This window comes from Pinus tabuliformis, chromosome 9, assembly GCF_031772625.1.
Source record: "Pinus tabuliformis cultivar Carrire ecotype Pingquan chromosome 9, CPIR1, whole genome shotgun sequence".
Lineage (NCBI taxonomy): Eukaryota > Viridiplantae > Streptophyta > Pinopsida > Pinales > Pinaceae > Pinus > Pinus tabuliformis.
This window is the reverse complement of record NC_142307.1, coordinates 1531220884-1531285008: the sequence shown is the minus strand read 5'-3', so window position 1 is coordinate 1531285008 and position 64125 is coordinate 1531220884. Positions and strand designations below refer to the sequence as shown.

Genomic DNA, 64125 nt, shown 5'->3' with positions numbered 1-64125 from the left:
TTGAAGTTGTTGGGAAGAGGAAAGGGGTCCGAGGTAACCACAAACCAACTTTTAGGTACAGAATCTAGCCAATTTGTACCCAGAGAAGGCTCTCTCTTTATGATTTATCTTGGTTTTGAAAGATATTAGGCTAGTTGTGAAGTTTAGGAGTTTTGTTTGAGTTTGGGTGGTGAGATTCAATAGCAGAGGGGTAAAACTGAGTAGTTAGGCCATTGGGCTAATGGAGTCAAAGAAGATGGCTTAACTGGACTTGGTTTCTTAACAAAAGATGGTTTCACAGGGAAAAATGGTCAAACAGGGAACAAATAAAGACTTGGGATAAATGTAATGGGTTAAAATGGGTGAAGGGCAGTTAAGAATCCTTCAGCATATTTAAAGAGGGAACTTGAATGATTACTACTAAAGAGCAGTTAAGTATTCTTTAATAAATAATCAAAATGAACGAACTAGAAAACAGGAGCAATTAAGATTTCACTGTTTATCCTAATTCAGAAGAAAACATGGAGAATAATAACGATTGAAAACAGAGTGCAATCAAGCATATTCTGAATTAATCTTTTTCGTTTATCATTCAGATGTGAAACATGGATGATATAATAAACAAGGAAAACTTTAAAACATAAGGTATAGAGGACTTATTGATCCGGTGTTTGATTCAAGAAATCTGTGAAAAGTCCTTTGCTTCAATTCTTTATCCAGAAAGCCATACTAAAGGTGGTCCAACAGCACTTTATTCCAAAATAGTCAATATTACAGCAATGTATCAGAATCCACCCCCAATACTCCAATTGAGGGGGTATTTATACAAAACTTTTTACAATGAAATATCTCATAACAAAGTGAGATATAAACTCAGGTGACTAATCATATCCTTCAATAAAATAGGGCTAGAAGACCTCGTAGATGACAGATAAGGAAACTGAATGGTTTGTTGTCCCTATTTTCGAGAATGTGTTGGAGTTAGGCCCTATGATTTGGCCTCTTGCTATCCTTGCTGTAATTATGTGTTGGCTACTCTGTTTTGACTTTTCTATTGATACACTTTACCTGCATCTGATACTCTTTATCTGTTGATCTCTTTTCATCCTCTTTATCTTCATTGACTGTAGTAAAAATCAAAATTTACCCTTTACCTAGAATAAATTACAAAATTTCAAGCATTTCTTCCCACCATTTTGGCTGGGGTATTTTGGTTTTCTGAAGCTTTCTGAGGGTTTCATCTGTTTCTGTATACCTGAAAAATGTAGGCTAAATTGGGAACAAGTGTTTTAGTTCATGCTCGACATAGAATAAGTTCTCTGGGTTGTCGTAGAGCACCCTGCCTATAGGCAATGCTTTTATCCCTAATGCACTTGTTGATGAACCTGCTTGGTCACCTGCATAATTATTCAATTTCTCAACATAGTCTTTATGCCTCATTAACCTGTCATTAATCCCTAAAGGACTAGGTAGCCCTTTATTCTGCAAAATATCAAACTTTTCCATAAAAGCATTAATCTCTGCCTGCATGTCATGACATCTTCTTTCTAAATTCTGCATTAAAGTTTTCTTAGTTAATACCCTTTTGATTTCCAAAATGGTTTATGTCTTGTCATTAATGCCTAACTCTTCGAGCTTTTCTTTATTTCTAGTATTCAAAAAATGTATAAGCCTGTTGGCTTCCTCAGGCATTTTTCCTAGTTCTACCTTTGTTCTTTGGATTTCTTCTTAGGCTGCCTTCACAAGATCAATCTACTCAAAAATCACTTGGATAGTAAGCCAAACATCATTTATGGATTGAGTGATGTTGGCCCAAAGAATTCTCTTTATTTCTGTTAAAGGCTTGTCAAATGTAATATCTTTCTCTAATGATTTTACTTTGTTTTCTAACATTTTAATCTCTTGTTTTTTCTGCGACATTTACCTTTGAGAGATCATAGCTTCGTTCCATTTTGGCATATTGCTCCTTTAGCTTAGTTAGTTCTGAAACTTGTAGTTTTAAGTCTTCCATTGATTTTATTAGCTCTTCTGTGCTCAAATTAGCAATACTGCCCTATGCTACACCAGTTGTTCATGTTGTTGTTGTACCTGTAACTGCCTCTACTGTGACTGCTGGAATATTTGGTGCCAATGCTGCTCCAAGAGTTGATGGGACCGTTGTTGAAACTACTGGTATTACATTGGCAGGCTGGGAGGTCGACTCTCCCTGCTTGTCCTTCAATTCCTTTTCAAGTGCTTGTTCAGTATCATTCAGTCGTTCATTGAGCTTTAAGAGTAAATCCATCAGCTCTTCTTCAGATTTTTGCTTTATAACCTCATCAGTTTGTGGATGTCTTGAAGGTGGCACTTTTAGTTGCTCCCTTAGGGTAGCAATATCTTCATATTTCTTTTTAATCAAGGCTTCTGTAGCCTTTGCATCTTTGGGATCATGGCCCAATCCAATAATGATTTCTTCTAAGGTTTTTATTCTATTATCTTTGGCTTGAGAGGAGGCCTTTTCCAAATGTAGTTGAGTAGTAGTGTTGTCCAAAGAATTTTGCAACCTGTGGGCCATCATTGCCTTGCCAATCAAGGTTGAGTAAATCATTTCTCCTGTTTGCTTATGCAACTCAGTTTGATCCAAAGGATGAATATCCTTCGCCATGACTTCAAAATTTGTTCTAAGATAATCTGTTGTTGATCTAGGCTGCTGCACCTTGGGCGTGAAATAGCTCATTATCATCTTGCCTTCTTTGATGTCATAGGCTGACATCAATCTTTGTTGATTTGTAGAGCCAGTATCAAATATTGGTTATACACTTGCAGTCTCAATGGATCATTCCTGGCTTTTACTTTTGTGAATGTTTTCTTGATGTCTGAGGCATCAGTCCCTGGTGGCTTGGAAGAAGATATCTCTACGCTTTTTTGCTTTTCTAGCTCCTGCCTTCAAGAGCTAGTGGATGTAGTTTGTTGGCTTTCCACTCTTTCTTCCCTCTGACTATCTGTATTTTCTTCTGCAAATTCCTCCTCTGAAAGGGGATTTAGCCTCTATCTCTTTGTTCCAGGCTGCCCTGATGGTTCACTGGCAGGGGTAGTTTTTTCCTTGTCTCTCTTTTTGTTTCTTTCCTCATTTAGAGTAGTTTGCAGAACCAGAGGCTCCCCATATTGATCTGAGTGGGAGGAGTCTATATTTGAGCCCGTTCTCTGGAAATTTCAGGCTGCTTAGACATTGTAGGTTGTTCAGTGTGTTGAAAGCTGGTCGCTAATTCCTTGCCCTTTGATGACCCTGTAGCTGGTATACTTGTTTCCTGTGAAGGTTGTTGAGAGGTTCCAGCACTGGAGGCACCAAATCCTAACCTTTGAGATAACTTAAATGACACCTGCCCAAAAGAATCCAAGTCAAGTGTTTTCTCAAGATCTCTCATAACTTTCTCAAATTTGACCTGTTCATTATCATGCTCTACTAGGGTACCTTCCCTCCATTCATCCATATTTGCATATTTTTCAATTTCTGGAATTCTATGGTGAATATATGGGGACAACCTGTTCTTTATTCTCCTATCACATTTAAAACTGTTAGGATCATATGGTTTCCACTCAAACTCTTTTGTAACTTAAGTTGCTCTTCTAAAATTTTGTCTGCTTCTTTCCATGCTTCCTTAGTGTTGCAGACAAACGGGCCTAGCTGGTTCTTTATTCTAAGCTGAGCTTTCTTCTTGGCATTACAAAAATGGACTAGGTTTGCATTTATCATTTGCCTGAAATATTCCAATGCAAAGAGTCTCATTGGAACATACTTTGGCAGCTTAAAAGGGCAGAGTTCACATCCATAAATCCTGATTTCTGTGTGATTCTTATATAGGTACCAGTCACCTATCCTGTACTGCTTGGAGAGCTGGAGGATTTTCTTCATATCACCATTTATCCTAGGAGGGGAAACTCCTGTCAATAAAGTGGTTTCTGGATGGACAAATAGGTCAATGAACTCATTGTAGGTGTAAGGGGTCTCAATGGAATTATGGAAAATGGGACTCCAAAAAATGACAGACCTTGGATTGCCTCTGGTGTCAAGTTTCTTGACATGGAAAGGGAAGCTGTCTGACTGATAATACAACAGAAGATGATAGATGAAAGTAGTGTATTTGAAGACTCCTTCATTGTCCAACCTTAGGAATTGGTCATGAATTTTGTTGGCAATATAAGAGGCATAATCATATTTAACAGCAGGGGGTTGTCTAGGAGTAAAAATTGACAATAATACCAAGGTTATCTCATCAACATACTCTCCAGATTTGAAACCCATGATTGAGGCTATCATATCAATAATAATTCTTCCTGTATCTGTAAAGAGAACCTGTAGATAAGGAGGTGGGCCTTTAGGCTGATGTTTAGGGTCCATGAACATCTGAAAGATGCGAGTCAGTTTTGATTGAGACAATTGGGGAGCTCTTTCAAGTAAGAATCCCATAGAAAGGGGAGTGAGAGCATGACTGGAGTGGAATTGCAGCATTTCATTGATAGACTGAGCAGTTATGGGAAAAAGGATTGTTTGACTTGGGGACATGACTGCTCTTTGGTTAGGGTCATAATTGGCACAACAGTGATGAATGATATCTAGGAAAACATGGACTGAAGGGAGGAAGTACATTGGAAGGTTGGATTCCCACAGTACTAAGATGTCAAAGCCATTAAGATAGTTTTCTCTGGCTTGGAAAAATATCTTAAGGTGGTTTTCATCACCAGATAAGTCTTTTATCTGAAAATCTTTATCTGCCAGGGGCAGATAATCTAAATCTTTGTGAGGGGCGTTCATAGGTACAACATTCAGAGCTATAGGAGTTTCCATCACTGGTTCTTGTGGATTCAGGAATGGAACTTGGGTTTTCTGTGAAAAATAGTGAAAACAGTAGTTTTGGGAACCTATATAGTGAACAACAAATGAATGTATAGCGAAATTGGCCCTTTCTGTGGAATATTCAGTATAAAACCAAAACTTGCAGGGTTTCGGTGGAAATGGGTAAATACCTATCTTGGGGAAGTGAACAGTGCAATGGCAGGACGGATAACAGGTTCGACGGTGTCACTACAAATTTTCTGACCAAGTGGCAGTTTGAAAAGCTTCAGCGGTTGATCGGGACGTCACTTTGCATGGGAATACATTTTGCCATATAAAACTTCGAAAATGACATTTCATTGGTTTAATTCGCAAAATCTAGGTTGGTAGGGTTTTTTTGGATTATCGGGCGGGTGACGTATGCAGGGAAATGACGTTTTATCATTTTATGAAGGGCGGTAAGCAAGATAGGATCGCACTGCTTTTGGAGGCAGGCAATTTTCGGCCAGAGCGATTCCATTGACTACACGACACGTGGCAGAGGTATGGGAGGAAAACCGTCTGGTGATCGCACATTAACGCGTGGTCACCAGGGGAGCATGATATCATTATCGATCGTTTGATGATAAGGACGAGATCTAATGGTGGACGGGAGCGGGGTACAGCAGGGCTTTATGTATGTGGGCCCAATTTATTTAACAATTAATAAATCATATCGGGTCAACTGAGAATGGCTAAGGAGGTTATTAATTTAAGCCAGAAGGTTAATTAATCTCGTGCAATAAATCAGAAAGTCAAGGTTCTTAATGGGTTACTGATTAACTCATTAATCCTTATTTTAATACGGATTATGGTTAAATTTAACCGGGGGCGAGATATTTAACATTTCGGGGTTTTTGTATAGTTAAATAATACGGGAGTGGGTTAATTTTGCAAAGGATTTATATAATATAAGTCAGAAATTAATATGAAGCAATGTGATAAAGAGCACTAAGTAAAAACATTAGAGTATACATTTAAACTTAGGCTTAAAGTGGAAAAGGAGTTTTTATGTGATATTGTGCATTTTTCCTAAGTAAAATAGGATTTTACTTAAGAAAAGACTTATGAGAGTGAATGAATGATTTATGGATGGTTTAAGTATTTAGGCCATTTAAATTATTGGGCCGAGGGTCCGGTCCCTCCAGAAGTCAGAGAAATGCTCTGAGCCCCTTTAACTTTCAAAGACCTTAATACTTTAGGGGGAATTAGTGAAGTCTTTAGGGAAAAATATGAAGGGAAGTTAATTATTTAACCTTGTTCTGCTTGAACTGCATCAAGTGAAATGTTTGCCTTGCACTTGTGATAAAAGTGAAACTTAACACATTTAGAGACATTATCCATCACAAGTAATTCTGCAACACCATCTACCTACCCTACCTACTTTAGCCTGTCATTTTTTCTTCTTTATTAGGGTGCATTTGGACTGGCAAACCCTTATCACACTTTTTCTTTTACATATAGAATCTATCTAAGTCTAACCTTATTACATCCAAGGGCTCAGATGAAACTGTTGAGCTCCTTTTATTCACTCTACCTATCTACTTATCTGCCAAGATTAAACAGTTTGGTCAGATTTTATTCTCTACTCCTAAAACATGAAATTCAAATATGAACTAGCCAAGCTTAAGCTGTTTGACTATTCATCAATTGTGGCATAAGTTACAAGTTGCACAAAATTTGATTATTACAAAAGAGTGAAAAGTAGTGGCATTTAGAATTGCACACTTTCCTTAGTCTTTCTTTTGGTGGGGTTCCTTTTTCTTCACTTTTTTGACCATTTTATTTATTTTCACCCTTTGATTTTTCTTTTAGGGTATACCCTCTTTACATTTAAAAAAAAAAATTGATTTTTTAACAATATGGAAAACCTTTGCAATGAGTAAAGGCATGAACATATTACATAGCCCATTAATTCAATCATGAAATATGACACCTATTGGTATAGGAGCATAACACATGTGATGAGGGTAATGTCCATTTCGAACTGAGAGGCTAATGCCTCACCTTCCGATCCTTCCGATGATCCCTTCTTGGACTTCTTCAATGTGCAATTAGTCACAATCTCATGACAATTAAAGCATCTCACTTTAGACTTGTCACCCTTCTTCCCTCCATGAGAAGAATTCGATTTGGAATGGGAAACCTTCCCCTTCCCTTTCCTTTCCTTACTTGCTAAGGCCAAATTTTCTTCATCATCATCCTTGGATGAAGAACCATCTCATATGCTCCTCCTGATCTCCTCCTGCATCAGATCCAACCACAGTCGTTCCCAATCCGATAGTTTCTCTCTTCCATTCACAGAGTCCTGGTAGCTATTCCAACTCTTTGGAAGGCCAAGGAGAGTGAGGCTCACCATATCATCATCAGCAGTAGTTATTCCCACACTGCTAAGCTCATCTCTGCAGGTGGTGAGCTTGTTCAGATGTGTGGAAATAGTATTGCCCTTCTCCATCTTAATTCTTCGAAGCTTATCCTTGAGTGCCAATTTCCTCTGGTCACTATTGTTTTGGTAGAGGTCCTTCAATGTCTTCCACATTGAAAATGGAGTATCCTTCCCATGGAGACTTGATACAATATGGTCTCGAACTCCCTCAAGGATGATCTGTCTCGCCTTTGCCACACACTTCTTCCACTCAGCCAACTCTTGTGCATTAGTTGAAGCTCGCTTCTGGATTTCTTGATCAATGAATTCCTTCAAGCCAATGTCTTCTAATATAGCATCCATTCTATGTTTCCATGCTATGTAATTTGAGCTACCTTCCAAGGCATACTCTAGTCTCAAGCCATAGAACGCCATTGGCCAACCTTGAAGTATGATAAGAAATCGATTTGCACCTGCAACCCTGAACTTCAAACTTTGAATTCTCTTCTCAGTTTACTGTTCACAGCTCCGATAAACTTAGCTCCGATACCATGTAGAAATTCTGCAAATTCTCTACAAATCTCACTCCGAGACCATGTAGAAAATCTGACTGTAAATTAACCCGATAATGCAATATAAATCAAAGCAAAATACTATAACCTACTTCTACTATCAATTTGCGGAAGCTTAAAGATAGATTTGAATAGAGATGAACAATATAACCAGAAGAAGAAGAATCAATGCACAATACACATGAAAATACTTTGGGGAAAGCCTCAGCTAAAAACCCCACTATCTGTATTATCATACAAGGTGGAAATACATCAGAATTATATAAAGCCTTAGCTCTCACAGCTAGCCAACTCTTAGTACAATCTTCACAGATGCTCACAGGCATGGCTTCTCACAAGCCTTCCTCTATGCCCTCCAAGCTCCTATTTCCTTGCGTTGTTCCTAGTGGATGATTCTCACCTCACCAAGTGGAACACTGCTCTAACACACTGTCAGGACTGCACAATCCTCAAGGAATTTATTCCTTCTGCATGCATGAGTTTTCTTTATAGGAAAACACATGCAACTGATAGTACATTGTCCTTGTCTTTAATGTCAACTGTGTCTTTCTTAGAATAGACATGCATGAGTTTCTGATGAGGGAATCTTCAGTTAACTGGAGTACACTAGTTGAATGCATGCATGCATCAACTGACTGTTAACTCTCTATTAGTTCCTCAAACAGTTTGGAACTAATTTAACTGGACTTAACTCAGTAAAATGAGTTAACTAATTACAACTCAAATATAACTCAATCTTATCTCCTTAATTTAAGGGATAACTCTTGCATGACTTTAGAAAGACTTCTAACTTGAATTTCTCCAACTAATTAATCCATAATGAATTAATTAATTATTTCCAAGTAGCTGGTGAGACTAAATTCGATTTTAATTCACAATTTTAATTCAAGGAAAATTTAAAATTGGAATTTCTGGATTCTATTTTTATCATTTCTTGTTGCTATTTTCAACAAAGGATCCACAACAATTATGTTGTCTTGCATGAAAGAGATATGTCAAGAAGTCAACTAGACTATAGGCAACAAAGCTTAAATATAGGCTGAGATCCTTCAAAATTTTATTTTTATTGCTCCTTCAAGATTCAAAATATAGATCGAAAAGTTCCAGGCCTAAAATCTAAACAATGGCGTGTTATAGATTGTGATATAGTGAATTATGTATCATTATATCAAGGTCACGGGAAAGCACTATTGAAATTTTAATGATAAATTCAAAGAATTAATTAAGTGCCTTTCGAAATTTCAATGCCAAAATGTCTTCAAATGAATGACCGTAGAGATTGGTTAAGAAGATTGCACTAGAGTTTCTCATGGAGCAACTTCTTTAGCTTCTTGTTTTGTTGAGGATCCACTGAGGTAAATGATCAAATATTTTATGCATGGAATGTTGCCCTAAAGAGGACCAAATTGTATAGTAATCTGCTTCAAGACATTTAGAAGAATGTGTTCCACAAAAATCATAGAAACATTTTCATTGCTTCAAGTGAGATCTAGGTTTGAGTGCAATTGTATAACCTTTCTTCATGATGGAGAAACACAATTTTCATGCCATATTACAAACTTAGGTATTCTAGATGGAGGGGAAAAAGGCCTTGATAATAATCTTGTACCAGCAAGCCGCAAAGAAATGTGAAGATCCTTCGATGGTAAAAGTCCTTAAGTTACAAAACTATTGACCTAACAAGAATTGAGCCTCAGAAATAGATTTTTGCCTATATGAAACTAGCGAATCCCTGAGCCAAAAAAAATACAAAAACCTACCCTCTCATATGATATATCAATGTCTCCACAGGGGACGAAGAATCTCAGAGCTATGTCATAAGAGATTTGTGTTAAAGTGCATACGTTGGGGGTGAGATCAAGTGCCTTTTTATAGTTTTGGAGGAGTTCATAAGGGCCAATCTAAGTTGCTATTTTGGAGGGAGATTGATATTTAAATTTTTAAATTTTTTAAATTTTGGTACCCAAGTAATGAGGTCATCTACCTTCAGAGATAAGGAAATGGTTTTTTCTTTGAAGTAAAAAATATCTTTATGACTTGTGAAATAAAAAATCATCTTTGGGACCCTTCATAAAATATTTTAATCATGGGATTTTGATGTAAAACCTATTTTTATGATTGGTATAATATGTTGGCCATTGATGGGGTGCAACATCACCATCCTTTGGGATTTTTACCGACAAATTGGGTCCTTCATCATCAAACATGTATAACTCACAAACCGTGAGGGATCTCGACGCATGCCACATACCACTGGAATCAGCTTGATGAGGAGAATCCAATAAAGATGATCTAGACTTGAGACACCATGATTTTCCATGTCATTTTGGTCAACAAATATGGAGCATCTTCTGGTACTACTTGGGTTGACATCAATGACAACCACATTTCAACAAGTCATAAGCAATGATATTTTAAATGGAGGTCAAGTGGTAGCTCAAAGTTGTGATGACGAAGAAAGAGTCATTCTAAAAGATTCCATAGTGGGTGTAAGTGCTAATGAAGACCAACCAGACAAAGATCAACATTATTATTATAATTTGTGAGTTTAGTATTTTGACATGTAAGAATCAAGGGAAGGACTTGGAGATAATGCTTCTATGTTGAGTTTAGAGTTGGTTTGAGATTTTATTAAGAGCATGTCTCAACCTCCATATCTATGTTTGGAATCAGTTGGATATAAGACAAACTATATAAATGTGTGGCTATTGATTGCAAAGGTGTTATAAAGAATATTATTTTATGTGTATTTTTTTACTATGTCTTAAATTCAATTTATGTGTGTAACTAAAGCTAACAAAAAAATAATGATGATTATGAGAATCTGAAAAGAACTAATGTAGGCTCTACTTTCATTTCTTCCTACTCCTTTGTTCAATCTAAAACCGCGTAGAGAAATGGAGAAGTTTGGTTATGAACTCTAAGCTTGGTGGGTTATATTATGTAAAATGTATTTTGTGCCATTTCAAAATTACACTAACATGTGATATGAATCAAGGCTCAAAGTCATTACATTAAAACTCATCATATCACTTACAAGAATTGAATTTGGGTGGAGAAAATCCCAATCATTCCTCCAACCTACCTCCATTAACATATATAATAAATGGTATTTACAATAAACACCTTCACATATATACAAAAAAAAATAGTGAACTCTTTAATTGGCTTTTATATTTAAATGTTTTTTTGTTAAATTACAAATTTATTTTATTAAAAATTTTGAAAAAAAATATAATCAAATAATTTATATTACTAAAATTTTATAGAAATATTTTTTATCTTTTAAAGTTGAAAAAATATTTTTAATTTTTTAAAGTTGAAAAAATATTTTTTATTTTTTAAAGTTGAAAAAATATTCAATATGAAAAGTATGAATACATGACTAAAACCATGGCACATTTTATAAATTTTAAAAAGAAATCGTAATTTCAATAAGCTATGTTGGTAGCGATGTCATGTTCACATGTATTTAGAATTGTCTTTAAATTTCATGTTTTATTTTTTATTAATAAGACAATTAATCATTTCTCATTTATTGTTTTTATGGTGAAGATAATTGTAACTATGTACCACTTTAGATCTATCTTAATTCAGGATCTACCAAGCCTCAAAAGGGATCAAATTTTTGATATGCAAACTTCTTTTAGAGTGAAAAGAGATTTTAGAATTGTCTTTAAATTTCATGTTTTATTTTTTATTAACAAGACAATTAATCATTTATTGTTTTTATGGTGAAGATAATTTTAACTCTATACCAGTTTAGATCCATCTTAATTCAGGATCTACCAAGCTTCAAAAGTATCAAATCTTTGATATGCAAACTTCTTTTAGAGTGAAAAGAGATGTATAGACCTTTCAGCACTTGATAGACCAAAAATTAAGATGGATATATATATATATATATATATGAAAAAAACCATAAGTTATCAAAACTTAAATCCCAAAATAAATCATTGTATTTTAATTATTGTTTTATTTTTTTTAAATTTTTATATAATTTGATCTAGTTAAAATGTTTATATTTATTTTTTATAAAAATACCATTGACAAAATCATATATTTTTAAAACTCGGTAAATGGACTAAACATAACAAGATACAAAATTACAACATCTTTTTCATACTTAATTACAAAACAAATCAAATATATATTTTATATATAAATATATTTAATCTATCAAATAATAAGTTTTGGAACATGCAAGTATTATTTGTTTTATTTATAATCTGAACATGCAAGTATTATTTGTTTTATTTATAATCTTATTTATTTTTTTATTAGTATTGGTCCTTTTATGTAACATTTGTTCCAAGTTTGTTTTATGATTTAAAAGATTAGTAAATAAATTTAATATAAGAATTTGTTTTCAATAATTGACTTATATTTTAATTTAATGTAATCTACATAAACACTAACAACATTAATGTATTTATATATATAATTATATTAGTTGAAAAAATCATTCAGCATGTTTTTTTTGTGTGAAAATAATGCGTACATTCTCATTTCTCTACCTGGTATCAAAATAAAATTAAGTACTCCCTAATGCAGAGAAAGGATAGCGTATCAATAACACGCCTATGTGAGAGTAAATTCTGTTAAAATACTCTCTATATGTGAGAGTAAATTGTTATAATTTTTATTTATATGTGAGAGTAAATTGTTATAATTTTTATATAACACTTTAGTATGATGTGGTGCGTTTCTAGTTTGTCCTTGGAAGCTTTTTCTTCATTTAATATATTTTTTTTGTTTTGATTAAGATGGTGGGGTTTTTGGCATAAAATTTTGAATGTTTATTTTCAATTTAAATTTAATGAAGAAAAGTAAGGTAAGTATAAATATAATAAGATTGTTTTTCGGATTAATTATATTTTTGAGATTTAGTCGATGTTTTGAATCAACTAATGTGGTTCATCTTTAAGACAAAGATGAAAAAATCAATATTAACAATTGTTTAAATAGCAGAGAAGCATCATTGCCTTGAATTAGCCGTTATGAAATAGCTGTTAGGAAAAGGTTGTTAAGAATTAGTTAGTGGGATATAAAATTAATTAATTAATTAAATATTTATTTACATATTCAATAAACTAAATTAAAATATATATATATATATATATATATATATATATATATAATATAATAATAAATTAATGGGATAATATTTATTTATTGAATATTTCTATTCATATTTAGGGTTATAAACTAAATAGTATTTATGTTTTATTAATTAAATAGTTAATTAATTTCAACCAGATCATGTAAGATAATGTAAGTATAAACATGTCAATTTACAACACTTAAAAAAGGTGGGGAGGATAATAACTATTCCGCCTAGCCACCTAAAGTAAACTCAATTGACTTTTTTATATTATATAAATGAAAATAAAAAGTATAGAAAAAACATATTAGGGTTAATACTTTTAGTTAATTTTTTTATGATATTAAACCAATTAACCATTTTAAATAGATTCATTGCTAAGCCAAAAAATTATTAAATAATAATATAGGGGAGAAAACATATGTAAATAGTTAAAAACTTAATCATGTCACATATTTAATTTATGGGAGAAAATAGATGTAAATAGTTAAAATTTTAATCACGTCATATATTTTTAGTGGGCATAATCTAACTAATAGACAAAATGACTCTTCTTTAAGTGGATTATGATTTTTTGTTACTTAAAATGCGAACATTCAAACTTTGCAAATTAAACAACTTAAATTATAATTCTTGTAAAACTCTGCCTAATTCTGATAAAATTGATTTGAAAAATAAAACAATAATCTATTATTAATCCTTATTATTGTAAAAAATAATACATTTATTTATATGTTGATCATCAATTATCTCCGATTGAACTTAAAAATCAAATTATTATAAATAATATTAACTTTATAAACAAATTTCATTTATTTATAATATCATTACTTTATAAGACTTATTCTTATTTTACAATATGTGGTCATTAATATAATACTGGGACCTCATAGCTGTAGTGACAATTGTACTCAACATTTACTGAACTTAGGAGTCTCAAGGTTTTTTAGAGTGGAAATTAGCATAATTTTGAACAAGGTTTTTTTAAGTGGAAATTAAGTTAATTACAATCTATTTTGTGTACTAAAGGATGTAGGCTGATATTTAGATATTTTTAGAAGTAATGTTATAAGAAAGTGAAACACTAGACCGAATGGATAGAAAATGTAATAGGAAGTATGTACTACCTTTATTAGCAAATGTAACAGGAAGTATGTACTACCTTTATTAGCTAATGACACCTACCCATTTAAAAAGTAAATAGCCAAACAGAAAATATTAAGCACTATGTCATAAGTAAATAATTTTTTTCTATATCTTGTTTGTTTGAATGAAAATAGAATAATATTCAATTCATGGTAGGAAAAGATTATTAACTTATTCTATAATATTTAATATATGTTATGATAATGATATTTATTTATTTAAAAATAAACAGACAAATAGTAAATATTAAATACTATGTCATAAGTAATGATTAGATAATTCATTTTTAACTTTTATTTGTCTGGATGAAAATATAATAATATTCAATTCATAGAATAGAAAAACACTAACTTAATTATTAACTTATTCCATAGTATTCAATATAGAACCAGAAATTAAAAAAATATAACATATCTCAATGCCATGATGAGAATTGAAAAGTAATATATTAATTGATAACCATTGAAAATCAATATAATTAATATATCTGAATATGGGTAAAGAAATGTCAAAGTAATTTATAATAACTATATTTATTTTAAGATATAGAGAGATTTATTCTTTATGAAAGTGAATATTTTAAAAGATGTTTTTTTTAGAGAAAGAGATTCATTCTTTATAAAGTAATATAATTCATAGTTTAAAATCTCAAAGTAAATCATAATAACTATATTCGTTTAAATATAGAGATTCATTATTTATGAAAGTGAATATTTCAAAAGAAGATTTTGTATTATAGGTAAATGTAAATGTAAATGTAAGTACAATAAGGTTGTTTAGCTAGTGTTTCTTGCTATTTAGTTTAATTACTAAACTTTGAAAGGTATGAAGTAACTATCACATTTGAACAAGGACTATATTCTAGATATTCTTGCTTAGTTTAAGTATAGTTAAATTAGAGTACATGAATGGACAAACAAAGTGTTTTACTGTTAATCACCTCAAATTTATAGTATTTGGACAATGGAATGAAAATCTTAGAACATTACTTCAAAACCAATAAATGTTTCTACCTTATTATAGTAACCCAACCATTAAATTTAATTTAGCCTAAAGTTATTCTGTCTTTTACATCAAATGCTGAGTTAAATTAATAAATTTAATATTTTTATTTGATTAAAAAATTAAAATATAATATTTTTTTACATAATTATTTTTTTCATTAATCATAAAAGTAAAAGATTGTGGATTTTATTTCATATAAGTGTTTTAAAGATTTTTTATATTGTCATAGTTTACTTTTGAACTCTTTATAATTGAATTTGTGTAGAATCCGTGAGTTGTGAATTTTTTTTTTTTTTTTTAATAGAATTGTGAATTTTGTTTTATTAGTTTTTTAATATATATATATTAAATACACATTTTAAATAATAATAAAATTTGGAAATGTAAAACAAATTAACTATATTTTAATTATTTGTTTTTTTAATTTTTTTTTATTGTTTTTAGTTATTGGTTAAGTTTTAATGTTGACACACAAAACATGTTAGTTTTTAAAAGAATGATATAATATATAAGGCAAGCACGGTTGATTGAAGCCTCATAAATCACAAAGTCACTAATTAGATTAATTACTTTTAATTTAATTACACTTTTTTGGAGACAAAGATTAACCATTACATTTTTTTCTAGTCATTTGATTTTTAAGTCATAAAGGAGATAAATGATTGCATAAAGTTAAACTAGCAATTGCACCAAATATTGCAAAGAAAACGCCGTAAGTCAATAGCATATGAAAAAAGAGCATAGATGAAGTGATTTCTAGCCATAGAAGTAGATTCTTCAAGGGAACACCCACCTCTATTTTAGATTGAATGTTTGCTTTTATCCTTCTGAAGAAACAATTCAGACTAGACATTCCCCATTGGTTCAACTTCCAAAAACATATCATTGTAGTATTTGATTACCCAAAACAATGCATTGTCATCTCTAAAGGCAACATCAAAGACATAAACAAGACCAGGGATATCTTAACTTATTAGCATTAAATGAAAACCTAATAAGGTGTCGTCAGAAATAGTGAAGTGTGAAAAGATAAGAGAAAATGATTGAGTTACTTACTCAGAGATGCATATGGATCAAGTGGCTTGTAGTTGTAGCTGAAAATTTGTGCCGAGTTGTTGAACTTTAGATGTTTAACAACAATATTCCAATCATTGTAATTCATCATGTAATTGAAGTTTGTGATAGGATTTTTGTAATTGAGCTTGACATGCCAATGTGTTCTAATTGGGAACATGTGAGAAGTGCATTGTACGAGAGTAGATGTATTTCTATTAGTGGGTGTTTGTACACCCCGAATCATGAGATGTGGGGAATCTCTTCTATAATGAATTGAAAGTGCATGAGCTTTGTATCCTGTCAATTGATTCAATTAAAAAAAATAAAAATTTAATAGGACTGCCAAAGTGAATAGGGTTTACATACTCAATACAAGCCCGGTTTACATACTCAATACAAGCCCCAGGAGAAGTGAGATTGTTGTGGCAACCACAAGAACGTGTAGGGCAAGAGACAATAGTGTCATCTTTGTGACACAACAATTGAGAGTCCTCTTATCTAGAAACTATGAATATATACAGATCACATTCCAAGTCAATGAAACAAAACACAATTCACCACATTACACTGATTTCATAGGAACTCTAAATTCAAACTAATTTGAATTTCATTAATGAATTAATCTTGCCAAATTTGTTAATTACTAAGCCATAAAACAGGGATCATCACTATTGAGTTATGCTCAAATTATCAAATACACATAAGGTAGGTTTTTCCTTTTTAAGGCATGTAGAGACAAACTATTGGGTTTTTACTGCTTACTATCATTTGGGACATTAGTTTGGAGTGCGTTCAACATCGCCGCTAAAATTCTATGAGAAAAATCATAAACTTCAACTGCAAATCACATCGGAATGAAACACCAAGTTCTTCAATTTACAGTATGCACATGGGAATGGGCCACCATGTTTGACATCTTTGGAAAAATAAGGTTACACTTTTGTGATCAATGAAGACATTGTAGATGGTTAGGGTTAAGAATTCTTATCCTAGGCCGAAAGGAGTCTACAAAATCCACTTTGTGTCGTAAAAAAACATGAAAAAAAGGATAAGCTAACACACTCTACACATGGCATCACAGTCCTAAAAAACATTGATTCCATAATTGTTGCATATTCTGAAGTGGGATTCTGCACGTTGAATTCATCTTCAACGGGATTTGGAATTTCCAATACCATGAGAGAGGAGGAATGCCTAAAAAATATTCCTTCTCTCTGTTTTGTTCAGGTACCCCTTATAGAGGATGGGCATTCAAATGAACGACATGATCTTATCTAGAGTGATAATCAATCCCATAATGAAAGCTTGGTTGTAGCCATGTGTCACTATCATATTGAACACATCTCCTCCTAAGCGTATATATGATCTAACCTGCTTTGGATTCACTTGCAAAATGACAAATATTTTCAGAACTTGCATGACTACAGTCCAATGAATTACTCTGAGCATACATATTGAATGTAACAAGACTTACGGGAACATACAAACCTCATTTGTCTTTGTAATAGTAATGTTCATTCATTTGGATTATATTGTAGGGCTCATCAATGAAGGATGCATAAGTTTCAAACAAAGGCTTAACATCTGAAAGTAAATGTGCTTCAAGCAATGGCTAGTACATAGTGATAACATGCAATCAAAAAGTGGGGATTCACTAGGCACTGAAGTTGACATAGAATGTTGTTCTTAGCCAAGCACTACATGTTGTTCTTAGCCAAGCACCGCATTAAAGTCACTAGATACAACAACAACCCAGTCTAGATAAATGTATATAGAAGTAACCTAGTTAGGGTAACTCCATATAATGGTGACCCATTTCGGATAATTGCATATAGTGGTTACCCAGTTGGCAATACCCTTACTATAGCAAAATCCAAGCTTGAATGATCAAGCAACCATGGATCCCCAAATGCCAAAGTTGAGATATTTATATGGGAGTAAGAGGATGAGAAGTGGTTGAACAATTTGCCAGTTTTGGAGGCAGACATGACATGGCATGTTCTTAGTGGATGTTTAGAATTTGACATTGAAGGAAATTAGACTCGAATGGGTCATCTCTGCTAAGATTGAATTTCAAATTGTTTGGCTGGATTGTTGCTACGAATTTTGAGTATTAATCGCATTCTTGATTTTTGCTCCAAATGTTGCAGTTGACATACATTACTGCCTCATGACGTTCCCTTTGCAACACTTAGTGCAATTGCTAGTTTTAATAATGTATATTTATTTTAGTTTTGGATCTACTAAGTGTTGAGAGGGATCAAATCTCTCAAAGTTCAAATCTTTTCTGAGCTTCACATTCAAAAGGAGGTTTAAATCTTGAAAGATTTCATCTCTCTTGGTAGATATAGAAAAAAAATTCAACATTTCCTTGATTTTGACCTATTCAGCATAATATTTTTTAACCATAATATTTTTTTTTATGATATACTTGACATTGAAATATTTTTCTCAACATGGACATTGAAATATTGTATTCGCATTATCCATATTAGAATGTTTTTTTCTTATTCATATATTTTTTATATACTCTCTCTCTCTCTCTCTCTCTCTCTCTCTCTATATATATATATATATATGCAATTTTGTATGTCAAACTCCATATTAAAACACCTCTGTCTTTATATGGTAAGGAAATTTTTACTTTCAATTTATTTCTCTCTATACTTAATATGAAAATTGAAATATTTAATTTATGTTTGACATTAAAACAATTTTTTTATTAATATTTGTTTTTAAAAGAAAATGTCTATATATATATATATATATATATATATATATATATATATATATGTCAAACTCCATATTAAATACCCCTCTCTCTATATGGTAAGGAAATTTTTACTTTCAATTTATTTCTCTCTATACTTAATATGAAAATTGAAATATTTAATTTATGGTTGACATTGAAACAATTTTTTTTATTAATATTTGTTTTTAAAAGAAAATGTCTTAACTTTGGCCCACTAGTTCCTTGGGGGTTTGATGATTTTTTCCATAGACAACACTTATATGATTTTTGCCACGATATATGATTTTTGCTATAGACAACACCAAATCTCTCAAAGTTCAAATTTTTGCCATGATATATGATTTTTGTTATAGACAACAACAAATCTCTCAAAGTTCAAATCTTTTCTCGAGCTTCACATTCAAAAGAAGGTTTAAATCTTCAAAGATTTCATCTCTCTTGGTAGATATAGCAAAAAAAATCAACATTTCCTTGATTTTGACCTATTCAACATAATATGTTTAACCATAAGATTTTTTTTATCATGTAATTGACATTGAAATATTTTTCCCAACATGGACATTGAAATATTGTATTCACATTATCCACATTAAAATGTTCTCTCTCTCTCTCTCTCTCTCTCTCTCTCTCTCTCTCTATATATATATATATATATATAATGCAATTTTGTATATCAAACTCCATATTAAATTCCCCTCTCTCTATATGGTAAGGAAATTTTTACTTTCAATTTATTTCTCCCTATACTTAATATGAAAATTGAAATATTTAATTTATGGTCGACATTGAAACAATTTTTTTTTAATTAATATTTGTTTTTAAAAAAAAATGTCTTAACTTGGCCCACCAACACCTATATAATTTTTGCCACGATATATGATTTTTGCCATAGACAACACCTATATGATTTTTGCCATAGACAACATCTACATAATTTTTGCCATGATATATGATTTTTGCTATAAACAACACCTACAAATTTTAAAGTAATTTTAAACTACCAATTAAAACAAAATACAAGATAAAAACTTAAACAACAAATAATTGGGTAAAAATGCTTTTTTATATTTTCAATTTATAAAAATACAAGATAAATACAAATAAATTATTAGATAAACAAATCTCATTTTTAAGTGAAAATTTTCATATAAATCTTTGGTTTAAATAAATTAAATATTTAACAACTCACTTCCTTTAAAAATATATTTCACATATTTTTCTAATAGATTAATAAGAATATTGATATAAAAAATTGCAAATTATTATTTTTATTTAAAAAATAAATTTCTTTATTTTCTCCATTTATTATCTCACTTTTAAGTGAACGACTTTCTAATTCATTTTGATCATATAAAATCCCTATGCAAAGAAACAACATAGAAGTGTCTCACCTAACCAGAACATGTGGTATTGAAACTGGTAGGACTAGATCAACTCGCCTATTTTCCCGTTCCCTCTGCACCTATAAATGGTTGACAAACAACAGGTTCGAAAGGGTTCCCAGTGACGAGGTTTGTTACTTGTTTTTAATTATTTCGAGTCTGCGAAGTAGGGGAGCGCGGTTTGAATCTCCATATTGTCTGCGTACCTACCCTCAATGGAGTTCAAATGCTAGGAGGAGATTAGTTTAAAGAAAAAATCCATAGCGAAGAAATTGGTGAAACAGACGGAGAACTGAAGAACATGATGGAAGAGATGTAAGTGTGGAGAGAAGTTGGGGAGGAGAAGGAGAAGGATAAGGCCAAGTCAAAGTGCAGTTGCTATGAGAAGGAGAGGTGTTGTCTCCATTACCTCAAGGTAGAGGGGCTGTACCAGCTTCTCTACAATGCCTGTGTCCTCCTGTGTCCTCGTGACTCGTTGCCACATGTACTGCCCCTATTGTCTGCCCCTATTGTCTAGATGACTGCGCGACATCCATGTCAATTGGAAGCATATGACGACCACAACTCTGCACACGGAGTTTATTTCATAGAGAAACACCTTACGGCGTAACAAGGTTGTTCTTGCCGCTTAATTTAATTATTGAACTTTGAAAGATATGAAATAACTGCCACATTTGAAACAAGAGCTACATTGTAGATATTTTGACTTAGTTTAAGTATGTTAAATTGGAGTAAAAAACAATGAAAGCATACATGACCAACAAAAGTGTTTTTCAATAGAGAGTACTGTGAATGACCTCAAAGTTATGTAGCAGGTAAACATTTGAATAAATCAACGCTAAATATAGTTTAAAGACAAATAGACAAAATTGATCTTAAGTAAAACACAACCATAAATCTTATTTACAAAGTGATAGTAAATATAAATTATTCATATCTAAATGATACATTTATAAATTTTTAAAAATATATATGGTAAAAAATTTATATTATAACTTTTTAAAACATTAAATAAATAACTAAAAAATATATTTACCAAAAAAATTAAAATTTTAAATAAAAAATAAATATATTATATTTTTTCAAAATACTTATGATATTGTGAAATAAACCATCCAAAAGTTTTTATTATTTATAATCTTATTATGGGAGTATGGTTTTGTGAACAAGAGTGCGAACATATATTTAGTAAGTTGCCGGATATGGATTGAGATGGTAATACTAATAATACTCCATGAACAAGAGTGCGAACATATATTCAGTAAGTTGCCGGATATGGATTGAGATGGTAATACTAATAATACTCCATTGCAGAGCATAACCGTAGGAGACGCAGACAAAATGACTAAGACAGTCATCATGGCAAAAAAATAAAGCAACGTATGTGCTCACATCTGTGTCATGGTCTACACACAGCCCTACTGATGGTTGTAGTTGTACATGTACATAAAATTTGTAAAATTTTTATTAAGAAGATTATTATGTATTTTTCAATTCACAATTTAACTTTCTGGCACAAAACAGGAGACGGCCATTTCAATATATACTTATTAGCTTATTTGAATTACACAAAATAAGAATTACATAATGGTTAGTAACTTTGTTTAGTTTAAATATAACTTAATTAAACTAAAACACAAAAGACGTAAAGATTTCATTACAAAAATAAAACAACTATATTGTTAAATGCTATCCCCAAAACTAAGAAATGTTATTAACTAATGTTGTTTATATTATATATATATATATATGTATATATATGTATGTTTGTTTATTTTTTATATATATTTATGTGTTTTATTTTTATTAATGTATATCATTTTTCTAATTAAATTTAATAAAATATGTTTTTAATATAATAATAAATCATCTTAAATTGAAAATATAAGAGAAAAAAATAAAAGTCATGAAAATAGAAATAATAGAAAATAAAAAATAAAAAAATCATAAAGTTAAATAAAAAAGAAGTAAATTAAAAATAAAAATTTAGTAACTAATAGAAATAGAAGTTACTAAAGACCCCATAATAAGATGTCACCCAATTACCTTATAAATAAATATATTTAAATAATAATAAAAAATATTAAAAATTAAATTCCCAATGTTAAACTATGGATAAGTGACAAAAATTTTTAGTAAAAAACAAATTAATACACAAACAAGACCAAACTGAATACATAATAACATATCTGCGACAAGTACAATAAACCCTCAACAATTTCAACCAATAAAAAAAAAAAATTAAAAAAAAATAATCTATTAACTTTGTAAAATACATTTTAATTTTTAATTTAACCACTAATATTTAATTCAAGGTCAAACAGTTTATTAAACACGATATACCTAACAACTAATAATTAATTCAAGGTCAAAGTGTTTATACCAAACCACTAATAATTAATTCAAGGTTAAACTGTTTATTAAACACGAGAGGAGTGAATTTAATATAATTCTTACCCACGTGCAGGAGGAGCTTGAATATTTTTTAGGTTTTTAAAGTCTTAATTATGTTAACAGTTAATAATAATATATTGTAGAGACTATATCTCCATGCACATGAATAGTATGATACTTCTAATGTACGGAAACCATTTCAATTCCCTCAATTAGTGTAGGAATTTCTGAATCACAGTCAACAAATTTAGGGTTTCAGCAACTTTATTTCCTAGCGTCAAAAATGTCAACAGGCTGAAAATCTTTTGGTAGTCTTTGATAGAGAATATACCGGTCAAATTCAATCCTTGGTCGGGATGCCAGATTGAATAATGACTCTTATTTCGTCGGGAGCTGTATATGGTGTACATTTTCCAGGGCGGCTATTGACATTAAAATCTGGAAAAAGATTGTGTTAAGCTCCCTGAACCTCACAAAATACGAATGAGGTGAGAGTCTTCCGAATGTCTCCTTCCCAGAAGTGCCATATCCACTGAATTTGATTCCTTAATGGAGGGAGGGAACTTGGATGTCAGTTGATAATTCCACAAATCAGTAAGGTCAGAGTAAGCTCTCTTGGGTGATGAATGGATTCATCTCTTGAATTGACTTTGAATGACTTCATTGCATATGATATCGTGCGCAGAACAGAATTTTGGGGAACAATCCTGTCCGTGTGAGCACTGTAGGTTATCCATTGTCCAGAGATTATGGCGATTCCAACAAATATCAGGTATTCTGGATGCTCTCCCATGATCCTTATCAGGCTGTTCTACATAACAACTATTCTTCGGCCCTTGGTCACTGATGTTAATGGACAGATGTGCCCGTGGTCACTGAACACTGAAGCCCTTCCAGCTATCACCGGCGGTACTCCGTACAAGAGTGGCAGTAAATTTGAGAGCAATCTGAAGGCGCTCCTCAATAATCTTGTTCAACACACGCCCCAAACGGGGTTCAACACTAGCGTGTATGGCCAAAGTCCCAACCGAATATCTGGCCTGCTCCAATGCAGGGGAGATACTACAGTGGACCAATGTTACAATTGTTCGAAATTGGTAACTTCTAATGTTAAAAAATTTTGTGGGAATGGCCCTGGGTGCAGAGTCTTTTTGGATTTGTGCTATTTGCGTTATGAAAACTATAGTTTCGTCGAACAAATGGGAGATAATGGATGCTACATTAACGTAACGGGCAATGCCACAAATCCTTCTGTGTCTATCTCCATTGTCGACATGCTCTGGTCCAAATTGGCAGATGAAGCGGCATCTGCAGTGAATCGATGTGCTTTCAATAGAACTGTAGATTCCTTGTCTCGGAATATTTATGCTCTGGCCCAGTGCACCAGAGATATATCTACTGACGATTGCACAACATGTTTGTCGCAGACAATCAATAATAGTTTGTCAAATTATCCAGGAAGTCAAAGCCTTCAGGGTTTAATGTCAAGTTGCATAGTTCGTTATGAAACATATCCTTTCTTTAATTCAACTGCGCTTCCACTAGCCCCTGCTGAAGCTCCGGTTATTACTCCACCGAAAAATACTGCGCTTCCACTAGCCCCTGCTGAAGCTCCGGTTCATACTCCACCGAAAAATACTGCGCTTCCACTAGCCCCTGCTGAAACTCCGGTTCATACTCCACCGAAAAATACTGCGGTTCCACTAGCCCGTGCTGAAGCACCGGCTCATACATCACAGATCAATCCGTCGAGTAAATATAAAATACCCATAATTTTAGGTGCTGCGGGCGGGTTCCTTCTCATTTTATTCGTATGCCTCTTTGCAGCCATATTTGGAAAGCGATACGAAGGTACTGAACAGTATCCTGAAACTAAACTTTTTTTGGGCAATGGTGTCAGGTGATAGTTTTGTGATTTGAGTGTTATTGGATTGGCGATAGGAAATTTGATTGCAGATTTTGGAGTATTTTCGAAATTTGATAGATAGTTATAGTTTTGTGATTTGAGTGTTATTGGATTGGTGATAGGAAATTTGATTGCAGATTTTGGAGTATGTTTGAAATTTGATAGACAATTTTTCAAGGAGAAAAAAATGAATTTTCATCCCAAAAAAAATTACACATAAACGACTATATGACAGTAAAAACTCAGTCTTACATTCCCTAACAAAACTATCCACCCATACCCCCAAACTACCGCCTAATTAGCATTGCTGCCAGCCATCAATGCACAAACAAAATAAAAAAACCATAGGCAGCACAGAAAAACAGACACATGAATCAAAACCCAGTAAGGCATACTAGTACCGAAACCTCCAGACAGTCCAGAAAATATCGACAAAATACGAGGGGACCCCTCAAATATCCAGATGGCTTCCCTGCAGTAGTGTGCCAAAAGAGAAACCTTGAAAAAGGATGCAATCCAATGACACACTGCATCTTTCTTTCGATAATCTGTCTGCAAACAGACAGTACTTCAGCACATTATCTTTGAAGAGTTTGGAGCTCAGCTTTTTCGGCTTGATACAGTGTTCAGTTTGGCCTCATTCTTGCATCGTGTTCGGGGATTTGCAGACTCAATAAAGAGTAGGGACTATTACCTTTACTTGGCATATTGTTCTTCTGAGACTATTGCACGTTCTACTCCCTCAGGGCGGGCTAGATGTTGGTTTATAGGAGTTTCAGATCTCTTAGAGTCAGTGGGCATTCAGTTGGATCGTCTCCTTCTTTTCCGATATTCCTTGGATGCCCCTGGTCACCTTCTACCTACCAGCATAGATCCATCTTAAGTACGGATCTAACATGAGCTGAGAGGGATCCAATTTATTCACGTGCAAATTTTTTTTATGAGCCTACATTATTTAAATGTTTTGTATAGTTTTTTTTTTAGATTTTTTAAATTTTTTTATTTTGGCCGACATGAGCAAAATTTCTATTTTGATGATGGACGGACATCATTACACATCATTTTGGGCTGTAGAATGAGCATCTTGGCTCAACTAGACAGGAGTTGAACAAGATCATCAGGGAGGGCATCTACACGCAGTTCGTCTAGGTCACCTGGGTCAATCCTCCAGAGGGTTGCGCCCAAAGATTGCCTTCTATGCTGAGCACTTCTTGGAATTGAGAGATGGGCTCATTATTTGACCCCAGTATACGTTTCACCACTGGATGCATGCTCTTCGCATTCCTCTAGGCCAGTTCAGAGTAGGTTCTCATAGACTTCGGGTAGAGACGGACCACCAGATTGATAGACCAGACAGAATTTACTAGATATGCCATTTACAAGAAGTAGAGATCGAGGTGCACTTCATTTTTGGATGCCCTATCTACTACAAGATCAGAGGAAGGTTTCATTGCTTGTTCAAAGACTCTCAGACCCTCGCAGACTTTTTTAGGTATCGCAATCAAAAATGTTTGGCCCTATATATGCAGGGAGCTCTCAGGTTCCGAGTGCATATTCTTCAGCCTCCCATCAGACCAAACCCCACAAAGAGGATCATGACAGACCAGACCCCACATAGAGGATCACAACATTTTTCAAGGTACTACCTTTAGACAGGGGCACAAGGAGAACGATTGATACTGTTTCATATCCAGACTCTAGACTAGTGAGGATCCGTGGGAACTCACCCTGCCACACGAGATGTCAGCAACAAAACTGTGTCAGACCCGTCCCTGGGAGATGGGCTAGGTCCTCCAGACCTCAGCAGTGCGCGAACTACCCCAGACAACGATTTAGTGCACAGTCCACACCTCCCACTGGCCCTTCATCGGGCCAACAAACTTTGTGGAGTTTTTTTTCAATGTTCTTCAGTCAGCCTCGGATGTTAGGAGAGATGGGTCTGATCCTCAAACCCATTAGCCCCTGGATCTTCTCCGTCAGGGCATTCCATACATTGTATCTTTTATGTTCCTGCATTGTACCTTTTATATTCATGCATTGTATTTTTTATAGGAGACCGTTTGGTTCTCCTGCATTGTATGGACATCATTGTACTCAACAGTCCCTTTGACCTACTTTGTGGTCATTAGTTGGACATAAATATATTTATCTTATCTTATCTTATCTGCCTTAACATTTTGTTCCTTGTATATGTGGGAGACAAAGATCCTCCAGAAAGTGGAAAGCAGGGACCCTATTCTAATCTTCTAGTGTGACAGGGCAGGAGCATGTAGAGTCAATCATTGATTTGCCCAATGAATTATGATCTTGGAATCACCAAATATATCAATCTCTTCAATTTCCAACCAATTGACACAAAAGAAGATGCCCCAAAGTGCAAACAGCGCTGCCCTAGTATTTGTGCTTTGACCACTGCACCATTTGAAACTATAGTATTCATGTAGGCTCAAATAAATCAGCATCCCACCTCCACGTATCCCGTCTAATACAGTCCTATAAAAAAAACCCTTTAATAAATAGTTATAAAGTTAATTGTTCACTCTTATTTAACAAATTTCAAAATATTCTAAAACCCAATTGACTTTACCCTGTTGTTTCTAAATTCTTTAAATTAATTTTTCATCGACACTAGCACATACCCATCTAAGCTTGGGCTCTGATCATGAGTTGTCTGGTTATTTTGAGAGAAAAAATTTTACAGAAAAAATTTCACAGGAATTCTGGAAGAGATCTATCCATATAAAGAGAACATTTAATTTTTGCTCAAATATTTTCTGATGTAGCTGTGCGTTTGCAAAATTTTCACAGGAATTTTCGAAGAGATCTAACCATATAAAGAGTGCTCAAATATTTTCTGATGTAGCTGTGCATTTGCAAATTTTTCATAGGCATTTTGGAAGAGATTTATCCATATAAAGAGAACATCATTTGAATTTTTTTCAAATATTTTCTGATTTTTTTTCAAATATTTTCTGATGTAGCTGTGCTTTTTCATTGTATAGGTCACCGGCAAGTCCAGGAAGACGCACTAATCATTCAGGATCAGCCAATAGTGAAGTTTAAGATGAAAACGTTACTAGCTGCTACGAAAAACTTTCATGATGATAACAAGCTTGGCGAGGGAGGATTTGGTCCTGTATATAAGGTAACATAAGTTAATTAGAAAGCTTTTGCTACTTAATATAAGAATCGGTGGGCTGCTTTCACCCCACCCTTGACTGTTAGGTGCAGATTGCTAGCTTGAGAACAAATATAAACTGAGGATTCTAGATTCCTGAATATTTTACAGACTTCTTTTTTATTCATCAGATTTTCAAAATAGTTTGAAATGTACAATTGAGATAATGATCACAAATACATGATAGAAAAACAATTAAGTTTAAGTACTTGACAAATTCTCTTACACTGATCTTTTGTCTGAATATCTCAGGGAATTACTCAAGATGGAAAAGAAATAGCTGTGAAAAAGTTATCTTTAACATCTAGGCAAGGGAGGAAAGAATTTTTGAATGAAGTTAAGCTTGTGGCCAAAATTCGTCATCGCAATGTTGTGAACATTCTCGGCTGTTGTGCAGAGGGATCAGAAAGGTTGCTCGTCTATGAGTACTTACCAAATAGGAGCCTTGATAAAATTCTACTTGGTGGGTAACTTCCATTTTGTTATGTTATACAGACAAAAAGAGCCTAATGCTTCAATCTACTTACTTTGGTCATGAAATTGATTAGTGATCTGAATGGATACAGACCCAAACAAACCCCTTGATTGGCCGAAACGTTACAACATCATACTGGGAGTAGCTCGCGGACTTCTTTATCTTCACCAGGATTCTCATCTGCGTATTATTCATAGAGATATTAAAGCCAGCAATATTTTGTTGGACGAGAAACTAAATCCTAAAATAGCAGATTTTGGCTTAGCGAGACTTTTTCCCGATGATGCGACTCACATCACCACAGGAGCAGTTGCAGGAACTTAGTAAGATCTCAACACACAGTTAAATCCATAAAATTACGAATGGAAATGCTTTTGTGTATTTATTTGATTTTAAGAGGATGGGCAATTTTGTGAAACTAAACTATTACACATTTTGCAAATCCATATAAACATGAAAACAATCCAACAGTTTATTTCGGGCATATCCCATCATATTCCAGTCCATATAAAAAGGCGTTTTCGAAGGAGGCCACACTTTAGTCTAAAAAGTTAATTTTCGCTCGAAATCTAATTTATTTATTTTCAAAAAAATCTGATCATAGAAAGTTTGAATTCTTTTTAAAGTGAAAATGATTTAGTACCATCAACAATCTTAAATTCAAAGTCCTTGAACTTCACGGCAATAACTTGGATTTTCCAAAAAAAATTGTTAAAATTTATCAAAATCTAGCCAAAATTTCCACTATTTTTACTCAAAAATGTAACCTCCTTGTACTCTACATAAAAATAACCCTGACCCTGTATAAATTTCCTTAAAATTACATTACAACTATCCTTATGTAAATTGCAGATTAAGCTCAGATTTATGTTCTACCTTCTAGGATCTTAACACTGCAGTTTCCTTTGCAGATATCTTTAGCTTCTTTATTATTCAATTCTTAAATTTTTTTCTACATAAAAATAACCCTGACCCTGTATAAATCTCCTTAAAATTACATTACAACTATCCTTGTGTAAACTGCAGATTAAGCTCAGGTTCAAGTTCTACCTTCTAGGATCTTAACACATGCAGTTTCCTTTGCAGATATCTTTAGCTTCTTTCCTCTGTATCTTTGACATTCTAGCGTGAATTTGCAGCGGGTATATGGCACCAGAATATGCTCTGCACGGACAATTATCTGTAAAAGTTGATGTCTATAGCTTTGGCGTCGTTCTCCTGGAATTTGTGACCGGAAGAAAGAACACGGATTATAATTCGTCATCTGAAATGCAGACGCTTTTAGGATGGGTGAGATATTCTGATAATTTTTTCATTGAACCATGTTAATTAGTTTGACATCCATAATATAGCTAGCAGAAGTATAAAATGAAGGGTTTCACTGATCTATGCAGATATGAATTCCTCATATACTGACTTCTGTACTAATTCACCACAAAACTAAGTTCAGGCCGATCTTCTGTATCTCTTCATCATGTTTGTAATTTATGAAAATGCAGGCATGGGCATCATATCAACAAGGAAATATTGTGCAAATGGTTGACCCAGCTATCATTGAAACCTGCGATAAGGAGCAAGCTTTCAGGTGCATTCATGTTGGTCTTTTGTGTACACAGGCCGACTCTTCACTTCGGCCATCAATGCCTGTAATCACCTTGATGCTTTCACCTCAATTTGTGGGCTTACCCGATCCCACAAAACCTGCTTTTGTGATTTCTGTTAACCAAAACATCAATTCTGGCGCTGAATGGCCACTTGTTCCTCTGGCTCAAGTTCTATCTAACGCTGATGCCTCCATTACCGACATCGTACCCAGGTAATGCCTCCATCTGCTTGCTCCTTCACCTTCGGCTTCAGCCATGTGAGCCTTGGCTGCAGTTTATTGAATATTCGTGTTCCTGCTGGTCCCGCTCTGTTGCCCCCTCTCAATGTTTTTCACTAAATTTTAATGCACTTGCTCATGTATTTTTCTAGGCTGGACTTATTAGTCCCTGTTTGCAACACTTTGTAATGGATTTGAGTTTTCACTTATAGTAATTTAATAGGATTAATGTAAATTATAGTGTTTAATTTTGAAAACTAAATATTTATTTTTCAATAGTGTTGAAAAAACATATATTCGAAATATTTAATTATGTTATAATTCTAAAATCTTATTGTATTTTTTGCACAATACAAAGTAGCATCAATTTTTTCTACTATAATTTTTGATATAGTTACAATATTTATGTTATGATTTTTGGATATTTGTGTAATTGTTAAACTATTTAAAATTACAATTCTAAAAGCTAACTCATAAATAACATATTTACCATAAATTACAATCCACCATATCAATTTACAATTTATTCTAAAAACATAATTTCTACTTAAATAACAAATACTACATTGTGTTACAACATTAGAGTTTCATTAAAATATTTGGATGACTTCAAAGCGAAAAGTTAAATAATAATAATAATAAAATATGGTGTGTTCCGTGACGACCTCCTAGTCAAAGCAATGATATCAAACTTATTGTCCAAATTTAATTATAAAAGTATTCCTTCTATACGTTCTGTTAAACTAATATAACTTAATCATATATTATAAACTAGCATTTGCACCACATGTTGCAAAGGAAACCCAGCTTGGCAATGGCATAAGAAACATTAGCAATTTTGTTTCTTTTTATCATATGTTTTGTTTTAGGGAGATTCCAACCATGATATGTTCGAAGTGGAGGTAATGCACAACGCTTCACTCCAAAGGATTTATGAAAATGCTCTTCATTAAGATTCTAGAATCATTATAAGTAAATGTTTTAAATCAAACATTTCATAACAAATTAATCTCATATCACCTTCATTCACAATGTAATGGATAATAGTTTTTGTTCATTAGAAATTGGTCTAATTTTACGAGGAAAGCTTAATAGAAAGACTTTAGTAGTAAGGGGAACATTAATAAACTCCCTCGTCATTTGTTATATAATGTTGTTAATTTAGCTACTTGTTGCTTCTTATCCTTATTTTAGTCGTGGAATATGTCCAAACTATAAAATTAATGGTATTATTTATTCTCTTTGGATCATTGTATTATTATTTATTATTGATTCATGAAATTTTGTATCCTCTCCCTTTGTTCTTTTAATTTGTGTCATCTCAAAAAAATGTTTCTCCAATAACTTATATTATTGCTATCTTAGCGGTGACATTGCAATTAGGTTTGTTTGCTTGACACTAAGCACAACTAAGCTTGTAGTTTCAATTGCAAATTTCATGCCTCCATTACATTTTTGCTATATATGAAGTTGATATTCATATAAATTGGTTAACATAGATCTTAAAATATTTTTGAGAAGTATAAGGTTTAAACATCTTACTCACATAATTTTTTTTACTTCTAATTACTTTACATAAAATTATATTAGGTCATATGGACCATTAATTAAATGTGCATAACATATTTTTATTATTATTATTATGGCTGACATTTCTTTTTTGTTTAGAGAATATTTTATTTTTATTTTAAGAAAGACACGTGTTAATTCCAAATTGAACACGAACATACTTACACATCGCTTTCATATTGAATTATAAAATGAACCTAGACTCAATTACATAATTAGATTATATTAATAATATTTGAAAATAAAATTTATATTAAAAATATAAATTTTATCCATTTAAAAAATAATTAAAATAAATTACTTAATTAAATTTTAACCACTAAAGATTTTAAAAAAACACTTAAAAGCTTAAATCAAAATAAACGTTGAGTCATCTAAACCAATGCACATTATACTAAAAAGTGGTTGGAAAAGGAGCATTGATTAATAGCGAAATCACTTAAAAACTTAAATAAAAATAAACTTTCAATCATCTAAACCAATGCACATTATACTACAAAGGGGTTGGAAAAGGAGCATTGATTAATAGTGACACATGCAACCATACTGTCGCTAACCAAAATAAAATAAAATAAAATGACATCTTAACATATGAATATATAGATTTATGACTATATTACGGTAAAAGTTAATGCAACGTCAGCATTGACTATAATTTAGTTTGGGAGGCGATGGAGATTAGACTCATATCATACGAAGGATTTGATTAATAAATTGGAATCTGGGAAAAGTGCTTTATTACTCTCGAATAAATTCAACCATTATAGGGTTAATGCACCTTGGTAATTAATGGGGGTCACCCATCCCCAGGTGCCAACTTGGATCAAGGGACCGGACAGCTCCACGCAGCCACCACATACCCAACGTTGTCTTGTGCATGTTCTAGTTGTCGTCCTCTTCCTGCACTTGTTCCTCATTTGGTCGTCCATTTGCTCAGGGTTCGATCCGACAATGTTAATCCTACCGAGTGTTTTGGAAACTACTTTTCCCATCCCAATCACGGTTTTGCGTGCCATTTCACTATGCGAAGTCTGAATTCTGGTTAACGAGCGACAAAGGAGGGTTTTGAGATTCATTCTACTCTACGACTGCTATTGGGTTCTGTCTCTGCCGCGGGGCTCCCTTAAGCAGTTCCCTACCATGACTCAAGCTCCAAAGGAATTACTAAAATGGGGGTTCCTTGAGTTCGAGTCGATCCCAGTTATCTTGTAGAGATGGAAAACCGGGAAACCCTTGTCAAATTTGAGGTAAGTTTCTTATATTAGTTAATCACTCTTTTTTTGTTTTGTTTTGTTGTCTTATTAGTTGCATTGTAGGTCTCAAGAATGTGTGGCGCAGAGATTTCATCTGACTCGTAAGATCTCCAGACAATTCCTATTAAGAAATCTCATTCCTTTTATCGTCAGCTAACTACTAGCCTTGGATTTTTGCAGGTAGAGCCTATTCAGGTGGTAGCCCGTGCAACGACCCGAGTAGTGTTTCCTAATTTGCGCACTTGCTCATATACAGGTGCTCTTCGCTTTTTCTTAACTCAAGTGCTTCCAAGGGCAGTAGGCTTGTGCTTGAGGCACATTGGTGTTGCTATCAAGATTGTTCCCAGCGCTGCCGTATTTTTGGTGTTGCGCTCCACCTCTCGGGTCAGGGTTACCCTTTTTATATTCAGTACTTAATTTTTGTTGTGCTAATGGGACTCACAGATGATCAACGCCACAAGTAGTTTGGGGACACATCGACGGTGGAGAGGAATTCATTGTGGCTGAAAGGTAACTGTTTCCGCCTCCCGCGCCCTTCTGTCGCTCATTCAACTCTTCCCCCGAGCGCTCTACCTCCCTCTGCAACCCAGTTAGGGTTTCACGAACCCTTCTTATTGCTCAGGTTTCTGGTGGTCTTTTTCTATCACGTGACTTTGTCCATGAACCAGCTACCCACCGAGGTCTATTTCTTCATGGTATGCTAAAATGTTGCCAGATTTCTAAGGTTGTGTTTGTAATTTCTCTATGGTTCTCATGAGTTTGTTTATTTCGATAGGGTCTCAATCTCCATCTTGTTGTGCAAGTACTTTCCGTTTATCCTAGTGCAAAACGAATATGCTTCCGAGTTCCTTCAAACCCTTCGCACTCATCTCACGTAAAGAATTAGTTATCTTTTATGTACATTAAGGGGTTTTCTTAATTGTTCGTCTCAAATTTGCACCGATTAACCCCCACCTTCCTGTGTTCGATGTTTTCAGAATGTTGCGCGAGAGTCGGGGGTTTTGCACACACTAGAGTGTCTTCTGGCTGGCTTCAGCACTCCATGTGTGCTACTTGCGCATTCTCCTATTCACTGTAAAGGGTTCTTGGTATCAATTTGTTGCTAACGACCTCAAAGGCTCTAGAGGTCGTGACTCTTTTTTAATGTTTTGTGTTATTTTAAGAGGAATATATAAAATGAGCTCAGACTCCTAATATATTTTTTTTGAGACAATCCTTCTATGAAGGAACTGGTTCTTTCACATTCGAACTATTTATAGTATCTAGTTCTTGTATTTGTTTTTCCATACAACAACATTTTTTTGGGTATGCAATTGAAATCATTATTACATTTTTGTGTTTAGTTGCGAGCTCTGTATTTCTCTTTTCTCTTTGTGCACATAATGTTCGTTTTACTGTCAGATGTATATTATACTTATGCTAAATTGTATAGTACATTCTTTGTATTTGATCGGCACTGTTAGTTTTCCTAAATTATTGTATGGACTTCTAGTTACTAGATGAGTTTGCACTACATCAGTTTACCTCAGGTTAAATGGTTTCATTGCATAGTCTAATACCCAGCACCTAGGTTTTCATGTTAGTGATAACAGAGTTTTCCTTGCTAACCCATTACTTGGCTCCCTCAAGTAACTCGGATTTTCAGGCCATTTCTCTGTAGGGTTTTCACCCTCACACAGAGAAATCTACCTGCACAACCGACCAATGTTACAGTTAATCTTTCTACCCTCGACTAGTCATATGGTACGAGTTCCTAGTACTCGACTGCAGCTTCCCTTCACAACTCGGGAACTGCAACTTCCTTTTAATCACTCTCAGAGTCTTAACACGACCAACTCTTCAGTTAACATTCTACCAAGAAATCTGGAGTTTTCTTTATATATATATTTTTAAAGACAAATTCAACAAATGTTATATCGAGCCTCCAAAATTCATGAACCTGTAATTTAGGAATTTCTTTTATGAATCAGTTCTGAGTTCCTTCGTTTTTTTGTTGTTGTAAATTTAATTTCTCAGGTAAAGCCTCAGGATTGAGCAATCCTTTACATGTTTTCTCTTACAACAGGTTTTGGGTCATTAGCTTCCGACAGGTATAAACCCTAGATTCATTCGTAGTTATCATGACAATTCCAGAATCCGTTATTTCCAATATTCTTTTAATTCATGCACTCTTTACTTACAACAATCTTGCTAAATCATGCAATCTTTACTTGCAACAATCTTTCTAAATCATGCAACATTACTTACAACAATATTTCTAAATCATGCAACTGTATAGTGACCAAACAACTTTGTTTTATAACAAAATTTCCATCATATAATTATTTTCAAGAATCTTCCCCATTTTTAGTAAATAACCAACGTAGTGCAGACTTTGGGGTGTTAGAAATAGCGAGATCTTTGAAACATGTGAGAGAGAGGATGTAAATTTTTTATTTAAATTGGAATGGATTTCACAAACTGAGAATGGAAACAGTTTAAGTTTTTATTAAAAAAAAAAAACCATACTATCATCTTCCACCTCTTTCTTCAAACCTGCCAAGACTGACAAGGACGGTCATCTTCCACCTCTTTCTTTTCATCCTCTTTCTTCAAACCCGCCAAGACCAACAGATAAACACCAAGCACTAAATATCAACAAATCCAAAAAATATATAATTAAAGGAACAAAAACCCTATAATATGCATGAAGAATACCTGGAGGATCAACCTTGAAGGTGTATATGTCAGAAGTCTCCTTACCTTCCTGCAAGACCAACAGATAAACACAAATGAAAACATAAATGCAAAGTTTAAGCTCACGATTATGCAGGGTTATATGCTATATCTTGTCATTCAGTTGAAACTAAAACGATATTGAAACTGTATTAGTTTGATGGCACACTATTCTTGAATTGTCTAACATTTGATTGGATGGTGCAGACTTGTGCCAATTGACAATTAGGGGAGTTGATTTCAGAGGGGAACGCCTTACGGTGTAGTTAGTTAATAAAATAAAACTTTATTAACTTTTAGAATGATAGAATTTAAATTAATGTATCAATATTTTATTATTTATTTTTCATCTATATTTTATATTTTAGGGATCAAATATTTCATTACTAAATCTTAATTTGAATTATTACTAAATTTTAATTTGAATCATATGTATACCATTTATAAATTTGAATTTAGTATTAGTTTATTATTTATTTTTTAGTATTTATATTGCATAATGATGAATTTTTATGTATTAAAATTGCAAAATGATGAATATGGACCAGATAAATTGTTATTACTAAGATCATTATTATTTTTTATCTTTTTAGAGATGAATACCCTTATGTTAGGTACCTGATGTCCCCTTGTCCACTCCCAGGTTTCCTAGTCCTAGAACCTTGGTGGAACATCGGAAAACAAAGTTTCTATAAGTGAATGGAGACATCACATGCTCTATTGAAAATCCAACTATGTTGAAGGATGTAAGGAATTGGTTGTAATCTTGGGAGGGGCATATAACAAGGTGCCAAGGAATTTACAAGTGTTGTTATTTTAAGATACTCCCACCTTAGAAAAAGTTTGAAGTGTTAGGAGCTAGTAAGCTTAGCACTAGGATTGATGTGAACTTGAGAATGATAAAAGTCATGTATCTTGACTATATAACACTAACCATTGATAAAGACATGATCTAGTAGGGTGAAAATATTGGACCTTGTTCTCTAATCCTCCATCTAATTAATAGATCTAACACGGTTATAACCAAAAAGGAATGCTAGATCTATAAGGTTTAAATGAGCTTTAGCAAAAGCAACATAGAGATTTGTAACCCTCCTAAATAACAACATAAAAATTAGAGAGGGAATCAATTAGAAATTGAGCAACATGAAGTGTTGATTTAGCTATGTTTTTTGTAGTAGATAAGGTTTCATTTTACAATATGACAAGACATGCTCTTGCATTGTAGACCTCTCCAATTGGTGAATTGAGGAAGATTTAGTGGATTTTTCAAATGACCCACTACAGGAGCATTAGATATACTCTACCCTAGAGGATATGCATGCCATTTTGGATCCCATTTCTTCAATGGCCATTGATTCGGGAGTTGTCCCCATTGGAAACAGTAATTTGGATTTCCCTAGTTAGTTGGCATAGCCTTAACAATCCAGCCTAACTTTTATGTCCCACATGAGGGGGCTCCAGTGAGTACATTCATGGGCTCTGTCAAGCAAGGGAAGTACCTTTCTACATATGGATCTAGTGGCATAGTTAATGTTTCTGTAGAGGATTAAACCTCATGCTTTTAATATGAAGGACATAACTCCCCAAAATATGATGGCAGACTCTACTAGGTATATTTTCAATGAAGGAAGTTCAAATTTCCTCTAAAGCGAAGGGTTCACTAGAATGGGTTTAACAATTAAGCTAATGAGTGGAATTCCTTCCATTTATTTGAGAGCCTTTGCATAGGAATGGTTGAACTTAGGAAGATGTTATGCAACTAGCTCACAAAACAAAACAAAAGATAGATCAACGACTTAAAAATTATCCTCTTTGAGGAGGAAAGCTCCTTTACATTACATAAATGAGCAATTTTTTGATGATACAAATGATAAGACCTCCTTGGTATATATAGGAGTCTAAGGGGCCACAATATAATCAGAGCTTCCATAACATAATAATGTAAGGGCACAACAATAACAATATGGGGTATACATGGACACAATAATAACAATAGGGGGTTACACTAACAATAAAAATAAGGGGGATACACTAGTACTATAGGGACCTAACATGCTCCTCTTCTTAAAAAAAGTGTTGTCCTCAATGCCTAAGTAGTTATGGATGCTTATGTATAAAATTATCATCTTCTCATGTGGAATCTTCAGCGAGTAGGTTCTTCCACTTAATGAGATACTCTGAAATTAATCGATTTCGTAGTTGTCAAGTTCTTGTTTTTGTAACTGCTTCAGGCTCAAATATGATTTTTCCTTCTTCGTCAAGTTCTGGAAACACTGTTTGAACTAGGAGCTTGTCACTGATAACCTTCTTTAAGCATGAAACATGGAAAACTAGGTGTACTCAGGAAGATGCAGCAGTTCCAATTTGTATGCCATAGTACCAATCTTTTGCAACACCTTGTAAGGACCATAGTTATTGAGAAATAATTTATTATCCGTCTTAGCTTGTTTAAGGGACATTTGTTTGTATGATTGTAGCCGTAAAAATATCCAGTTGCCGACATCAAAACTTATTTCACTATGATGTTGATTTTCTTGTTGTTTCATTTGATTCTACACTAGAGGGAGGTTATCCTTTAAGAGTTGGAGAACTTATTCTTGATGCTTGATGTGATCTTCCACAGCTTGAACCTTATAATTTTCTCTTAAATATGATGTGATGGATGGTGGATGATATCCATAAAGTGCCATAAATGGGGTCATTTTAGTTGCAGTATGGAAGGAAGAGTTATACCACCATTCAGCTAGAGGTAACCACTCGACCATTGTGTTTGTTTATCAGATACAAATCCACGAAGATATCCTTCCAAACATTTGTTCACTATCTCAGTTTTCTTGTCAGATTGAGGATGATAAGATGACCTATGAGCTAATTGAGTATGCAGGCAAAAAAATAATTCCATTCAAAAAATTCTAGTGAAAATGGGATCATTGTCACTTACAGTAATCTTTGGTTTCCATGTAGCTTTTGAATTGTTTCCGCAAATGCAGTAGAAATTGTACTGGCTTTAAAAGGATGAGATAATGCATAAAAGTGTGCATGGTAATTTTATCAACTACCACCATGATGACACTCTTTCCTTCAGACTTGGGTAATCCTGTGATAAAATTCATTGGGACCTCCTCCCAACGCTGACCTGGAATGGCTAAAGGTTGTAATAGACATGGGTTCGTAATTGTCTCAACTTTATTTTTTTGGCAAACCAAACATTCTGCCACAAACTTCTGAATATCATATTTAAGGCCATCCTAAAAAAAAATCTTTCTTCACCTTGTGGTAAGTTTTTAAAAATACTGAGTGCCCTCATAAGGGGGAGGTGTGCAATTCTAAAAGATTCTTTTGTTTGAGTTGGGAATTGTTACAAAGATATAAGTGATCTTTGTACCATAATGAATCATTTTTCCAACTAAATGTATCAAATGTACTGGGATCTTGCTGCAAATTTTAAATGAGTGTCCACACCTCTTCATCATTCTTCCATTCATCACTTGTTTCGATTATCCAATGAGGTTGGATAATAGAAATGGCACAAAACAATGCTTCCACATCCTCATCCTTTCTTGAAAGTGCATCTGCAACAAGATTTTTCTTCCCTTTTTTGTAGATGATTTCAAAGTCGTAACCCAACATCTTTGTGACCCATTTTTGTTGCTTTTCTTAAGATAATATTTGTTCCAAAAATTATTTAAGGCTACCATGATCTGGTTTTACCTTGAAGTGTCTTCCCATTAGATAAGGTCGTCATTGCTTTAGTGCATGTAGTATTGCCAACATTTCCTTCTCATAAATAGGTTTTTGTAAATACTTTCCTTTGATTGGACGACTTTCAAAAGCAATGGGTCTACCTTGCATCAAAACAATACCAATTCCATTTCCTAGGGCATCACATTCCACAATAAAGGTTTTCTTAAAGTTTGGCGTAGCTAAGACCGATGCTTGCCACATTGCCTCCTTAAGATGTTCAAAGGCCTTAGTTGCTTCTAGAGTCGAATAAAATGCATTTTTCTTCAGTAATGTTGTTAGAGGTGTTGTTATTCTCCCATAATTCTTAACAAACTTGCAATAATACCTTGTCAACCCAATAAATCCTCAAAGATTCTTTATGGTTGTGGGTATTTTCCATTCGTTAATGGCTTTAATTTTGTTAGGGTCCACCTTAACACCCTCATGAGATACAATATGACCCAAATATTCCACCTCCTCTACTCCAAAGAAACATTTGGAGGTTTTTGCATATAATTGTTTCTCCTCCAATGGTTTGAGCATGCTTTCAACATGTTGAACATGATCCTTCCAAGATTTGATATAATTTAGTATATCATCAAAAAACACTAACACAAATTTTCTAAGGAAGGGTTTGAAAATGGAATTTATCAAACCTTGAAATGTGGAAGGTACATTAGTAAGGCCAAAAGGCATAATCAAAAAATCATAATGACCCTCATCAGTTTTGAATGCTATTTTCAGAATATATTCAGTCTTCATTCTAATTTGATGATATCCTTAATGAAGATCCATCTTGGTGAAGTAAATTTCCCCATGTAATTAATCCAACAATTCATCAATGACAGGAATGGGAAATTTATCTTTAATAGTGAGCTTGTTGAGCTCCCTATAATCCGGACACATACGCCATGATCCATCCTTCTTGCCCACCAACACTATTGGAGCAGAGAAAGAACTTTGACTAGGTTGAATTATAACGACCTCTAGCATTTATGTAACCATACATTCAATTTCACTCTTTTGGGCATAGGGATATCTGTAAGACCTGATGTTTGGAAGAACACTTCCTGGAATCAAATGAATAGCATGATTATGATCATGAATAGGTGGGAGGCCTTTGGGAATCTCAAATACCTTGGAGTGTTTGTCCAAGACTTTTTGGGGATCTGGAGAAATAGATGATTTCGATGTTTGAACTTCTAGTGAACATAATTGTGCAATCACACCCTGTTGTTCTTTCTTTAGAAGCTTTTTCATGCCATTAGAGTTGATTATCTTTCATGATTTCCCTGTGATGCCCCTTAATTCAACTTCCTTTTCTTCCCCAAAAAAATTCAATCTTGAAAATTAAAAGCTATTGTCCCCAAAGATTGTAACCATTGGATTCCTAGTACAACATCAGCACCACCCATTGGAATGGAAATCATTAGACTATTCAATACATATTCCCCCATTGTTTGCTTGATATTTTGGGACTTTCCAAAGCAATTTATAGTTTCTCCATTTGAAACCATCACTTGACACTCTGGTGTCGGACGTAGGAGGCAATTCAATTCCTTAGCTATCTTACAATGAATAAAGCCATGGGTACTACCCGAATCAATCAGCACTATTACCTTTTTCTTCTTAATATATTCTTCTATCTTGAGAGTTTGAAGAGCAGTAAGCCCTGACAATGCTTACAAGAAACGGTTAGATTCATTTATTCTTTCATTCGAGTTGGTTTCTGGTGTATATCCTCCTCGTTTGATGTTTCTTGTTCATTTTCTTCCTCCTCTTCACAATTTATGTAAAATAATTTCTTCTTAGCACGTTTAGGACCTTTAGTTTATTTGCTATCACAAATTTAACAAAGCCCTTTTTCTCTTTTTTCCTCCAATTGTTGTGGTGTCAAACTTGTAGGTTGTGGAAGGCTAGGAGCAGCAACACTTCCATCTTTATAGTTGTGAGTGATAGACTCTCTTGTTGCCATAATTTTTCTTTGAATTTTTCTTTCCACCCTGAATGTCTCCTCCAATGAATCAAGTTCCCAAAGGCAAACCTCATGTTGAATGTTATCCTTAAATTTCCCCTAGAATATCAGTTACCCCGATATTCAATTTTTGGAAGTCCTCAATGTGCTCTTCCAGTGAACCTTTCTGTTTGAGATTTATCAATTGGCTAAAGGAGGTGTTGATTTTTGTATCCGCATAATGTGTTATCATTTCTTTCGTAAATATTAACCAAGTGACAAGTGGTTTGCGAGAACAAAGTCATGGATACCATACAAACTGATTGGGTTCTAAATATAAAGATGAAATGCCTACCTTTTGTGTGTGTTGCACATCATATAGATCAAAATATTGCTCCATCTATTGTATCCATGTTACCGGATCCTTGCCATCAAACTTACTCATATCAATCTTTAGAATGTGGTTGGTCTTCAAACCAAAATTAGAGTTTCTAAATTAATTATAAACATTCATTTTATTCTCATCATGAGTTTCATGGGATACCTTGTCGCCATTAGGAAAAATTTCTTGTAGCAACTTTGTCAAACCTTCCTTCAAGCCTTCCATATATGTCTTCAAACCTTCCATTTTAGCATTCATGCCATCCTTCAAATATTCTATGCCTTCTTTTAAACCATTCTTCAATCCATCCATCTTAGCTTCCATTTCATTTTTGTTACTCTTTATGAGAGCGAAATTAGTTGCACTTGGACTCGAAATTTGTTGCACTTGGTCTCAAAATTTAGATATATCATGTTGCAATTCTTCCTCTTCTTTATGCATCATAGTAGAGATTTCGGGTTGCTTACTAGGTATGTCCATTTTTTTTCTTTGAGACATTTTGGAATCAAACAATGATATCTATGTTTCACTATGCCCTTTGAATCACTTCAAACTTATTTTTCAAACAAAAGTAATGCACAAATTTTAAAACAATACACATTTTTCTTGTTTTCTTGGAGCTAAATATTGAAATTGTGGTATATCTATCATTTTGGCCCTCCAAGATATGAAATTTTGTTTTGTGGTAGCCCTCTGAGTCTTCTTTCCAACACCACAAGTCAGAACAAAATTAGATTCTTCAAGATAGATTTATGTCAAATCTCCCACGATGACCCGATTATGAATTGGTTCTGTTGGAAATACTGAGAGGGGTGAATCAATATTTCTTTTCAATTGTTATTTTACCACTTAGATCACTTTATAATTTAGAACACAAAATGAACAATAAGAATAAACATTTTTATTAATCAGAGATCATGAGGACTCCAATCCTCTTCTTTACAATAAATCAAGTACAATAATAATTAGGGCTCAAATCCTAAATGAAGACACCAATATTCAATCCACCTGGCTCCAACTTGTAGTTTTCCAAGCACTGTCTTGGGATTGCCAAGGCTCCAACCTTGTCAGTTTGAAGCACCAACCTCTAGGTCTCTAACCCTATCTCTGGTATAGGCTCCAACCTCGTCTCTTGAGGACTCCTATCCTCTAGGGCCCTAATTACCTTGTCTTCCAAGGCACCAACCTTGTCTCTATGGGGCTCCAACCCTCAGTTGCAATTCGTCAAGATAAGTTTGATGATTGCTCATCACTCCCAATGTATTCATCAACGATCCATGTCTATCGTTAGTAATGTCTTCACTTAGTCTCCACGTCACTTCATCAATGAGAACCTTGTCTTACTAGAAGGTGTCACCACTTCTCTTCATGGTACCCAAACAATCTCTCCAAGGTCACTCCATGAAGGCTTCAATTAAGGTCTCTGATGATCTCCATGACTCTTTAATATGTTGCTTCACAAATTTATTTAATACTTTTGCTATCTAGTCTGCTCCAAAGAACTGATTTCTCCAATATGATGCCCGAAAACACTGTAATAATTATGTCCTCCAAACAGGTCCAAGACTTCTTTAATCAATTGAGCTACCATAGGAAGAACGTTTGCACACCGAGGTGTAATGTCTCTGTAGCAATCCAGAATACTGTAATAGTAATAGTCCTCTGTAAGCTACAGAATAGAGCTCCTCTAAGTGATTGTCTCACTAATATGAGCCTTTATTCCTGGCCTCAAAATCTGAGCTACAGAGGTGACTGTAACTCCGAGCCTTTAAGTTATTTCCCCTCCACAGATAGTTTGAATATTACTTCACCCTTTTTATCACTAAGCCTCCTCTGGTGGTCTTAAGAGATCATAGTCCTTCACACTTTTATATTAAAATATGGGCTTGACTAGGATTGTACTACCCACAAATTTGCGCTCCACCGAAACTGAAATGTCCCACAAATCTGGGCTTCACTGAAACTAAAATGTTCCCTAATTCGAGCCACAGGTCTTCTACAGATCTGATTTCCGAGCTCTAGAACATATATCCCCAAACAATTTAATTCTTCAATTCCTTCTCGGTGTTTCTAGTTCACGAGTTGTGAACTATAATATTTCTTTGTAATAGATCTTCACCAAATCGATACTTGAAATGAAGTATTTGACTTGTGTTTATACTAGTTTCTCCAATAAATGAAAAGACATGTTCATTAGACGAGAGGTCGACTTTTAATCAAACGAATAATGCAAAACCATATTATAATGGATTCCAAGAGGTCCCTCATGCTACATCATCACTTTCGTACGTTGGCCCCACATGGATATCAGAGGTTTTAACATGACATGGCCTGCAAGACTTGCGATATGGAAAAGCTCCGATGAAGTGGACAGAATACTATATTAGAACCATTGTAATAAAACCAATCGGGTCCGCAACCATATCGACAATTGAGAATCAGAGGGAATTATTGGAGGTGCCATTCAAAAGTTCCAGTAAAGGGTAGATGTGATTTAATAATTAAATTGTTAGCTTAAATTTCGTCAGGTCCACATATCGAAGGTCGAAGATCGAAGGTCCATATCGCATATCGGAGATCGAAGCTCCATATCGCACATCAAAGATCGGAGGTCCACATCGCATCTGATCCGGATTTAAACAGGTATGCAACAAATTAAAGATATAACCATAAATACAGAGATGCAGCAGAAATAACACTTCACTTCATTAATATCAAATATTGAAATACACTTACAAACAGAATGGAAATAAAGCTAGCTCGACCGATGGTAACTTATCTCTGAGAATAGATGTGGCGGCTACCTGCCTCTGAACTATGTTACAATGAGGCTCAAAGGCCTATTTATTATTGAGAAACAATGGAAAACTCTAAACATCCAAAAACCTAACCCTACGAGATGAAGAGCCAAACTATGGGCCCCGTTTGGGTAAATTGGTACATCAACTTCCCGGGGTCTTAACTTTGGCATACAATCTCTGTTTGACACGCACAATACCTCATTAGAAATATCTATTCGAGGACTACAACTTTTGAATGGCCAACAGCGGCCAAACACCCATGATGGCCCCAATTTTCCAAATAAAATGTCATTTAGGGCCTCAAAACAACTCTGGAAGTTTAGGACCTGAAAAACTACCAAAAATAGTAAATTGTGCTACAAATAAGAAAACTGAAAAACTGAAAGAAGCAATGATGGGGATCCAAGTGGAATAGGCGGGTGGCCACCAATATCCACTTGGATCATTCCTCCCCCCTTAGGAAGCAATGGTCCCGATTGCATTGAGTTCCTCCATGAGATGAGGAAACTTTCGCTGAACTTGGTGCCTGGTGAGCCACTTACCCTCGAGAAGGAGGTTCCCTGCTTTGACAACTTGATATAGTTGGATCCTTTGTTGTCAGGTGTTCTTGATCTACGTGTCCATGATCTGATCAATTGTGACTTGTTCCATGTAGTTTGGATTTAAATATATAGGTGTGAGTTGTTTTACAATGTCTAATTTGTCTGTCAATGGTGGGAAGTATGGTCGAAGGTGATCCACATTGAACATTGGGTGTGGCCTAATCGGAATCTGGATTAGGGGCAAAAATTTGCTCAAAAATCAAAGTGCTCAAAATCGCTCAAGAACTAAATGACTGCGTCCGTCTCAGTGATACAATCCCAACACAACTCGTTTCACTCAAAACGAAGTTCGTATGGGAAAGATAGAGACTTTTGTCCTCTTTGTCAAACATGGAAAATTTTTGGTACAGGGTTGATTGGGATGCTGACTAGGCATCCGTACAACCTAGTCAGCAAAAATAATATTCCTTGGAATATTCTCAAAATGTTCTGATAGGTGGCTTAATCAGATTGTGACAAGTTTCGACATGTTATTGGTCAAAGACATTTGAGGTGGACCAATGAGAGGCTAACACATGGCAAGCCTGGAGGCCGCCATGTTCCCTCTCAAAGGTCATGTAAAATGTTATTTGGTAAGCCGGCGGAGTCGAACCCACGACCTCGCCCACACAAGCCCCACACTTTACCGCTATGCCGCAACCATATGACTTAACAAACAATGGGCGCGACTTTTATTTAAATAGGTAGCACGTGGCAGTTAGGGGAGAAGAGGGCCATCCCCCTCCACATATGACTGACACCTCAAAACCGAAGGCCAGTGATTAATGCTAACCGCATGTTTAACGCGCTAAGTGGGGATTAGCATTAATTAAAACATGTTTATCCCTTAATTAATCACGGATTAAGTTGGCAACAGTTCTAGTAGGCCCGATAAATCCGGTGTTGCTTCAATTTTAGTGGGGCTAACTGGAGTTTCTCTAGATTTGGTGGAGTTTTCTTAGGGAAAACTGAAGAGACCATAACTTTTGAAAAATTCGATCAATTTTTGCTCAAAAAGAGTCATTCCTAGATGATTTGGATGTTCAAAACACAATGGAACATGTTTCAGATGTAGAAAGGCACTTCCGTACGTGATTTTTCTATGTTGAAGTTTAAGGAAGCCTAGGGCTAGCAGGAGAGGAGGTCAAGCCTAGATCAGCTGAAGTCCAATTGAAAAGATTGGATAGTCATTTTGGGGGTTTTTGGGTCTTCTAAATCCAATGGAGCACGTTTCAAAGCCATTAGAGCACTGCAGGTGCATGTAATCAGAGAATTGACCATTAATCCAAAGAGGGCCTAGCCATTGAAGCAGGTCCAAGGAGATGTATCCTAGGAGGGGTGAACTCCTTTATCAGGTTTGTGTTATGATTTGTTGTGTTTTACTTCTCTGCAATTTATTTGTTGTATATGTGTTTTAAACAACTAATTAACCTCATAAATTTCTCATAAAATACACTCAACACTTGACACATAATTCCTCACATTTTTCTTAATTTGAGATGATACTAAACACATTTTTTTTAATATTGATGAGGGATCTTGCATAGCATTAACAAGTTTTCCGAACATTCAGATCACATGCAAAGGAATGGGGGAATGCTGAGCTCAAATGCATTGTCTCCACAACCTTGGTAATGGTGTAAGGACCATATCGGAGTGGTCGGAGTTTCCGATAGGCTCTGGTAAAGCGTTCCTTCTGCAAATGCAACCAGACTTTGTCGCCCACCTGAAACTTGTGTGGAACCCGATGTTGATCATGTCGTTGCTTGTACTTTGCATTTGATTTCTCCAGAATGTCGTGGACCTGCTCGCAGATATATTGGATGTGCTAAATGAAGTTGTTTGCCTTATCGACTTCGGACTGGACATGAAACAAATATGCCTGAGTAGATGAAAATGGTATGGCCACATCAATGGGACATAGTGGATGGAATCCCAAGCCCACCTGAAAAGGGTTGTGGTCAGTCAAGTTGTGGAGAGCCCGGTTATAGTTGTGTTGGACATAGGGGAGGCTCTCATCCCATGTGTATGGATGCTTTGAGTCCTACATGCGTAGAATGTGTATGATCATCTTGTTGACAACCTCTGTATGGCCATCAGTTTGGGGATGGAAAGTTGTGGACCTAGTGAGATTTGTGTCCTACATCGACCAGAGACTGGACTAAAATGTACTAAGGAACCTGTTGTCCTGATCTGTAAACTGTGGGATTCCAAATTGTACCAACACTCATTCAAAGAAGAGTTTAGCAGTGGCTTCTGCTGTGATATTCTTCTTGCAGGACACCATAATGGCCATCTTCGAGAATTTTTCGACGACTACAAAAACACAGTCGTTTCCATGCTTAGTAGAAGGAAGGCTCGACATGTAATCCATGGATATGGATTCCCAAGGTCGACTAGGGGTAGGCAACGGAGTATAGAGGCCTTGCTTCTTGATGGTCGGTTTGGAAATGGTGCAGGCAGTGTAGGATCTTATGTACTTCCTGACATCCTATTGAAGATTTGGCCATTAGAAATACTTCTGCAGTACTGCCACCATTTTATCGACCCGAAAATGCCCAGCGGCCCAACTCTAGTGTGCTTCCCAAATCATCTTGGCACGCTCTCTTGAAGGAATACAAAGGTGTCCTAGGTGGCATAACAGGGCATCCTAGAGGTGAAAATATGGAACATGCTGACCCTCCAAGAGCGTCTGGTATGGGTGGCCGAATTATGGGTCGCTTTTGTGGGGAAGTGGCCAATCAGAAGTTTCATGCCAACAAGAGTTGAGCACGGTGGTTAACGCCATGATCGGTGGTCAACTGAGGTAGTCTGCAACATTTTTGGTGCTTCCTTTCTTATACTTGATATTCAAATGGATTTGTTGCAGGTATGTGGACCAATTCTAATGGCGATCATTCTGCAACTTCCCTTGCATCTGTATGAACTGCAGGGGTCAATGATCTGTGTGGATGACTTTTTTCTTCCCCAAAATGTAATACTTCCATTGTCGACAGACCTACACAATGGAATACATCTCTTTTTCATAAGTGGGATACTTTCAAACTATTTCTGAAAGTGTCTCACTATGATATGCCACTGGATGCCCTTGTTGAGTAAGCACTGCCCCAATAGCATAGTCAGCGGTATATGTCTTGATTTCAAATGGTTGTTGCAAGTCTGGTAATGTGAGCACTGGTGCAAAGCAGAGGTGTTGTTTCAACTCTATGAATGCCTTCTGTTGACATTCAGACCAAAACAATTTTTCTTTCACTCCTCCCTTGGTGACTTGACTCAAAGGCCAAGTGATATGAGAGAATCCCAACACGAAGCTGCGGTAGAAATTGGCAAGACCCAAAAAATTGTAAAGCTCTATTAGAGTGGTTGGGGTTAGCCAATCCCGAATGACTTGGATCTTAGCTGGATCTGCATGCACCCTCCGTTCATCAATAATGTATCCCAGATATTGAACCTGGGTCGTGCCAAAAGTGCATTTCTCCAAATTGACACAACTTGTGTTGCCGCAGTGTTTGGAGAACCTGTCTGTTATGGTGGAGGTGCTCTTCCCAACTCTGGTTGAATATCAGGATGTCATCCAAGTATACCACTACAGATGAGTTGGTGAATGACTGCAAGATGTCATCCATCAACCTCATGAAGGTTGCAGGAGCATTCTTGAACCCAAAAGGCATAACCAACCATTTAAAAAGGCCCCCCTTGGCTTTGAAGGTAGTCTTCCACACATTGGAGGGTTCAACTGGGACCTGGTGATATTCGGACTTCAATTCGATCTTGGTGAAATATTTTCCCCCCTTGAGTTGTTCTAGAAGGTCATCAATCTGTGGGATCGGGTACCTATTCCAGACAGTGATCTTGTTCAGCGCCAAATAGTCAATACAAAGTCTCAAAGTCCCATCCTTCTTCTATACCAACACAATCGAGCTCCCACGGGGTGATGAACTAGGTCGGATGTGACCTTTCTGCAGCAACTCCTGAATCTGCCTCTTGATTTCATCGTTCTCCAGAACGGAGCTCAGATAGATTGGACCATTGGGAAACGATGCACGTGGGGTCAGATCGATGGAGTGCTTGACCTGACAGTGTAGAGGCACCACTGGGGGGTATGTGATGATGTCTTCGTACTCCTCCATGACCTTGTCCATATGTTGTTGTCGTTTAGAGGGGCCCTGTCTAGAGGTCATGGCCATCATCTTCTTCTTTCCCTGAGGGTATATCATCAGGAAAACAAATTTCCTGGTTTTGGAAATGATCTTACTGCATTTTTTTGCAATAACCAAAGAGATGACAGTAGGCAGTGCTACCTCTGGTATCCTGTACAACTTATTTCCCAAAGTAACAATAATAGTGTGAGGCTTTGACTCATACACAACATGTCACTTCCACAAGTATGGTTGGCCTAATAATACATCACAAACATCTAGGGGAGAAACGTCACATAATACGTCATCCGTGAAGGGCTTGATGCTATATGGAAGGTGACACTGCTAGCTCACGTGAAGATCCCTTCCTTGGTGAAGTTATCTGATGGTGTATAGTTGTAGGTGTGTTATGGTCGGTAAGCCCAACTGCTTCGCGACCTCTGCTAAAATGAGGTTCTTTTGGCTTCTGTTGTCGACAATGAACTGTAGCGGGGAACCCTTTACCCACATTTGGGAGTAGAAGAGACACTCCTCCTCATCTTCATATTCGGGTTCCTCCTTCTGGATCTTCATGGTGGAAACGGTGGCGTTGGGCTCTGCATTGATAATATTCTTCCCTTTATCATTCCCCTTGTCGGGTTCTGACTCAGAGTTCGAACATGCATCTAATTCTAACGCCTTCAACTCAGCCACCAGTGACTGCTTGGACCGACACTCACTTATGTTATGAGTGGAGCTCTTATGGAACTCACACCACTTTCCTGTGTCCTTCTTCGGCTTCGTGGTGTTGTTCTTTGCTTGTGGCTTAGGCAGGTTGTCCTGGGCCGCCCCGTCTTGGCTTTGTCCTTTGTTCTGTAGTTTGGGGGCACCTTTCCCTTGCTTTGAATTCATAGATCCAAAGTCTCGCTTCTTCTGTTTAAAGTTCTACTCGATCTTGATGGCATATCGTTACATTGTGTTGAGCGAGGAGATGTCCAAGAACTCCATCTGATCTTAGATGTACATGTGTAGGCAGCCACATTACTTGAGTACCAATTGTTTCTCAGAATCCTTGATACCCAATTCCGTGCAAAAGGGTAAGAAAAACATTGGTAAACTCCAGCACATCTTGGTCCCTTACCTGCTGCAGCGTTGTCCACTTTATGTATTTATCCTCATAGCTCCCAACAGGGTAGTATTTCTCCTTGATCGCATCCCAAAACAAATTCCAAGTGGGTGGCGCTGAAAAAAGTGAGTTCGCACTTTCATCCTTCTGCTCATAATAGGTTTCTGACCAGTCCTTGATGGTGGGGGCGGCTTTGAGAAGAGAAAAAGTAATATTTTCCCGACTGGAAAAATCATGAACAGAAAAATATTTATACCAGATTTAACCATTTATCTATGATGTCTGCATCTATTTGGCCCTCAAATATGGGAATGTCAAATTTTACTTGTACCTTAAAAGCAGTGGAGCCTCCAGAGCGGCTACTGGATGTGGATGCGTCGCCGATGGGAAATCGTTGAAGGATTTGGGAAAAGTTATCCATCATCGCGTTCATTTGTTTCTTGAAGGCCTCCTTGAGCAATATTTTGATAGGATCTCCTACTCCCTCGTCTTCTTTTTCTTCCCCCATGGGCGACCGTCGGGGTTTGCGAGGCTAATCTTGCAAAGGTTCAACTAGATCGAGCCCTAACTCCTTATATCCCGACCTCGTTGGGGACATGCAAAGAAAAACAGAGAAAGAGCATACCGCTCTGATACCACTGATCTAGATTTAAACAAGAACGCAACAAATTACAGATATAAGCATAAATATAGATGTGTAGCAGAAATAACACTTCATTTCATTAATATCAAATATTGAAATACACTTACAAACAGAACGGAAATAAGACTAGCTCGGTCGATGGTAGCTTATCTCTGAGAAGAGATGGGGTGGCCACCTACCTATGAACTATGTTATAATGAAGCTCAAAGACCTATTTACTATTGGGAAACAATGGAAAATCCTAAACATCCAAAAACCTAACCCTAGGAGATGAAGTGCCAAACTATGGGCCTCGTTTGGATAAATTAGTACATCAACTTCTCGGGGTTGTAACTTTGGCATATGATCTTCATTTGATGTGCACAATACCTCGTTAGAAAGAAATATGCGAGGAATTCAAATTTTGAATGGACAACATCAATATATGGCCCATCTTGGCCCCAATTTTCCATAAAAAAACATTGTTTACGGCCTCAAAATGGCTCTGGAAGTTTAGGACCTGACAAACTGCCAAAAATAGTAAATTGTGATACAAATAAGGAAACCGAAAAATTGAAAGAAATAATGATGGGGGTCCAAGAGGAATAGATGGGTGGCCACCAATATCTACCTGGATCATTCCTCCCCCCTTAGGAAGCAATGGTCCCCATTGCATTGAGTTCCTCCATGAGATGAGGAAACTTCTGCTGAACTTGGTCCCTTGTGAGCCACTTGCCCTGGTGAAGGAGTTGGCCTGCTATTAAAACTCAATATAGTTGGATCCTTTTTTATTGGGTGTTCTTGATATGCGTCTCCATGATCTGATCAATTGTGGCTTGTTCCATGCAGTCTAGATTTAACTCTGTAGGTGTGAGTTTTTCTGCAATGTCTGATGTGTCCAACAAAGCTAGGAAGTATGGTCGAAGTCAATCCACATTGAACACTGGGTGGAGGCCAAGGAAAGGGGGAATGATAAGCTCAAATGCATTGTCTCCCACAACCTTGGTAATGGTGTAAGGACCATATCGAAGTGGTCAAAGTTTTTGATAGGCTCCGATAAGGCGTTCCTTCTGCATATGCAACCAGACTTTGTCGCCCACCTGAAACTTGTGTGGCCCCTAATGTGTATCATGTCACTGCTTGTACTTGGCATTTGATTTCTTCAAAATTTCATGGACCTAATGGTGGATATGTTGGATTTGCTCAACGAAGTTGTTTGCCTTATCGACTTCGGAATGGACATGAGTCGAATCTGCGTGAGTACCGGCAAATGGTATGGCCACATCAATGGGACATGGTGGCTGGAATCCCAAGCCCACCTGAAAGGCGTTGTGGCGAGTCGAGTTGTGGAGAGCCCGGTTATAGATGTGCTAGACATAGGGGAGGCTCTCATCCCATGTGTGTGTATGCTTTGATTTGTACATGTGTAGGATGTGTAGGATCATCCTGTTGATGACCTCTATCTGGCCATCAGTTTAGGGATGGAAAGATGTGGACTTAGTGAGCTTTGTGTCTAGCATCGACCAGAGACTGGACCAAAATGTACTAAGGAACCTAATGTCCCAATCTGAGATGATAGACTATGGGATCCCAAAGTGGACCCACACTCATTCAAAGAATAATTTAGCAATGGCTTCTGTTGTGATATTCTTCTTGCAGGCTGCCATAATGGCCATCTTCGAGAATTTGTCAATGACCACAAAAACATAGTCATTTCCGTGCTTAGTAGAAAGAAGGCTCGGCATGTAATCCATGGAGATGGATTCCCAAAGTCGACTAGGGGTAGGTAAAAAAGTATATAGGCCTTACTTCTTAATGGTCGGTTTGGCAATGACGCAAGCAGTGCAGGATCTGATGTACTTCCCGACATCTTGTCGAATATTTGATCATTAGAAATACTTCTGCAGTACTACCACCATTTTCTTGACCCCAAAATGCCCAGTGACCCGAATCTAGTGCGCTTCCCAAATCATATTGGAATGCTCACTTGAAGGAACACAAAGGTGTCCCAAGTGGAATAACAGGGCATCCTAGAGGTGAAAATTTGGAACTTGTTGACCCTCCAAGAGCGTCTGATATGTGTGGTCAAATTTTGGGTCGCTTTTGTAGAGAAGTGGCTAATCATAAATCTCATGCCCACAAGAGTTGAGCATGGTGGTTAACGCCATGATCAATGGTCGACTAAGGAATTATGCAACATTATTGGTTCTTCCCTTATTATACTTGATATTCAAATGGAACTGTTACAGGTATGTGGACCACTTCTGATGGCGATCATTCTGCAACTTCCTTTCCGTATGAACTACAGGGATCGGTGGTCTGTGTGGATGATTGTTTCCTTCCCCAAAATGTAATGCTTCCATTGCTAGAAGGCCCACACAATGGAATACATCTCTTTGTCATAAGTGGTATACTTCCAGACTGTGTCTGAAAGTGTCTCACTGTGATATGCCACTAGATGCCCTTGTTGAGTAAGGACTACCCTAATAGCATAGTCAGAGCCATATGTCTCGATCTCAAATGGTTGTTTCAAGTCTATTAATGTGAGCATTGGTGCAGAGCAGAGGCAATGTTTCAACTTTGCGAATGCCTTCTGTTGAGATTCAGAACAAAATAATTTTGCTTTCGCTCCTCCCTTGGTGACTTGACTCAAGGGCCAAGTGATATGAGAGAATCCCAACAGGAACCTACAGTAGAAATTGGTAAGACCCATAAAGCTACAAAGCTCTGTCAGAGTGGTCGGTGTTGGCCAATATCGAATGACTTGGATTTTGGATGGATCCACATGCACCCCTCGTTCATCAATAATTTATCCTAGATATTGAACCTGGGTCATGCTAAAAGTGCATTTCTCCAAATTGGCATAGCTTGTGTTTCTGCGGTGTTTAGAGAACCTGTCAAATGTGGTGAAGGTGCTCTTCCCAACTCTGGCTGAAGATCAAGATGTCATCCAAGCATATCACTACAAATGAGTTGGTGAATGGCCGCAATATGTCATCCATCAACCTCATGAAGGTTGCAGGAGCATTCTTGAACCTGAAAGGCATAACCAACCATTTGAAAAGGCCCTCCTTGGCTTTGAAAGCAATCTTCCACACATCGGAGGGTTTGATTGGGACCTGGTGATATCCAGACTTCAAGTCGATATTGCTGAAATATTCCCCCCCTTGATTTGGTCCAAAAGATCATCAATCCGTGGGATCAGGTACCTATTCCGGAAAGTGATCTTGTGCAGCACATGATAGTCAATATAGAGTCTCCAAGTCCCATCCTTCTTTTGTACCAACACGATCGAGCTCCCACATGGATGAACTCGGCCAGATGTGACCTTTCTGCAATATCTCCTAAATCTGCCTTTGGAATTTGTTGTTCTCCAAAACGGAGCGTTGATAGATTGGTCCATTGGGCAACGACGCACTTGGGGTCATATTGATGGATTTCTTGACCTGAAAGTGCAAAGGCACCCTTGCGGGGGAGGTGAAGATGTCCTCATACTCCTCCACAACCTTTTCCATACATTGTTGTCGTGTGGAGGGGCCCTGTATGGAGGTTGTGGCCAACGTCTTCTTCTTTCCCTGAGGGCGTATCATCAGGAAAAAAAAATTTCGGGTTTTGGAAATGAGCTTACTGCATTGTTTTGTAGTAACCAAAGAGATAGCAGTAGGCGGTGCTACCTCCAGTATCCTATACAACATATTTCCCAAAGTAATAATAATAGCATGAGGCCCTAACTCATACACAGTGTCTCGCTTCCACAAGTATAGTTGGCCTAATAATACGTCACAAACATCAAGGGGAGCAACATCACATAATACCTCATCAGTGAAGGGCTTGATATTATATGGAAGGCGACACTGCTGGCTCACGCAAAGATCTTGTCCTTGGTGAAGCCACCCGATGGTGTATGGTTGTGGGTGTGTTGTGGTCAGTAAGCCTAACCACTTCACGACCTTTGCTGAAATGAGGTTCTTTTGGCTCCCACTATCGACAATGAATTGTAGCGGGGAACCCTTTAGGGAAGTGGAAGAGGCACTCCTCCTCCTCTGGATCTTCAGGTTCCTCCTTCTAGCACTTCGTGGTGGCAACAGTGGCATTGGGTTTCGCATTGATAATCTTATTCCTTTTGTCATTCCCCTTGTCAGGTTCTAACTTAGAGTCAGAACATGCATCTGATTCTGAAGCCTTCAGCTCAGCCACCAGTGACTACTTGGCCCGACACTCACTTGTGTTGTGAGTGGAGCTCTTATGGAACTCAAACCACTTTCTCATGTCCTTCTTCAGCTTCGCAGTGTTTTTCTTTGCTTGCCACTTTGGCAGGTTGTCCTGGGTCGCCTCGCCTTAGAGTTTTCGTTTGTTCTGCAATTTGGGGGCACCTATCCCTTGCCTCAGATTCGCAGATCCAATGTATTTCTTCTTATGTTTATACTTTTTCTCGATCTTGACAGTGTATTGGCACACCATGCTGAGTGAGGAGATGTCCAAGAACTCCATCTCATCCTGGATGTACTTGTGTAGGCAGACGCGGTACTTGAGTACCACATGTTTCTCAGAATCCTTGATACCCAACTTTGTGCGAAGAGTATGAAAAACATTGGTAAACTTGAGCACATCTTGGTCCCTTCCTTGCTGCAACTGTCCACTTTATGTATTTATCCTCATAGCACCCAACAAGGTAGTACTGCTCCTTGATGGCATCCCGGCATGAATTCCAAGTGGGTACGGCTAAAAACAGTGAGGTTTTACTTTCATCCTTCTGCTCACAGTAGGTTTCCCACCAATCCTTGACGTGGGGGGCGGCTTTGAGAAGAGAAAAAGTAATATTTTCCCAGCTCGAAAAATTATGAACAAAAAAATATCCTTCTAGCATATTTAATCATTTATCTACGACATTTGCATATATTTTGCCCTCAAATATGGGAATGTCAAATTTTACTTGTACCTTAAAAGCAATGTAACCTCCATAGTGGTTGTTGGATGTGTATGTGTCGTCAGTGGGCAATCGTTGAAAGATCTGGGTAAAGTTATCCATCCTCACATTCCTTTGTTTCTCGAGGGCCTCCTCGAGCAATATTTTGATAGGACCTCTTTCTCCCTCATATTTATTTTCTTCCCCCATGGGCGGTCGTTGGGGTTTGTGAGGCTGATCTTGCAAAGGTTCAACCAAATTGAGCCCTAAATCCTTATATCTCGACCTCATTGGGGACATGCAAAGAAAAACAGGAAAAAACAATTTGCTCTGATACCATTGATCCAGATTTAAACAAGAATGAAGAAAATTACATATATAACCATAAATACAAAGATGCAAGAGAAATAACATATCAAATACTGAAATATGCTTGCAAATAGAATGGAAATAAGACTAGCTCAGCCAATGGTAGCTTATGTTTGAGAAGAAATGTGGTGGCTACCTACCTCTGAACTGTGTTACAATGAGCCTCAAATGCCTATTTATCATTGAGAAATAATGGAAAACCCTAAACATCCAAAAACATAACCCTAGGAGATGAAGCGCCCAACTATGGGCCCTATTTGGGTAAATTGGTACATTAACTTCTCGGGGTAAATTTGGTATACGATCTCTGTTTGACATGCACAATACCTCGTTAGAAATATCTATCTAAGGAATACAACTTTTGAATGGCCAACATCAGTCAGTCACTCACGTTGGCATCGATTTTCCCAAAAAAACGTTGTTTAGGGCCTCAAAACGGCTCTGGAAGTTCAGGATCCGACAAACTGCCAAAAATAGTAAATTGTGGTACAAATAAGGAAACTTAAAAACTGAAAGAAACAATGATGGGGGTCAAAGTGGAATAGGCGGGTGGCCACCAATATCCACCTGGATCAGCATCTGAGGTCCATATCGGAGATCGGAGATCGAAGGTCCATATTGAAGATTAGAGATCAGAGATCAAAGATCGGAGATTGGAGGTCGGAGTTTTGAGTGGTGACACACAATAAAAAAATTTCGAATTGATATTTCTCTGATTTGGTTTTATTTTATGCATTGTGGTATATTCCGATAATGGATTATTAAGGTTTCCAAAGTCTATTTCTCTAATAGCACTTATTTTTCCTTTTGGCTCTTTCTCTTGGGCATATGTGGTCTTCTCTTGGATCAACTCCTCCTTGGCTTGTCTTGGCTCCTCTTGGCTCCCGATGGCTTTCCTTTGGCTCTCTTTGACTTCTCTTTGAATTGCTTCTCACTCTTCTCTTTGGTACGGCTCCTCTTTCTCCTTGGGATTGCTCCTTGGGTACAACGCTTCTTGGAATTCTATATATATATATATATAATCCATATGTATATCAATGACTACACTGACATCTCAACAACCTCCCCCTTTGTCATTGATGGCAATATACTCCTTTTCCTGGATCCTCTCCTTTCTGTATTCTCTCCCCCTTTGGCATCAATGGAAAATGGGGCGCTCAACAATTTCTTAATGAATTTTACTGCCTATTTGAAGGACATCTCAACAATAGTTGTGTTTCCTCGACCTGTTGCTCTTTCTTATCATGTTTCTTCTTTCGTTGTTACTTAGATAGTTGCTTGTACAACTCCCCTTGAACCTGTGCTCCCTTTTTTGTCATCATCATGCTGCTCAGTCACCTCTGTCATTCTATTCTATAGTTCTCCAATGGCGTTATACTAATCTAGGTCTGTTTTACTCCATCCGTCAAGTTTTAAAATATTTAGTTGTATATTCTTCTTTGCAAATACTCAAATACCAATTCAAATACTTTGTAGTTGTTTGTATATCCTTCTAATTCAACTGTTGTCTGCTTCCACAAATTTCATTTCTAGATTTTAGCTCTGTTCAGAATCTTTTGAGATCAAATTCATTTTCTGTCTTTACAAAGCATTTATTGCCTTCTGCTATCATTCTAATCTCAGCATCCCATAATTTTCAACACTAGTGAGTGTCTACACTTCAATTGTAGATGATCAATCAGCTCCCCCTGTCTGCATAAACTCCTCTAACTCTTTTTATTTGCTTCAGACAAGAAAGATTGTTACAAGTGCAAGATATCTTCAATCAATGGATGATTTTCTTCAATGGGGATACTTACGGGAGATGATCTATCGAGAGATATGCCTCATAACATGATTGTCCATATGTGAATCATCAAATGTCTCATAGGGCTCTTTACATATAGCTTTTGCAAGAATAGTTCAGAAACACAAGCTCCCCCTAATTATATGGATGGTCTCTTCTTGGTAGAATCTCATCATCAAAATCTGTCAAAGATGTATTCATCAGATAAACAACATGTGTTGTTGGCTTGAGTGTTTAAGAGGATTTTTTATCCAATCTGCTTCTTTCTCCAGACTTGTGTGACTTTTTTTCCGGGCTTTGTATTTATGCTTTGAGCTTGTTCAGGAACCCAAGATAAATTACAATCACGAGCTACATGTCCAATGTTATGACATTTGAAGCACTCAGTCTTAAACATGAAAGAGAGAGCATAGTTTCTTTTTGTAAATCTTGTTCTAGAGAACTGATATGGATCTCCGTATGCTCTACAGTGCTTAGCCGTGTGTCCAAAATTTGAGCTAGAATAACAATAACCATGAAATAAATTTTGGTACCTATGCACTTTTTAAAGCATTCTGACTCGGAATTATTTGATGATATCCATTTCCTCTTGCATCCTTGACACTTTCTGCACAATTTTGTCTCGGTGTACTTCTAAAGTTATTCTATCTTGGAAGCCTTTGATCAGATTTATTCCATTTCTTCCTTCATCCTTGTTGCTTCACATGTTTCAACCTTGAGAAAGTTGATATATGATTTCAGTTTGAAGATCTCTTCATCCTTTTCTTCTAGTTGAGATCTAAGGGAGGAAACCTCTTCCTTGTATTAACCGTTTCTACTTCAATTTTGTTCAAGATCTTGTGTCTTTGTTCAAGATGGCTTGACAAAGTTTCTTCCCTTTTATTTTCCCTATCTAATTGGTTTGTCATGGATATGACTTCTTCATGATGATTTCTCTTGTTTTGATGAAATTCCTCCTTAAGCTTGGTGAGCTCCTCATCTCTCTCTTGAACTTGAAACTTGAATATGTTAACTTCCATCCTTGTCTTGTCAAGTTCATGGTCACCATATTGTGCTTACCTCTTGAGCTCCTCATTCCCCTTTTTCAAATTTCTTATCTCTTATAGGGAAGCTACAAGATTTTCCATGAGATCTTCTTTGAAGTCATTTTTATTTTCTTCATCTTCTAGGTCTTCCTTGGCCTTGATATATTCACTCTTGTTTTCAACTTCCTTAATGGATTGTGGATTTCCTTCTTGCTTTCCATCATCTTATTGAATAGCAGTCATGATCAATGCTCCTTTTGAGTGAAAATATTGAAGTTTTTCCCACATACCTTTTGTCAATGAACATTTCTCCACTTTGGTCTTTATAGCATTTGGTAGCCCATCCAAGATTGCCTTCATTGCTTTTGTATTATATTCCTCAGATTCTCCTTCCATCATGCTTTCAGTAATCATTGATTCCCAGACTTCAATGCCTTGAGCCATTAATAAATTCCTCATTCTCATCTTCCATATATCAAAGTTTCCATTAAACAATGGACTTTCTCAATTTGATTGTCTTCAGTTTTCACGGACAAGGAAGTGACATCATGAGAAGGATTGGAGGATTTATTCCTTAGCTTTTCCATTTGTGTTCTAAGGATCAACATTCAAGTTGTTAGGATCTAAGTGAAGTTGTTGCCTCTAAAACCAATTATTGGAAATATTGAGAGGGGGGTGAATCAATATTTCTTTTCAATTGTTATTTTTTTCCAGTTAGATCACTTTATAATTTAGAACACAAAATGAAAAATAAGAATAAATACTTTTATTAATCAGAGATAATGAGGACTCCAATCCTCTTCTTTACAATAAGTCAAGTACAATAATAATTAGGGCTCCAACCCTAGATTAAGACACCAATATTTAATCCACCAGGCTCCAACATGTAGTTTTCCAAGCATCATCTTGGACTTCCCAAGGCTCCAACCTTGTCAGTTTGAGGCACCAACCTTTAGGGCTCCAACCCTATCTTTGGTACAGGCTCCAACCTGGTCTCTTGAGGACTCCTATCCTCTAGGGCCCCAACCCTATCTTCCAAGGCACCAACCTTGTCTCTATGAGGCTCTAACCCCTAGGGCTCCAACCCTCATCTACAATTCGTCAAGATAAGTTTGATGATTGTTCACGACTCCCAATGTCTTCTTCAACGAGCCCTATCTATCTTCAACAATGCCTTCACTTAGTCTCCACGTCACTTCATCAATGAAAACCTTGTCTTACTAGAAGGTGTCACCACTCCTCTTCATGGTACCCAAACAATCTCTCCAAGGTCACTCCATGAGGGCTTCAATCAAGTTCTTCGATGATCTCCACGAACCCTTAAACATTGCTTCACAAAGTTCTTTAATACTCTTGCTATCTAGCATGCTCCAAAGAACTGATTGCTCAAATATGATGCCCAAAAACATTGTAATAATTATGTCCTCCAAACAGGTCCAAGAATTCTTTAATCAATTGAGCTACCATAGGAAGAACGTCTACACACCGAGGTGTAATGTCTCTTTGGTGATTCAAACTATTGTAATAGTAATAGTCCTCTGTGAGCTACAAAGTAGAGCTCCTCTAAGTGATTGTCTCATTGATTCGAGCCTTTATTCCTGGCCTCAAAATCCGAGCTACATAAGTGACTATAACTCCGAGCCTTTGAGATATTTCCCCTACACAAATAGTCTGTATATTACTTCACCCTTTTTATCACTAAGCCTCCTCTGGTAGTCTTAAGACATCACAATCCTTCACACTTTTATATTAATATCTAGGCTCGACTAACACTTTACTACCCATGAAACCATGCTCCACTGAAACTGAAATGTCCCATAGATCTGGGCTTCACTGAAACTGAAATGTTCCCCAATCCGAGCCACATGTCTTCTACAAATCTGATTTTTGAGCTCTAGAACATATAGTATCCCCAAACAATTTAATTCTTCAGTTTCTTCTCGGTGTTTCTAGTTCATGAGTTGTGAACTGTAATATGTCTTTGTAGCATATCTTCACCAAATCAATACTTGAAATGAAGTATTTGACTTGTGTTTATACAAGTTTCGCCAATAAACGAAAAGAGACGTTCATACAGGAGAGGCCGACTTTTAATCAAACGAATAATGTGAAACCATATTCTAATGGATGTTAGGAGGCCCCGCATGTCATATCATCACTTTCGTACGTCAGCCCCACATGTATATCGGAGGTTTGTATCAGAGGTATTAACATGACATGGCATGCAATACTTACGATATAGAAAAGCTTCGTCGAGGCGGACGCAATATTATATTAGAACCATTGTAATAAAACCAATCGGGTTTGCAACCATATCAGCAATCGGCAATCAGAGGGACTTATTGGAGGTGTCATTAAAAAGTTCCAATAAAGGGAAAATGTGATTTAATAATTAAATCATTAACTTAAATCCCATCAGGTCTGCATATCGGAGGTCAGAGATCGAAGGTCCATATCACATATCGAAGATCGAAGCTCCATATCGCACATCGGAGATCAGAGATCCACATTGCATCGGAGGTTCATATTGCACATCAGAGATCGGAGGTCTATATCGGATGTCGAAGATCATACGTTCATATCAAAGATCGAAGATCAGAGTTAGAGATCAACGTCAGAGATCGGAGATTGGAGATCAGAGTTGTGAATGGTGGAACAAAATAAAAAACGTTGAAATGATATTTCTCCCATTTGGTTTCATTAAATGCGTTATGATATATTCTGATAATGGATTATTAAGGTTTCCAAAGTCTATGACTCTGATAACACTACTTTTTCCTTTTGGCTCTTTATTTTGGGAATATGCGGTCTTCTGTTGGATATGCTCCTCCTTGGCTTGTCTCGGCTCCTGCTCTTGGCTTTTGATGGCTTTCCTTTAGCTCCCGATGACTTCTCTTTGAACTGCTTATCTCTCTTCTCTTTGGTACTGCTCCTCTTTCTCCTTGGGACTACTCTTTGGGTCCAACGCTTCTTGGGATTCTGTTTGTATATATCTATATTCAATCCATATGGCCATCTATAACAACACTGACATCTCAACAGGTTTAGTAGAGCTAACTTGTAAGGAATGCCATGTGTCACTGTCTGAATCTTCGACCCTGAAAATGATACACCAAAAACTACACTTTGTGCACCTTTAGTCACTTTTTACCAAATTCAAATTCGATGCTCGTAGAGAAAGTTATGATAGTTTTCCCAAGGTCACATGTTTGAGACTAAATTCTGGAGCATGCAAAAACCCTAACTTCTTCAGACCATATTTCAGAAAATATAGCGAATAGAGATTTGAAATTTTTACAACAAGTTCAATGAGATTTCGGCTCCATGTGGTCAAAATTCCAACTTTTGAATCTTCGTAGAAAAAATGTTATAGGGAAAATTCCAAGATGACCTGTTTGAAGCAGCAAAACCCTGGAATCCAAAGCTTTGATACCAAATTTTATGTAGCCAACTCACAAAATAGAAGAAAAGATAGATTAATGACTTAGAAATTATCTCCTTTGAGAGGGAAACCTCCTTTACATTATATAAATGATAGAAATGATAAGATCTCCTTGCCATGTCTAGGAGTGTAAGGGGCCACAATATAATCATAGCCTGCATAACAATAATAATGTAATGACACAACAATAACAATAGTGGGCTTCTTTGGAGCACAACAATAACAATAGGGGGCTACACTAACAATAAAAATAAGGGGGATACACTAGTATTATAGGGACCTAACAAAAGACTAGGGGGCCCTCATAAATGTAGGAAGTGTATTAAGTGAAAAGTGGAATTCATCAATATACTACTCAGAGGTAGTGTGAAACTTGGTGAGATAATGGATTTCGAAGAATCAAGAACTGTTGGTAGGTTATCAAGTAGAATAATGGGAGCATCTATACTTAAAACTTAGATTGAGGAAAATTTTGGTGAACCTTTGGGATATATGCCACATTGTATTTTCCTCATGAAAGGTTGGCATGTATGGATGTTGACGGCTGCAAAGGATATAAAAAATATTCTTAGAAACCAATGGAAATGGGGCTATCAAGCCTTATTTCTCAAAACATGGTGCCTCAACTTTAATTCTCATTTGGCCCAACTTGATTTCACTCCCATATGGGTAAAAATGTTATTGCTTTCTCTGATTATTTGGTATAAGGAAGACATTAAGGAGATTTATAATTCATTGTGTTTTGTTTTGTGAGGTAAAAAACTCATTTCATGATTATGGACACATGGGTATGGCTAGGGTTTTGGTGGTCCTAGACCTATCTAAGGGATGATAATACTCCATTATCAATTGAAAAGGTTTGGAAATGTTTGATCATGCTTTCAACTATGAAGGGATCCTCTTTAAGTATGGGCACTACCGTGAATATGGTAACCTAATAAAATAATGTCTATTCTAGTTTAAGCTTAAAGTATAGGTTTAGGAAACCCCTCCAATTTCACAAGATTCAACTCTTCCTTAGCTAGAAGAAAACCCATTGGAAATACCTTCAAGGACTCCTTAGGAGGATATCTTGGCACCAAAAAACTCAACATCATATCCATTCAATCATAGTAGGACCATTCCTTTGGTTTCACGCCTTAGTAAAATTTGCATTAATATCAAGTAAGAAAGTTTCATCTCCTCACCCCCTAGTTGGAAATTCTTATGATCAATTATTTATTAGGACATGGGAAGTAGGTCTAGAACCTAATTCAGGGTTTTGTCATGAGGAAGTCATCTCTAGTTTATCAAGTATTTCAAAACCTTTGAATTCCCCCCCAATTCCCTTATATGTAATAAGAGAGACCCTCTTTACAGAATCCAATCCTCCAGCTCTCCCTCTCCTCCTCTGGGAGAAAATTCTTTACTTGGGATTCGATGGATATTCCCCCTCAACCGAGTTCACAAAACACATGAGTAGACCTCATACTAAAATACATGGTCTCTTTAAAGGTGTATCAAAGGGAAGGTTAGGAAACATTAAAGAAAACCATACTAAACCTAGATAAAGAGATAAAATCCCACATATTCATTATGCATGAACAAGAAAAGTCCAAATTCAAAACTGGTCATCAACAATATTTGATTGAGACCCTTAGAGCATTAGCCTAAAAGGATGGTTCAAAATTATCTTTTTAGATTTGAACTATAGAGGGTTGGATAATCCCTCTAAGAAATTGACCACAAAGATGTTGATTTATTTGCATAAACCCTTTATCAT

At 35.9% G+C, this 64125-nt stretch overlaps 1 protein-coding gene and 1 long non-coding RNA gene across 3 annotated transcripts; both read left to right on the top strand.

The window, feature by feature from the left end:
• Positions 1 to 23096: 23096 nt before the first annotated feature.
• On the top strand, positions 23097 to 29582 carry LOC149154444 (cysteine-rich receptor-like protein kinase 6). Its single transcript, XM_089440794.1, has 5 exons — positions 23097 to 24458; positions 27516 to 27658; positions 27944 to 28154; positions 28258 to 28489; positions 29306 to 29582. Exons 1-5 carry the CDS (start codon positions 23357 to 23359, stop codon positions 29493 to 29495), a joined length of 1878 nt encoding a protein of 625 aa, XP_089296920.1. The 5' UTR covers positions 23097 to 23356; the 3' UTR covers positions 29496 to 29582.
• A 2909-nt stretch (positions 29583 to 32491) lies between these two features.
• LOC149154443 (uncharacterized) lies at positions 32492 to 33989 on the top strand. Of its 2 annotated transcripts, XR_016263568.1 has the most exons (3): positions 32492 to 32804; positions 32991 to 33320; positions 33788 to 33989. It is a non-coding gene; the product is annotated as an uncharacterized LOC149154443 (long non-coding RNA). The 2 variants fall into 2 exon arrangements; XR_016263567.1 differs by having other exon boundaries at positions 32991 to 33989.
• The last annotated feature ends 30136 nt before the right edge of the window (positions 33990 to 64125 follow it).

Bases quoted from the DNA above. Each gene is read 5' to 3' on its own strand.
- LOC149154444 (XM_089440794.1), top strand. From the start codon at position 23,357: ATGGCGATTCCAACAAATATCAGGTATTCTGGATGCTCTCCCATGATC. The intron at 24,459-27,515 runs GTACTGAACAGT...TTCATTGTATAG, and splicing joins ATTTGGAAAGCGATACGAAG to GTCACCGGCAAGTCCAGGAA. The intron at 28,490-29,305 runs GTAAGATCTCAA...GTGAATTTGCAG, and splicing joins GGAGCAGTTGCAGGAACTTA to CGGGTATATGGCACCAGAAT.